General features: G+C 34.0%; 1 protein-coding gene across 1 annotated transcript; it reads right to left on the reverse strand.

Annotated features, from left to right (window-relative positions):
- Positions 1 to 16,572: 16,572 nt before the first annotated feature.
- On the reverse strand, positions 16,573 to 52,497 carry LOC129229217 (peptidyl-prolyl cis-trans isomerase NIMA-interacting 1-like). The gene is made up of 3 exons (XM_054863479.1): positions 52,353 to 52,497; positions 42,167 to 42,376; positions 16,573 to 18,300 (listed from the first exon to the last, which is right to left on the reverse strand). Exons 1-3 carry the CDS (start codon positions 52,405 to 52,407, stop codon positions 18,080 to 18,082), a joined length of 486 nt encoding a protein of 161 aa, XP_054719454.1. The 5' UTR covers positions 52,408 to 52,497; the 3' UTR covers positions 16,573 to 18,079.
- Positions 52,498 to 72,089: the final 19,592 nt, after the last annotated feature.

The following is a 72,089-nucleotide window of genomic DNA, read 5'->3' on the forward strand; positions in this document are numbered from 1 at the left end:
TTTGTTTTCTGTTGTAAGTAAAAGAATTTAAAACACATCTTTTTGACGTGATTAAAAATCGAGTTTCTTCCTTACCCATAAAACTAAAATAGCAATAAGTATAAAGAACAAAGTAGTATTGATTTAGAAACGAAAGCACTATATTTAAGCATATACAAATTTAAAAAACATGAAATTAATCTTCTCATGTTTAAAAAGATTAATCTGTTGATACTTTTTTTTTAAACATGGAGTCTAAAACCTTCTCTGTATGGCTAATGAAGTACGAAGTGATTAAAAAAAAGTAGCTGCGCTCGTAATCCCCTTATACTTGTTTTACTTATTTCGGGAAATTTCAATCATTGTGGGCTCTTGGTGCGATTTTACCGAATTTGCGAAAGTCGTTTCGGGATACCTTCGATGATGCTCCCCCATTCTTTCCTTACTTTGTAAAACCATATGATATTAATTTTCGTTACAGAGATATCGTCGCCAGATGCTGAGATATTTTTGGTCACCATAAAATGGCGCTAAACAGTTTCATCCGAAATGTTACCAAAATAAGTAATAAAATTTGGTGATTGTTTGAAATTGTGCAAAAAGGAAAATTAATGGAAGTTTTTGTGCTGTTTATGGATTTGCCTAATTTAGTTGCTGGATTATTTAACACAGTAAAAAAAGTCTTTTGAAAATTCTTTGTTTGGCGATATTTTGTTTACACGGTGAAAGCTGAGAAACATTACGACGTAGTCTTCGGCTTCAAAAACAGCAACGTTGAAAAAACTGCCAAATGCATCAGCTACGGAAATCTTTCTGCAAAAATTTTGGCGATCTGCTGGTTGTTTGGATAATGAGTAAGTGTTCAATCAGCATAAATAATAATAAAAACCATTAATTACATTAAAGTTCCGTTTAAATGGAAAATCATCAGCCAAATCATGTATTATTTGCCAATCTTGTGCAAAAATCTTACTTCAAGATTTGACTTGAGAAAAGCCTTGAACAATTACGAAAAGCAAAGAAAGTCAACAATACAACAATTGTCGCTATCGACAGGGAGTTGAGATGATACACTAAATACTGTATTGAGTTGAGGAAAGCCTTCGAACATGGATCTAAAAAGCTCATAACTCGTTTTTTATTCTACTTAGAAATTTCGAACAGGTGCCATCTTCAGCAGAAAAATCAGAGCTTTCGATGGACATATAATGTAAATATGTGCAAGTATTTTTTCATTCCAATATTAGAGAATTTATACAAAAATTGTGTTTTATTGCCCCCCTAAGGGGGTTTTGCCCCCCATAACGGGACGAAAACTACAGTATGTGTTATTCTGATGCATAAGCTATATTATTGTAAAGTTTCATCAAAATCCGTTCAGTAGTTTTTGCGTGAAAGAGTAACAAACATCCATACATCCATACAGACAAACTTTCGCATATATAATATTAGTAAGACATCTCAAATGACTTTCCTGTAGTTGAAAGAATAATTTTTGAAAAAAGTGTACTTTATAGACTAAATAACTGAACAAAATTTGAACAAAGCTGATTTTTATTTTTCTTCCTCACTCATGACCCAAGTACAAATTCCACTGTTCTTTGATTTTATATCCAAACTGAACCTTTTACCACTTCTATTAAGAACAAAGAGAGCTTGAGGAGGATCCTCCTGACGTTTTTCAGAGTTTTCTTCACGCTTGAATGTTTCAGCATGCTGCCTCAAATGGTTGCAAAATGACAAACAGTTGCAAAAATGGCAAAAAGCGGTAAAATCATCTTTTCCTTTAGTGCACATGCACCAAAAGTTGTACAATTAATGTCCTCCTGGTTCAACCACTCCACACGAAATTGTGTTAAGCAATGCGATTTCGCCATTATAATTCCACTTAATACAACAAACTACGTTTTAACGTCATAAGGAACTAACATTCGATGATCCCAAAATTTTACAAAAAGAAAAGATTGCAAAAAGAAGATTAGAAAATTCCAATTAGAAAATGCACTGAACACAAAAATATACCAACGATTTGATTTGATTTATGGTAGCACACATTGGGGTATATAGCTATTCTCAGCGGAGAAGCTTTTACCTATAATAATCTACAACCTTTTTCCATATTTTATTTCCAGGACAATACACATGAAAGATGTACATTACATAGGAATAAAAGAACACTCATGGCTACAGACGGGAATCGAACCTGCGCCTCGCTGCTTACAAAGCAAGTCGGAGAAACCACACGGTCACCAAGGCCCCTTTACCAACAAAAACGAAAACCCCCATGATGGAAAACAAAACAAACGGCTGTTGCCCCCCAAAAGCAAAATTCTAAAACCAACTTCAAACTTAGTTTTCGAAACTCCACCAACTATAGAGTGATGTCACATTGCTGTAGCCAATGAGAGAAGATGCCTGTTGCAGGATTTAGTCAGTTGCGTTTTTTAATTTGAAATTCGTTTGGGCACGTACTTTCAGCGAAAAATCCGATGTCAGAAAGTTTATTTACTGTTCTTTTTAAAAGATATATAGGATAAAAAAAAAGGGAATATAGAAAATATAAGACATTTTTGAAAAATATAGGAATCATAGGACACTTTTGATGCTTTTTTTTGAAAATATAGGAAATATAGGATACATAGGACTACTTCGACCCCTGCAACTAGACCCCACTAGGAGTCTACGTACTAAATTTCAACATTCTAGGACTTACCGTTCTTGAGTTATGCGACATACATACAGCCGTCACGAGAAAATTCGTTGTAATTAACTCGGGAATCATCATTATGGATATTTCGCGTGTCTATACGTCAGGCACTTATCCACGTGTGGTCGAGTGGAAAAAAAAAAACTCAATATTCATTCGGGGGTGAGTAAAATGGAAATTAAGGTCGATTTTTGAGTGAAAATTTTTTCGCGAGTACCATACATCCTTTTTTGTAAAGGAAGTAAAAATCAGTCATATGTCTTCCTTTCTAAATGTTATTTGACGTGGTTTGTGACACTTTGCGAAAGAGGGGATAATGTAAGTGGAGTTGTGACATTTTGCGTCTGAGCGTAGGGTACCGTAAGTATTGGAAAAAAAGTGTGACATTATTTGTGTGTAGTCCTTTAACAAAGTACAACATTTTTTTTTTTTTTTTTCATCTTTATACATAAAGGGCTAATCTCTGTCCGGGGTAAACTTCACAACTACTGGAGGGATTTTAACCATTTTTTCACCATAGATAGCTACATAATCGGGTTACAACTTAGGCTATAATTTATTGCTAAAGAACTTAGTTTAAGAACGTCGTGATCGAAAATTGTAAATGTCATGTAATTTCCACATCAAATGATTAAAGATTAAACCCATTGTTTCGAAAATTCGTTGCCTAACAACAGCAACATTAAAAGTAATCGTAATGTAAATTTTGAAGCAAGGCCTCTCTGGAGCAAGCATGGCATTTAATGCTCTCTTAAGAGTTGCATCCTTATCTTTATACATAAAGGGCTAATCTCTGTCCGGATGTTCGGGGTAAACTTCAAAACTACTGGACGGATTTTAACCATTTTTTCACCATAGATAGCTAAATCATCGGGGAACAACTTAGGCTATAATTTATTAATTAAAAACTTAGTTTTAAAAAGTTATGTTGGAAAACAGTAAATTTCATGTAATTTCCCTCATGTTATGATTAAACATAGAGTAAAGAAATATACATATAGAGGCCCCCTGTGGTAAAAAGGAGATGAAATTGAAGCCGGAATTATGGGATACAGCGGTGCAATGATGAGCGGGGTTATGATAACGTGATCGCTTCGCGAGTATAGTTTTCACCAATCTCGCAAAGAGACCGTATAAAGTAGCTGGCGGATTGGTTTGCATTTTAATTCATGTTTTAATGCAATTTCAAAAACGTGTCTCATAAATTTGCAACAATATCTGAGTTTAGACTAACAACCAATTGAGATTCAGTAATGGAATGTTTTGAATCAAGATGTATCTTAAAATACTTAGCAAGAAGCTAAGGATCTTGGGATACAGCGGTGCAACTTTCGGCTTCAATTTCTTAGCATAGAAGGGCCTTCCTATGTAATTTCTTTACTCTATGGGATTAAATATAAAATCCATTGTTACAAAAATTCGTTGCCTAACAGCAATATTAAAAGTAATCATAATGAAAATTTTGAATCAAGGGTTCTCCGGAGCAAACATGAGTTAAAAGTCATTTAAACATTTGGAAACTCTACTTTTCGCACCTTGATCGAAACATAGTAGAGAGCTTTTTTTTTTTCTTTGTGTGTGTTAACTATTTAATTAAATGAAGCAAGCGCACGGTTTTTTTAGTGATCTTTGTTTTTGTTAGTTCATATTTTGGAAATTCTTCAAATTTTTATATGCTTAAATTTGAGCTTTCGTTTCTAAATGAATATACATTGGTTCTTTATACTTGTTGCTATTTTACTTTTGTGGGTAAGGGAGAAGCTCGATTTTTAATCACGTCAAAGCGGTGTGTTTTGAGTTCTTTCAGTTAAAACAGAAAACGAAAGAAAGTAGCGATTGTTTCTTATAATTATTACTGACCCAGGCAACGTCGGGTATTTGTGCTAGTTTCGTAATAAAGTTCTAGTTTATTTACACTCTTTTCAGCTGACTAGACAGCAAACGATTCGAACATGAACTGAAAGTAATAATGGATAGGATGGGCGAATTGACAGTGAATTACAGGCTATAGCGAGAAGAAAAATAACGACCAAAAAAAAAAAAAAAAAAAACCGTCGAAGAATTTGGTCACCAAATTGAAAGTTTAAAGAAAGAAAATCATGACCGCAAAAAGACAGATCAAGACCATGCCGAACAAACTGATTCCTTGCAGCAAACGGTCCTGGAACTAAGGTCGAATATTTGTTGAGGTGCTAAGCGTTCCACACCTTAAGTAAGCTGAAGAAAAGAGAAATGAATAAATGAGAAAATCTTAATCTTTTTTCTGTTTCTTAAATAATAGATTCAAACCTAAACAGTTTCAGCATTTTGGAAACCCCTAAAAATGGGGTACACTAGGTCGCGATCTAGTTGGCCTATTCAATAATTTTACCCAGCTGAATGCGAGTGTTTGACTTCAGATTGCACCTAGAACTCGACCTGTCAGGTTGATACTTACCACAATTTTTGGCATTGTCAGGCAGGGGCGCAACCAGAAAATATTTTTAGGGGGGGGGGGGGCACAATTTTTTTTTTCACAACACTCTATCAGCGTTCTCTCTCTCTCTCTCTCTATCTTTACATCAATATATATTTATTATTATTTTTAAAGTAAAATTCCTTAAAATTGTATAAGTTTTGCAATTTATTCAAAAAACTGTTGCAAAAACATTAATTCTTCTTATGCCAGAATTGAAATCACGTTAAGAATAAACTTTAAAGTACTTGAAACAACAGTATAGCGGTAAGATGTTCAAATTAATAAATGGTATTCAATACTTGTTATTACTTCGTTTACTATATTAATGAAATAAATCAAAATGCACACGAATTTTTATCACCAAAAGCTCTAGTCATATTTTTAAGATCATTCAAGGAAAGAAAAAAAAAGGGAACATGCTAAAATAGCATGAAATCACTTAAAAATACAAGAAAATAATCAATAAAATCACTTACACTTGATGAGTCCTAAATATCCACATTGCATATGTACACTTATAAAATTGTCTTATTGTCTACAATACAAAGTTCAACACCGTCGTTGTTTCTTGGTTAGTTCTTCAATAACTTCATCTGGTTGTTGTACAACTATATCTTTGTTGATACAAAGCTGTGCTAATCCATTTAAGCGTTCTTGCATCGTTGTGCTTTTTAAATAGGACTTGAGACGGCGCAATGTTGAAAACAATCGCTCAGCGGTAGCAGAAGAAATAAGCAGTGTTATGAAAGATTAGTTCCTAACTACAGAAAAAATAACTGCCGAAAAGGAGAGAGGGGGAAGTTTAAAATGACTTACCGTCGTCCCTGCTTACTTTGGAACCAATTCGTTTTCTCAAAGCGCGTTCATCTTGGTTCCAATATAAAAAAAAAAGAGTATTTTTAAAAATTGTTCAAATTAGCGTTCTGGGGGGGGCACGGGCCCTGTGCCCCCCCTCTGGTTGCGCCCCTGTTGTCAGGGAAAATACTAAGAGTATTCTGTTTACCACAACTTACCTATTCAAGTCCGGATTTTCAATCTATGCAATCATCAAAACTAAATACCGAAGCAGCCGAGATGCTGAATCTGCAATTCGTCTCTAGCTATCAAAAACGTAAAAAATTTTGGTTTGTAAAATTTTAAATATCATACGGTCCCTACACCTAGTCCTTTTTTAAATTGCCATGTTTCATTTGAATTATGAATAATTAATTTAATTAAACTGAATGAACTGCAAACTACGTCTAATGACAGGGGTCCGCAGGCCCCGATCAAGTTTGGGAAGTCCTGTAGCAAGCCTATCCCAATTGAATAAACAATAACAAAAAAAAAAAAAAAAAAAAAATCCTGTTATTTAAGCCATTCTCCAAATATCCCTTAAATGTAATGAAGTGGATTAGTCGATAATAGGAGACGACGAAAAGTTTTCACGAATGAAAATATGGTGAAATGGAAATGAACAAACCATAATAATGATAAAAGGTTTCAAAATAAAGAACTGGAAAAGTAGAGGGGGGAGGACTTATGCTGCAGGTGTCGTGAAAAAAATCATTAGTATTCGAGAATCCGTTAAAATAATGAACTGAATGTGAGAGGATGTACAGAGGCCTCATCCTCAAGAAATAAGATTGAAGCTCGCAAAACTGTGTAATTCGGTGGATTGAATGACACGACTCAATTTTTATACATTTTTAATGATATTGTGCGCTTTGTACTACATGATCAGAAGCAAAAGAATCGTCCTCCAAATTGGCACTTTCAATCTCATCAGTTCTGAGATTTGATTTTATTATAGTAGTCCCCATATACGTTTCTCTATCTTGTTATTAACCGTCATTTTTTATCACGTAATTTGTAAAGTTCATCTTTAGATTTTAAGCAGTACTATATGGTAAAGAAAGTTGTCAATACTTAAAGCGATTATCGAACTTCATCCATCATGCACCTCAACTAAAACTGGGGTTTCCAAGAAAAGGGAGGTTTTTAAAAGGAAATGTGTGCGCGTGGAGGAGGGGGTGACGGGGTAACAACTGCACGTGACAGGTATTTCAATTCCATACCAAAAAAAAGAAATACGCAAACATCAGAAAGTTAACATCACAGATCTCCTTCTTATATGGGATTGTTCACAGAGCTCTAAAGAAATGGGAGTTTCATGCTTCGTGACACCAAAATTGAATAGTGATATTTTAGAGATCCTAATCAAATCAAACTATTAAGTTGTTACTGATTGAAATGGCATTGGAGATCTTGATTCTGTGCTCTTTATAGTTGAAGCCTGTTTCAAACCCACAGGCTATTTTCACATAATACAACAATATTGACGTTGATAGTGGCTTGGACTTGTAACAAGTATTCTTCCACACCAGAGCTATAGTTCCTGATCTACACCAATTTCCTCGACTTAAAATAAATTAGGCTAGGAAAGGTAATGCTAGGGATAAGGATTTCAGTCTCCAAATTCCGCTTCATCAGGATTAATTCTGCAGGCTTGAGGGAATAATCTTGCAAGACTTAAAAGAAAATCTTTTGTCAATTCTTGCTTTTTTGAAAGTTATAAGAAACCCATGCTCAAAAAACTTTAATCCACCTAAAGTGCTTCATATCAGTTTCCGAAGAATGTATTGGTAGGTCTAAAATGATTCACGTTCTTCAACCAGTAGAAACTGCCATTCATTGTCTTAGTTGCCATGTTGCAAATCTTATAACTGCGGCTGAAATTTATGCTAGATAGACCCCCCCCCCCTTCCCAACATTTAGTATGGCGTTATAAGAAACATTAGAATTTCGGATTAAGCTGACAAGTTGATTAAACTTTTTTAAGATGGCGAGTAAAAACAAAATCAAAGAGCTATTCAAAAGCTTTTATTGAGACTATGACCAGATGTAAATAGTCACTGTTCAACACTGTCAAAAAAAACAAACGTATATGAAACTGATATAATAATAGCCAATGCTGATGAAGAAGCAAATGAACTTCCAATCAGGGCTGCACCAAACTTAAACGGGAAATTCTCAATTTACCAAATGACACTGGAGTTTTATACTGGAGTATGATAAAATATGAGCAAAATGTACACATATTACAAACCTATATCTAATGATAAGAAACAATAGGTCTCACTGAAATTGAAAAATAAGGAGAAAAAAAATTTGAATATTATTGCAATATACTCCAAATTTGCCAAACCACCAGACAAAATTTGCCGAATAAGAAATTTCTTGGGAGGTCATATCAACCTCCCATTGGCTTTGAATGCAAGAGCAACTTCATACAGCAAAACAGAAATCGATGCATGCCGTATATCGTTCAAACTTGCAGTTCCTTAGCAAAGTCAATTCACGACTATCACAAGAAAAGTTCCATGATGATGTCCTACCAGGTGCTTATAATTATCTAATGTCAGTAAAGCCGACTGCAGTAGAGTCAGAGCACACGTTTTCATCAAGTGCATTTCCCTGCATAAAAATCCTTTCTTGTTTGGGTTACTATTTGTTAGATGAATTGAAAAAATTTAGGGTATCCTTTTTGTACTATAAATGCCAGTTGCTTACAGACATTGATAAAATATAAAATTCTCTTTGAACTCAAAACAATTATTTCAAAATTTTCTGTAAAAATTCTGTGTTCTTGCCGTCCTATATCGTCTGACAAAAATTTTAAGTTTTATGAAGTGCCTTTGCAAAATTAGCATGGTAGCTAAAACATCATGATTAATCAAAAATGTGTCAGTTTCAAATGCAACAGAAGCAATTGCAACAAAATTAGCAAAATAAAAAATGCAGCAGCAGGGGTAATAGGGAATTAAAAAAAAAAATTTGATGGAAAATTTTCTGCGAACGGGGGTTACTCTATATCAGGGATGTTCAACCCGCGGCATAAGTGCCATTGCGGAGTATTAACAGTGGCACACAAAGACTAATTGAAAACTGGGAAAAAAAAAAAAAAAATTCAAGAACTTTGTCAATGCACAAATGAAGCGCCTGTAATATTTTGTCATAAAATATTTTGTCAAACTGTGTACAAAAAAAGTTTTTAATTACATGGTTGTTTTATGCATCAAGAAGCTCTGTGCTTCAATGCCTTACTTTGTTTTCTGCTGTGCACTCTATATTGTGGTGGTACAACAAAATCCAAGTTGGAGCACTGATTCGACAGCTTTTCTGCAAGTAAGGAATGAAGCTAGAGCTATTTGAATAAGCCTCACACTCTGCCTGTAAATAACATTTGACATTTTTATATTTTTCAGCATTTTGGAAAATTTGATAGTGGCACTTTTCCCCAAAAAATTGGTCGTTCTTGGCTCATATTATCTAGGACTGATTGCTTAGTTGAAAATTAATACACAGTATTTAAATATTAGCATAGTTAATTTGCAATAGAAATTCATGTAAACTACAAGTTCTTTCCAGACATGTAGGAAAAAATAGTTTGACAAAAAAAATCTAAATTTCTCAAAGCATTGAAACCAAGCAGGATTGTAAATCTTCAACAGGAAACCTTCATTTGATGTGCAAAATATATTGATACGCTTCTTTTTGTCTCAGTGTGTGTGTGTGTGTGGGGGGGGGGGGGGCTGTAAGTATTTTTATCTCAAAATTGAAAAGAAAAATACAAATAAAAAGCATTGCTTCTTGGATCAAAGCTTTATTTAACATGATTTCAGACACAATATTATTGCAATAGCGGAAAATTTCTTTATACTGTATATTAAACTGTACTATCAACAGATATGTCTGGTACTCAATTTCATAGAAAACTATAAAAATTCAACCAAATTATCATGAAGAGTAGCTTTAAAATCCTTTATTAACTCCATTAGTTTTGATTTTAATACAAAGGAAAAATGAATCTTTATATAACAGTAAAAAATAAAACTAGACACATTTTGACTGCATTCAAGAAAAACTAAACATATAATAAAACTACAAGACAGAAAGTTAATACTTAGAAATAAGAAAGTACAAAACTACAAATTCTGAAAGTGACATCGAGTAAAATGTTTACTTTTATAAAGATAGAATAAAACAAATCAAACACAATAAACTTGATTTGTTCCACATGCTAAATAAAGACCTGCTGTATTGCTCAACACCATTTCAGAAGGTTTATGAGCAGTTTTTTTTGGAGGGGGGGGGGGGGTGTTCAAAATGCAAATATATGAGATGTGAAAGAGTGCAACTTGTTCTTTTATTACATAGATTTATTTTCATTTATTATTTTTGCACAATGATATTGCACCCCGGCATGAAAATTCATTGATCAGACCCCGAAGTGGTTTTTTGGAGCGAAAAAGTAGGAAATAAGGAATGAAAAATTTAAAAAGTAGGAAAAGTAGGAAAAAAATCACTTAAAAAAGTAGGAAAAAATAGGAAGAGATAGGACTACACACACGTCAAGAGGAAACAAATTTAGCATAAATTTTATTTCTAATGTAAAATAAACTAATAGTATTTTTGATTTAAAACTGTCACAAAAATAAACCAACAGTACTTTTCAAGTATCAAAGGAATTTAATGTAAGACCGAGCCGCAAAAACAAAACGAAAGAAACAAGCTGACAATCACTAGTATGAAAAATAAACTTGTGGAAACAAAGATATAAATTACAAAAATATGGAAAAAAAAATCCAAACAAAGAAACACCTTTCAACAATTTAGTAATAAAATTTTTAATGGTTAAAGAACAAAATGCAATATGGCAATCTCAAAAAAAAAAAACAATAATAATAGTAACAATAATAAAATTTATATTTTGGTACAATAAAACCATTTTTGTTAAAGATTTTGTTTTGTCAAAAACGAAAACATTCCTTCGAGAGCATCCATTTATCATTTGTAAATACTAACACTCTCAGCTAATGTTCTCATAAACTATGATACAAAAAGCAAAGCAAATATTAAATTAGTTTTAGTTAAAAATAATCAGCAGCTGACATGCATTTTTGCATAAGCAAGGGCAAATGTTTGAATTTGAAAAAAAAAAGGAAATAGACTGAAAGTGCAGAACTAAAATAAATTTGTTCTTAAATATGGGACATAAAATTTATAACAAAATAATAAAACTAAATAAATCACGAAATAAGTAAACTGAAGGGCTTGTATTATGTTATGTATTTTTAGCATTCAACGTAAATTTTTGTTTCAGGTATGTCATTTATGGGGGTCAGTGGGGTCAATTTCTCCCCTCCCTGGCTTTTGAAAATTAATGCTTAACTATACAAGAGTTTGTGCGGTTTTTGTTGTTTTCAGATAAAATTTGCATTCACAGTATACATTCTTCGATAGCCACCCCCGGGGGAAAAATCAAAATGATTGGCCAGTTTTAATTTTAATCAAGCAATAAAAACGAATATTGTTTTATTGTCTTGATGATTTTTACCCCCTTCTTGTTGCAACATTTTTGTCACGGAAAAAAACATGATGGCAAACATAACATTTTTATCAAAGACAAAGATCAGTTTCTAATGTTTCTCTGTGCATAAAAGGGAAGGCATGTAGTTTCTCTCAATCCTCACCATGCAACAAAAATATTCAATTGGAAATTGTTTACGAAATTGAGAGTGAGGGGGGAGCACCTGGCATGAAATGCCTGCATATATCTCTTTCTCGCCCCCTTCCATTGATAAGGCGCCCTGAGTACAATAACTTACAGTAGATACGCCACATCGGTATAATTGCCGCACCCAGAAAAGAGTATGAGTCTGTCAAAAAAATTTTAAAGAAAATGTGCGGAATGCCGCATTGCCATAAACGCATCAGCACATAAAAATGATAAGCAACACCTTGATCAGAGGATTTATGATATATCAGAGTAGAAAATACCCATGAAAAAGAAGAAAAAATTCCGTAATTATTTGCTTGTGGCACTATCCCCCAACTTTTAAAAAAGTCAAGAAATAAAAACGGAATCTAGCATTTAAATTGATTTCCGATTTTTGAAGAAAAATCGGAAACGTTTTGCTCATCTAGGTTTTGCAGTGGTTTTTTTTTTTTTTTTTTGCAAATACTCTTTGCAAAGGAAAAAAAATGAAATGTTATCGATTTTATAATCATGTTTACGATTTAGAATGAACATTGAACAATAATCATATTTATGTATGAAAAAAGTTAATTTCCTCGATTATTTTTGAAGTGGTCTGTTTTTGCGAATTTCTGTTATCTGTAGCTTTTATTTTGTACTAACATTAATAAAATATGTACAGTGTACAGGTTTTTCATTTTTTGCTTCCTTACGTTCCTTTTAAGGTTTTATATTGCCTTTCTGTTTAAATAGAGCTCCATTTCACTTGTAATCAACAAAACAAAAAATTGGCGAATAGGAAATTTACGGCTTTTCCAGCACTTTTTGAAGTTGGCCGTTTTTTGTTTTTTTTTAATTAAAGCTTCTAATTGACGGATAAATAATATATATTTGCATCAGAATGTGACAGTATCTATTTCTTTATTGTTTCGTTAAAGCAGTAGGAAGAGGAGATAAAAAGAAAAGTCGATCATAAACGCTGCAACGGCAAAAAAAGTCGCTAACCTAAATTTAACTTTAAACACGCAAACGCCGCGGCGTTCCTTCCAGAAATTACCACAGTCAGTCAATGAAAAGCTCAGGATCCGCTTGTTTCTTTTGCTTTTCAAAATTGAAACATGTAGAAAATTATAGATGCGGCATCGTAAGAATAAGAATCAATGCACAATTAGAAGTGCTATACTAAAGAAAGAAAAAGTAGGAAAAAAAAGGAAAAAGTAGGAAAATAAGGAGAGAGCTCTAAAAAGTAGGAAAAAGTAGGAAAAATAGGAACTCTTCGGGGTCTGATTGATGTATCATATTGATTACATTATTTTTACGCCACCATGACCAGTTATGTAAGCTTTATGCGAATATAGTGGAAAGAAAGAGCATTAAATTTAGATTTTAAATCAATAATTAGTAAGTTTTTTCAAAATTTTGAGTTGCGTTACTGAGTTGAGGGACTAACAGTTCAAGGACTGCGACTAGAACAAAACAATTAAAATAGAAGTTAGCCACCACCATTAATTCATTTCTCTGCAGTTACAACCCACAGTTTCCAATGTAACTCCAGATAACCCGCGGAACTCAGTGGCACAGGAACCAAGGACAATGAAGATTGAACATACTGCTGTGTTAAGCACAAAAGCCCTATCTGCAGTGCAATTTTTACCAAAATTGAGTTGTTGTAAAGAGGTAGTTCTTTATAATATAACATATTTTACCTAAGTGGAATGTTTTATGGTCGTTAGCAAATGGAAAATATATTTTTTAAAATTCTGAAAAAGTGGAATCTGAATCAAATATATAAAGGCAAAAAACTTCAAAAAGCAATTTCTCATTTTGAGCCTATCTGCGTATACGACTTTTGTGCTTACTACGGCAGCAATCTGGATAGCAATGAGGGTCAAATGAGAAAAAAATTCTTGTAATAAAACCTGATATAAAAAGTAAAGAAAATAAATACAGCAGGGGCATACAGGGCATGTTGAACCGGTTCAATTACTTTAATACTATTGATATTCTTAATTTAATTTATGGCCAACAAATAGCACCTATTGCCCTAAAAATCCTACAATGAAATCACATGGTACAGTTATATTGAACAAATTTCATTTCAGGAAATGTTATTTCAGTAATGCAGAGTAAATTTCAGAAATATGCAACTTTTTTTTTTTTTTTTTTGTCATGGTTTTCAACTAGACTGCAGTAATCAATTGAACTCTTCTCTTTAAGTAAGTTCTTTCAGTTTACAATAATTTAATTACGGCACTATTTTTTCAGAGTGGGGTACGCCCATTCACTTTTTACCGGGAATGTTGGACCGGACAAACCTACGCCAAGTAATTTAAAATCTTTTTTCTCTCTTAAATCTCAATAATTATGACATTAATCTAATTGTTTATATATTATACATTCATTTCATGTTACACATGTTTGAAAATTATAATGGAAAAAAAGTTAAGAAAAAAAAGTAAAGGCGGCATTTTCTATAATTATTGACCTATAATAAATGAATTTTACCATTAAGGAGTTATTTCGCATATGCACACTTTTTTCAAAGAATAAAATATCTAATACATGCTATAATAAAGTTCTTGGGTTAAACCTCTTTGTCTCGAACAAGTTATCTTTTGATCTTAATGCACTTCTTGTTGCTGTTTTTAATTAAAGATGGTTTTATCTATTAAAACCGTTTTAATTTATATACAATTCTTGATAAGATTTATCACTAAAATTATAACAGAAATTGTTTGCATAAAGTGGTCCAACATACCCTGTGAGGGGGACCGATGTACCCATAACACACACACACACACACACACACAAAAAAAGATAATAAATTCAACATTTTCAAAAAAGATTTGGGACAATGAGAAATGTTTTGTGATACTTATAATAGAAAACCAATTTGCTCAAAAATTTTTTTGACAAGATAAAAAATGAAAAGGAGTGAACCGTTGTTCTTCAAGTCCCCCAAAAGTAAAAATTGTTGTATTTTCTTTAGTACAGGAAAGAACAATGAAGATGTACTTCCTATAAAGCCACAGCTAATTTATACATTAAATTAAACAGTATGGCACTACAGTACAAAAAGTAAAATAAGAATCAATACAAATAAAATTTACAGCCTTTTGAAAAAAAAAAAATAGTTTCTGTTGCTGTGAAAATACAAACTTAGAAGTTCTGAAATAAAAGTAGTGTTCAGTTAGTTGCCTATTCCTAATGGAGTGTCTTTCCTCTCGAGGATAAACTACAATACAGATAATTTGTGGGTGGGTAATTGGGAGTTTACTGCATAAGCATAAATTCAAATTGTAAGACGTAGACAAGTTGGAAATATTTTCAACTTTCACCTTCTCCAATATACTGTACTTAGAAAAAAATATAGTATATTAAATAAAATCCATTAAAAACATACACGCAACAAAACTGTAATTAAAAAATATATACTAGAGAGCTTTAGCTGCAGCTTAAAACAAAGCTAGGTAATACTAATAAATATTTTCAGAATTTAAAGTGAAAAAAAAAAGAAACTACTAACTCCTTACATTCCTCATACCTATGATTTCATACGAATGTAGATTTTGCTGCAGGAATATGGAGAAAAAATAAAAAAGGAACAAATATGAGAACAAAATCTTCATGCAAAAATGATGCAACATAACTCTATCAGTTATTAATAGCTTAAACGAGAAAACGAGAAGTAACAGGATTTATTGTTTTTCTGAAAAAAGGATTATTTCCTGAGAGTGCTGCTGACTAATATGTTGCAGGTCCTTATAGACAAACATATCACAGGTTGGGAGCCCTACTGGTTATTAGTAAAAATTAAATTTCTTTTTAATCACAGTTATGCAGAATCTATTGCTTGAAAATAATATCACACGAACCTACTGACCTATAATCTGTTTTTCCTTCTTTAAAAAAAAAATATTTGTATCATTGGTATGTATGGAAGCTTGTTAAATGAAAAATATTTGGCACTTACAAAGACGCTAAAGGAACTAAACTTTACTTTAGAAGAATAGCGACTGACTGTATATAGACAAGGACAAAGAAAATGAAGAAAACAAATCACAAATAATACTTTCTGAAATAAACTCCAGCAGAAATTTTGTATTCCCAATAATCAAATCTTGCTAGTAGCATAATTAACAGTGTGTGAAGACATACATGTCTTAGCTGCTAAATACTTATTTTAAACACACATTACTTAGCATACATTTTTTTTTAATGATCATTAACAAATATGAGAAAAGTAACTTTGTTTTCCCTTAATTACGATCATGCAAAAATACCTGCGAATAATTTTCTGATGAAGTAAGCAAAATGTTTATTGATGGATGTCTTATTTTTAGTACAATCTTCATTTCATGTACATCTGTTATAAGTAATGGACACTAAAATAAATAGAAAAATAAGAAAAAGAAACCCTTGAAAATGATATGAGGCCCCTAGTTTCAAAACCGGATACTTGTAGGAGCGGACAAACGCTCAACTTGTAAAAAGTCCGGTTTTGAAACTGAGGCAGACCTTCCCGCTCCATTTCAAGGGGGAAAGAAGCGGTTTTTGAACCTAATATTGAGCAGGCAAATAGGCCTTATGATTCTCTACAAGATTAACAAAAAAAAAAGAAAATGGAATTTTTTGCAAGTATCCGGTTTTGAAACTAGGGGCCTCATATGTATCCACAAGCAGATTAGCTAGTGAGCAGTAAATCTGGGAGATAAAGGAACTGAAAAAATAGTTTAAACACATAGTGTCATCGAGCTACTGAAAACGTTGAATTTTTAAGCCCCCCCCCTTTTTTTGGATTGAGTGATTTTCAGATGTTAATGGTTATTTCATGCTTAGATCTTTCAACTCAACACAATGTGATTTTTTGGGGGGGGGGGGGGGTATATGGTAGTAGGTACAAAAAAATCCTGAACTGTAAACATTGAATGAAGTACTGCTAAAGTTAAGCCAACTATCTTTGAAAGGGTTCAACACCACATTGTACAGAATTCAATTCGACTGGCCTTCTAGTACAAGTCTAATATGGTTTTTTGTTTGAATTGAATTTTAAGTAAAAAAATAATACATTTAACCTTTGTTGAACAATTTTATTATCATTTTGTTATATTTTATACAAAATAATTTGCACACTGCTGTAAATGTAACAACAATTTTGAGAAGTTAAAAAAACAAAAATTTGTAGACCTTGAAAATTTTACAACTCAAATTATTTTTAAAAAAGGAAAAAACAAGACACTTATGCATATTAAAATATTGTATTTGAAGTATGTCACTGGAATGAAAAACATTTCAACTTAGGAAAATAAAATTAATCCATGCATGTTCGCATAGAGCAACCGGCCAGTTGATTTGATAACATAACTGAGAGGCTCACAGGATGTTTTCATCAAACGATAGCTTTATTAGAATTGCAGTTGGCTGATTGCTCTATGGAAATATAGTTCCAGAGAACGACAAAGTGTTTCATTTAAAAATTGCATTGTTGCCTAAACAGCTCAATAACTTGAAAACATTTACAATATAACATTATTAGTATCTTATTTACAGCTTTTATACAATTCTTATTAATATTATGTGCAATAAATGTAAATCTTAAAATTGACTACAAGTTTCTATTAAATATATATGCCTTGCGTGACTAGACATATTATTTCTGATTTAAAATTTAGTTTTCTACAACTAGACTGACCATAATTAAGGTGGATGGATCATTGCATAGGATAATTGATACTTAGAATCTTGGTCGTAGCAGATTAGTCATTTATGCAGAATACAAAAAATACTTTATAGGAATGAAAAGAAAGACTTTATGAAAGTAAAATGCTGAAAAAAAAAAAACAAAAAAACCTACAAAATTTCAATATAAAATTTTAAATTTAAAAATAAGTATATATATGACAAATTTTAAAGGAATTGAAAAGTAGAATTTAAAAGATTCAAAAATTAAGCAACTCTTTTTTTAAACCTAATTCAATATAAAATATAATAATCATACTTTCAACATTGAAAGTAATAACTTTTTTAAAATATGAATGTTTAAGCACAGAAAGTTGGGAAAATTATCATTACAACATGTATCCTTTTCCACAATTTATTCAATGTAGCAATTTTTCTCCTACATTTACGGACTTTTCTCGGGGCTCCGGAATTTTAAAGTTCTTTGGTTCAGAACTATTCTAAGAGTAATAACACACAACTTGATTCATACCATAAAACATTATGGTTACCATTATATCTTTGGGCACATAGCACCTTACAAATATGAAAGTTACACACTAACATAAACAAGCATTGCGAATATGTAATAATAGCAGGAACCTGCTGTTTAATGGGAAGTTTGCACTACATTTTCTGAAAATAGTTCATAAAAATGATTCCCATGAGAAACAAATGACAGTTCCAATGGGTGAAATTAGGCAGTTCGAATGATTAAATGGACTCCAGAATCTGTAAATACAGGCTTACTAAGTTCTCCAACTTTAAGGGCGAAGGAGGCATCTTCGAACGGCTTTTGCATGGCTCCGCGGCCAAACAAACCGAGGTCTCCACCTCTTTTAGCAGAACTACAATCACTGTACTTGGAGGCAAGATCTTCAAAAACTGCTTTTCCAGACATCAATTGTTCATAATACCCTGAGAAATAAACAGTAATTATTATCCAGTTCACTTCAGCTTCACAACAGACATTTTCAAAAATGGGACAGAAATCATTTATCGAACAGTAAATAAAGTCATTGATAATTCATCTCTTATTATTGTGTTACAGCATCACACTAGTCAAAATATTCAGTCATTTAATGTCAAGGTACTTTTACATGATTTAAAAAAAAAAAAAATTACAGGGAAAGATTTCAAAAAATGGTGTTTAATATGTTTCCACAACAATTGGCACAGAGGCATAATACAATTTCAAAAAGAACATAGAAACATAGCAACATGGAGAAGATTTTAATTGGGAATTAAAAAACAAGGTACATCAAAAAGAATTAAACAATGAATCAGAGATAAAGCATTTACAACCAACTCTCAGTAACTTGAAGTCCCAAGGGACTGGTTAAAACATTCGGGTTATTGGTAGTTCAAGCTGTGGGAAGTTTCCAAAACAGTCTTAAGAGTTTAGGCTTTGGGACCCAATGAAAACTTCGTGATAAAGGAATATTCGAGTTATTGAGGTTCAACTGTATCTCGAGAAAATCCTGTCTATTATGGAGTGTGACCAACATGCACTGCTATACTATCTTTTCAACGAGCTTTCATACTGTTTATGTGGGTGTCAATAAATGATTGGGCCAACAAAGCTCATTTTTCCAAACGCACAGCTTTTAAATCTTGGGTGGTATTAGGAGGGGGGTTACGCTATGAAACTGCTCTTCCTAGACCATCCCAAACATGTTCAATAGGATTGAGATCCAGAGACCTCGAGGGCCAGTCCATACATCAAATATTCTCTTCCTTGTGACCTTAATTTTAGACATGAGGGAAGAAAGCAGACTTGAAAATGTTTCGAAAAGTGCTTTTCTAACTTTGTTAACTGAGCTAACAGTCTTTCCAAATAGCCTTAGGCCCTCTAAATAATGCTGAAAATTTTTAGGGGCAGTAATTTTACTTAAATCAGAATTCTTTTGCTATTCCTGAGCATAAAATGTCAGTATTTTTAATTTTCTAAAACCACACTTTTTTATTAAATAATATTTATTTTCATACACATAATGAAAATGAAATATTTCAAAAGCATGATAATTATTTCAAGATACATTAAAAAAGAATGAGTGAAGATGCTATGGGGGGGGGGGAGCAGAAAGTGTCATTGCATTATGCAACAAGTCACAGCAAAATAGAAGCTTGACTAAAATCTTCAGTAAGTGTACACTAAAATTTATTCAAATGTGCTTTCTATTTTATGAGTGACAAGCAGAATGGTGATTATAAATTGAATACACAAAAAAAAAAAAAAAAACATGTTTTTAGTTTTGTAATTACAGATTACAACCAATGAGATTCTATGAACTTCTATAATCATATAGTGCTTCTGCAACGATGAATTTGATTTCTTGAATCCATTTTTTTAATTATGAGAAAAGTTAATGCGTATATTATTTTGCCTTCTGGTAATTTATTTAAGTATATTTCATTCAATAATGCTAATTATTAGTTCAAAACTTTATTTTTTACTGTATTTCGTTCTCAAGAATAAAAAAAAATCGATTCAATATGTTTGACGACGTATTGGGTTATGATATGAGAATGAGGCTTTCGATCTTGGACCCTCCCCTTGCAAAATTCCTGTTGCGCCACTGTATATATATATATATATATATCAACACCTTTTATTTCTAGGCCCTTACGTATTAATCAGCCAACCTTGAACTTCGGTAGGAAGAATTCAAATACTCATAGAAATGTTTCCAATTTTCGCCAAGTATTTTGACACTAATCATCAATGCACCAAAAAAATATTCATTGCGCTTAATTAGATAAGTTTCAAATGTCGAAATACATTCCCAAACTTTGAAAAAAAAAAGACTGATAAAGATTTTTTAAAAATCCGATGGATTTCAAAAGTCGCAAGAAGACAAGCTTAAAACTATCGATAAAATGTACAATAATCTCGTAACTAAATAAAAAAGCCATAAAATCGAGATTGCCCCCCCCCCCTCCAATTACCGTCAAAGGAAGATTCATTTCTCGCCAGGAACGACCAAATATGTGCAGAACATTTTCTTAAAATGTAATGAATTAGATTAAGCAAATTAAATGAATTAGATTTAGCAAACATTTTACGCGGTTTCAAAAACTTGGCCATTCTCTGGCGAATGTATGTTAATGTGGTCCTTTTGCGATAAATAATGGACTTCAATTTATTACTTTATATTATTACTAGTCATTATAAAGAATTTCAGAAAACAGCGCTATCAATTGCATCAATGTATTACAGATGCACAGAGCACGATATTTATACGATACCAGCAAAAATACCCGGCGTTGCTTGGGTCAGTAATAATTATGAGAGACAATCGTTACTTGCCCTTGTTTTCTGTTTTAAGCGAAAGAATTTAAAACAAACCTTTTTGACGTGATTAAAAATCGAGCTTCTTCCTTACTCATTAAACTAAAATAGCAATAAGTATAAAGAACAAAATAGTATTCAATTAGAAACGAAAGCACGACATTTAAGCATATACAAATTTGAAGAATTTCCGAAATATGAAATTAAACTTTACATGTTTTAAAAGATTTATCTGTTAGTACTTTTTTTTAAATATAAAACCTTCTCTGTATGGCTATTGATGTACCAACTGTTTTTAAAAATGTAGCCGCCCGTGTTCCCCTTACACTTGCTTTAGTTATTTTGGGAAATTTCAACTTTTGTGGGCACTTGGTGCGGTTTAAAATCTTACCAAATTTGCGAGAATGATTGCGGGGCAATTTCGATAATACTCCCCCTCCTTACTAATTTTTATTATCGAAATATTGTTACCAGATGCTGAGATACTTTTGGTCAAAAAAAAAAAAAAAATGGCGCTAAAAGGTTTCATCCAAAATGTTTCCAAAATAAGTACGTAGTAAAATTTGGCGATTGTTTGAAATCGTGCAAAAAGAAAAAATAATGGAAGTTTTTGTGCGGTTTATGGAGTTGCCTAATTTAGTTGTCGAATTATTTTACACAGTATTTTTTTTTTTTTTCAAGTATCTTTGATTGGCGATATTTTGTTTATATGGTAAAAGCTGAGAAACATTATTACGTAGTCTTTGGGCTCAAAAACAGCGACAGTGGGAAAAACTGCCAAATGCATCAGCTACTGAAATCTTTCTGAAAAAATTCTGGCGATATTTCTGCTGGTTGGTTGGATATAGTGAGCGAGTGTCCAATCAGCATAAATAATAATAATAAACCATTAATTACATAAGTTCCGTTTAAAAGTAAAATGATCAGCCAAATCCATTTATTTTTAGCCAATCTTGTGGAAAAACGTTACTTTAAGATTTGACTTGAGAAAAGCCTCAAAAAGTCAGACGAAAAGCAAAAATATTCAACAAAACAACATTTCTTGGGAGTTGAGATGACACACTAAATAATGACTTGAGTTGATGAAAGCCTTCGAACAGGGAACGAAAAAGCTCATAACTCGTTTTTTATACAACTTAGAAACTTCGAACAGATGCTATCTTCAGCAGAAAAATTGGCGCTTTCGATGGACATATAATGTTAATATATGCCCTTTTTTTCCACCCTCATATTGGGGCATTTATGCGAAAATTGGGACTAAAATTGGAATTAAAAGGGAACTATCAATCGGATTTTTTTTCGAACTGGTCTATAAACCTTCCCAGTACCAAATTGAACAAACGGTGAAAGTTTCAGCCAAATCTGCCGGGTAGTTTCTGAGATCTTAGGGAACAAATTTACCAAACTCCATTTTTATATATATAGATTGATGCAAATATGTTCTTTTCCATTATTATGTTTGAAATTTTATTTTTTGTCAAGATGAAGTCTTTAGAGGCTATTGAAAATGTGTAACAGAGGTAAAAAGACAAGTGGTTTCTGAATCCAAAAAACATACTAAATTGAAATCTGAAGAGCAAGAGAGTAAAAAAAAAGGCTAAGTGTAGTAGTTTTCAAAATTGGAAAGTTAAGAACCTCTGGTGTTATTAAGATTGAGTTGCATTTGAAATCTGTTAAAATATGTATTTTACTTACAGTCCTCTATGCAATTCAGCTTGCAGTTCTGAAAGGCTTTACTTTCTTTATTTTTGCAACATGCATCCCTAAAAAACATCCAATTCTGCTTTGGTTTTGGAAACTTAGGCATTTAAGCATATATAAGCTATACATTTTTGCTGGAAATGACTGAGCTGGCGGTGTATTTCACGTATTTAAGCATAGTGTCTACTTCCATCTTATGAATGACCAAAAATGACTACGTTTCATACGAAGCCAAAAAGACTTTTCGATGAAAAAAAAAAGATTTTCCTGATAGACCCTACCATCCGTAGGCTTGTGCTTCAGAAGCAGCAAATTGTCTTCTCCCCTGTTGAGTTTGTGCATTATTCCTGTTCACCCTAGGAATTTTTTTCTTGGGAACTATTGAGGGGCAAAAATGGCACCTGCGGAAGTTTTTTTGGGGGGTTGCCTTTTTTTTTATTGGCAGCTTCATTTTGCCTCAAAACTTTTACTTTTTTCAGGAAACATCGATAAAAACAAAGATTAGATCTCATGGTACAAAATACCTTGGGAAAAAATAGGGAAAAATTTTTTTGGGGGCAAAATTGGAAAATTCCTTGACTTTTCCCTGACATTTTTAACTATGTCATTTTCCCTGGATTTCAGATTTTCCTGGAGCGTAGGAACCTTGAATAATGTAAACTGTCCCCGAAATTATTTTCTGGTTACGGCCCTGACTTTGCAACATCGATTACATAATCATAATCCTCATAATCAATTACAGTTTTGTGTAATCATAATCTGGCAATGGATCGCTCGTAATCTTGTAACTGTAATCTTATTTAATTAATCTTAATTTAGCCTTGTAATCTTGTAATCCTGACTTGTTGCGAGTGAAAACTTTTAAGTTGCAATTCTACAATGGTATGGAGAAAATGTAAGAGTTCAATAGAAACATGAGTTCCAGCTTTTTAAACAGAGCCTAAGGCCTTGCTGTTTAGTTGTCGTTAACAACTGTTTGGTACATGACGGTCATAACCTAGCTTAGCTTTGTAGCCCGTATGTGCCTTTGACAGGAACGTCTTCGTCGCCATTGATTTTAGAATTGGCAATCAATTTTCCTTTTTATTTGTCAATGGCAGGCAAAAAAGCGAAGCTGCCACCTGGGAAAGAGAACAATATCAAATGAACACATGTTTTCAGGGCCTTTCGTACTCAGATTTTTTAAAGCACCACTGATTAGAACCGACACTACCAAGGTGTCAGTCAGGTGCCACAAAACCCTTATAAAGCGTACTAGTGCTTCTTTACCTTGTGAATACAAGTCAAATAGGAAACTATGGATGACAACAAGGCTTTTTTAACGAATGGTTACTTAATTTCGACAATGATATGAGAAAAAAACCAGAAAAGTACTCCTTCTTATCGATAATTGCACCGACCACATTAGATTTTGTTTGTGTAAAGTACTTTCTGCCAAACTGCACCTCTGTCCTTCAAACACTTGACCAAGGCATCCTTAGAGCTGTTAAGGCTTGCTACCAATCGCTTCTGTTTTTGTTAAGGTTTGTTTCCTTTTCGTATTGAAAATAAGTGGAAGAACCCGAATGTCAAAGAAGCCATAGAGATAATTTGCTGGATAGTGGAACGAAATGAATGTAAATACAATTATCAATTGTTGGTGTCATGCGCAGCTATGTGAGGAGAATAAAACTTCCGTAGAAACCGGCCAATCCAATTTAAATGATCCATGGAGTACTGTCAAAGCTGGGTCTCAGTGCTCGCACTCGTTTCACGCGCCCCCCCTCTTTTCACTTCATACTGTCAAGGCTTGTACCTCAGTTCCCGATGACGTCCGACTGGATGATTTTTTTAACAGCAAATGATGGTTTGATGACCTGTGACAAAATTACCGAACAGGAAATCATTGATTCCATTAGAAAAACTCTGAAGTTTAAATGGTCAACTAAATGACAAATGACAATGAACCAAACGTCACCGTGACTGAGGCATTTGAATTTCTTTCAAAAGTAAAACAATTTATTTTTTCTCAGATCGATGTACTTGACTCAATTTTCTCCCATATTCATAAAATAGAATCTTTTGTAATGTTCTCTGAGACGAAACCACTTGTGCAAAGAAAAAAAAGGACTTTTTGTGAAGACAACCGATAAATAAAAGGTCAATGTAAATATTTTTCTCCCAGTTTTTTTCAGAATAAATAATGTTTTTAATTTTATTTTAGATCTTTAATAACGATAAATGTTGCAGATTTAATTATATTAGAGTGTAAAGTTGCAAAATTAATGCTTGAAAAATAAAGAAAATTTTGAGACAATTCCGTTTCGATGAAATATCTTGTTGGTCCTTGGAGTTTGTTGTAAACAGATGTCACTGTATATCAAATTTCTAACAAATACATCATCACTAAATTATCCATTAAGACGTTTACTGAAGAAACATCTAAAATTGCACAGGCATAGCTGCAAACATTAAAAGCTGAAAAATTGGTGGATTTAAGTGTACAGATCGGGAGAATAAATTTAAAGACAAAAATTTAGTGTAAACGGGATTTGTTTCCGCCAAGCGCAGAATGGCAAGAAAGTTTTTAGAGGATGGCTGATTTACTCACAATCAGCTGATGCTTGCTTTTGTTTTCCTTGTGGTTTGTTTGATGCGAAATCCAAATCAAGCTTTGGACAAAAACAAGGTTGCAGTAATTGGAAAAAATTCAATGAACGAGCTACATCTCACGAAACTTCTCAAGATCACTTCAAAAGCTCATTAAAGTTTATTGAAGCAGAGCAAAGAATTAAAAAAAGAGTAGCGATAGATCAAGAACTGGTTGGCCAAATTCAATCAGAGACAGAGAGATGGAGAAGCATTCTCCAGCGTATTGTTGCTATAATTATGTATTTAGCAGAAAACAATATTGCTTTTCGAGGATGTTCATCCAAGTTATTCACAAAAAATAATGGAAACTTTCTGGGTCTTGTACAATTGCTCGGCCAATTTGATCCCGTTATGATGGAACACTTACGTCGGATTCAAGAAAAAAAGGCTGGATGCCAGATGTTAAGAGTTAATATTCAGAATGAGCTAGTTAAAATATTGAGATGAAAATTAAGGTCAATATTACTGAAAAAATAAAACATTCCAAGTATTTTGCAGTTATGCTGGATTGCACTCCGGATGTCAGCCATAAACAACAAGCATCTCTGACAATCCACTATGCATTTGAAGAGGTACAACTTGATGGGAATGTGACGGTGGAAGAGAGCTTTATGGGTTACAATGTAGCTGAAAAGTCTACTGGAGAAGCTCTTTCAAGCCTGCTGTACCAAGAAATAGAATCCTGTGGATTGGACTTTAAAAATTGCCGAGGACAAGGGTATGACAATGGGTCAAATATGACTGGTCCTCAGAAGGGTGTGCAGGCTCGAGTACTAGTAGATTATCCTCTCGCAGCGTTCACTCCTTGTGGTTGTCACAATCTAAACCTAGTTGTGGCTGACGGTGCTAAAACATCAGTGAAATTAACTTCCCTTTTTGGAATATTACAGAGAATCTATACAATTTTTTCAGTGTCCCCAAAACGTTGGTGTATAGTGAGTGAACATGTGAAAGCTCTTACACTCAAACAAGTTTGTGAAACAAGATGGGAGGCTAGGATTAGTTCTGTCTCTGCTGTCTGCTACCAATATAAGAATGTTTTAGATGCACTTGCTGCATTAAGTGATAGCGTTGATGATCCCACTCCAGTTCTGAAGTGAAATCTCTTCAATTACATAAGGAAGATTTTCCATTTTTGGTCTGCTTAATCGTATGGTATGAGGTGCTCTTTCAAGTTAATCTTGTAAGCAAAACAATCTAAGGGAAAACAACTGACATCTCATTGGCCTCAAATCAATTAAAACCATGCACGAAGATTATTGAACAGTTTCGGAACTGTGGATTAAGCGATTCAATTACGCAAGCCAAAAAAAAGACCCCGGAAGAAAAAAGCAATCGCAGATGCAGACTTGCCAACCTAGACAAATGAAAAATCCTGCAATTTGCATGATAAAGCCTGCAATTTTATTTATCAACGTACCGACATATCAAAATCGCAATAATATCTTACTTTCAGAACAGAAAAGTTTTAATCATAATATGCTAAGATTAAAATGATGGCATTGTGTTATAAACGAATTTTTTTACACAGAAAATATGGATTTTATACACAGAAATAAAACAATTTGAAGTTTAATTATTCTTTTATTAATAGAACTAGTAATTAACTGTTGAGGTATAATAGCAAAATGAATACTATTAATCTAAAGCATTTCTAAACAATTAATAAGCATATACTTGTCAAGATATTACATTTGATAAGAAAATTTTGCTTAAAAAAAATATTTTATGATTTTAAAGAATTAAAAGTGCAAGATTTTGCCTTTTTTAAAAATAAATCATCAAACTTTTTTTCGAAGCAAGGAGCTTTCATTTTGGACTTGACTGTCAGCAAGCTTTCTAAATTTTCATTTGATAACTGAGAACGAAACTGAGTGTGGGTTTTGGTTACCATGCTAAAAATTCTCTCGCATTCTGCATTACTGTGTGGTAAAGTAAGCAGAGAGAGCATAAATTTACATAGCAGATCATATTTTTTTTCAGTATAATTACTCAGTTTCGCCCACTTCACATCCATTCTTTTTTCAGTTACAATATCCTCAGGCAAAGCTTCTACTTGGAGAGAGCAAAACTGAACTTGCAGTTCATCTAGTAATGCATCAGAACTTTGATATTTTAGAAGCTTTGTCAACACTGGAAATTTTTGGCAGAAGAACTGTACACTAGAAAATGAAGATGTCTCTAACTTATTCAAGTTCAATACTTGAGCATTAATTAATACTTCATCATTAAATGGGAACTTACGATACATATAATCACAGACAGTAGTGAAATAAATCCTAACTGACTTAAAAAACTCTTTTTTTTTTACTTGGTTTTAAGGATTCCACCACTTTTGAACATGTTTGTCCAATCACAAGATCTGAATCTAACCTCTGATTTTCCACACTATGATATTTTACATCTAACAATGAAGTACTGGTTTTAATTGCTGAAGGAACAATAAATCTGGATAAAACATTCCCAAAAGTTGTAATTAAAATTTCATGAAGAATATGTATTTGTGGAGATCCTGACTGCAACTTGACATTGGGTTCTTCAAAAAGTGGTATAGTATGAGTTAAAAATAAGCAATAGGCTTTACTTAAATCAGAAGTTAGAAACATAAAGATTCTTTCTTCTCTCGAAAGAATATTTTTGGACAGTTTATGATCACCAACATCAGGATCTAATTTCTGTCTTTTAACAGCGCTAGATTGAAAATTAGCTCTAGATGATGTTGACTCTACTACTTGCATGTTAAAACGGCTGCTTGTTTCAGAGGCCTTTACTTTTGGAATTTTGTAATCTTTTAAAGTATTATTTGAATTAGGCTTGCTTTTCAGTTCTTCTTTGAAAAAAGATACCAACGGATCCCACTGCTCCAACAGGCGTTTTAGAGAACGCCCTAATGAAAGCCATCTAGTTGATACATGTTTTATTATTTTTCTTGTCTCTGTATCATGCAATGCCTGAAATTGCTTTAATTTTTGTTTTCTTTTGGAACTTTTATCTAAATAGTAATATATGTCAATAACATATTCCTCGACATTTACAGGGAGCATAGCTGCACCTTTTTCAGCTGCGAGATTTAAAAGATGGCAAGGACAGCCAATAACACATAAATTGGAAATGCTTTTACTCATAATGCCAGCAGCACCAATTTTTTTTCCTATCATCACAGGGGCATTATCAGCCCCGAAAGCTAGGCAATTGTCCAGATCAATTTGGTTTTCATTCAATGCGCTTAATAAAAGATGAGATATGTTTACCCCAGTTCCATCTGATTCTAAAACAGGTGAACACAGCAAAGAAGACTCAATTTGCAATGAAGATTCATTATAATATGTGACACAAATTGGATATAATTTACAATCAGTTTTGTTACTACCATCAGTAGCAATTGAAAAAGGACTTTTCTTCAGTATTTCCACAATACTTTCTTTTTCAAACTTTGCCATCTCTTTAATGACTGCAGTAGTTTTGGTCCTTGCGCACCCATATTTTTTTGCGATATCGCTATCGGGGAACATCTTTCGGAACAACGCTCCAACGTGATCACTAGCATGAATTGCGACATTATGCTCCACAATAAACGTAGTAAAAAGAGCTTCCGCACGGATAACATTCAAGTCTTGATTAGACTTAAGGGCATCAAGTTTTTTATTATTTTTTAAGCTAGCCGAGTTCCGTGTATGTTTCTCTGTGCTTATATGTTTTTCTATGTCAGCTTTACCTCGATGCAAAATGGAGAAGTCACAGGCACAGGTGGAGCAAAACGCAAAGTGTTCGCCTTTTCTTGACGATTTGATTGACGGAAATTGTTCAGTGTAGCTTTTGCTGAATGCCGTCCGATATTTTTTTGACATCGTTTCGCACTTTACAATTTATATTACTCAACACGCAACACAACATACATGTACATTTACAATTTACATTACACAATTCGCACTCGCACCGGCCGACACAAACAACAAACAAGTTCTGACCACGTGAGCTAGCAGGAAAACCGTCAAAGTTAAAGTTATTTTAGTTCACCTGTTTCTTCCAATGAGACACGCTACGTGATCAACGACGTACTCCGTAGAAACAAGCGAGTCCCATGTCGTAGCCTACGAAAATTCTGTCCGTTAACCTCTGTGCTGCATTGCATTTTCGTAGGCTACACCTGCGTTTCGGCAGTTTGGCAAAACGCCAAAAAACTGTTTGAGAGCTTTGCGGGCGGTTTTTTTTTTTCTCTTTTCAATCAAAATGAATATTTTTTTGAAGAAATGTATTAATTTTTGGTGCTGTTAAGTTTTTGAACAAAAATCCGGAGATATCAGCGCTAAATCCGGATGTGTCGAAAATAACGTAAAGTACGGAGACTCAGGCCTAAATCCGGAGGGTTGGCAAGTCTGCAGATGATGAAAAAGATACTGAATATAGCCCCACTCCAGAGGAGGAACTTAAAAGGGACGTATTCTTCCCTTTCATTGACATGTTACTCATGTCATTGAAAGAAAGAATGACACAGTTCTACAATCACAATGAACTGTGGGGCTTTCTATACAATGTAAAGCAACTTCCCGGCAAAAATAAACTTATTTTTTACTGTCAAGATTTACAAGCACATTTAACCCAAGATGAAATTTCTGATATAAATGGCTTGGAATTATATAATGAGCTGCTCCATGTAGATGCGTTGCTCAGTGAAAATTCAACGGTTAACTCCATTTCTCCATTAGAAGTTCTAAATATAATTAAGAAAACAAATAGAAAGGATTTGTTTCTTAATCTATGGCTTGCCCTCAGAATTTTGCTAACCATACCAGTCACGGTAGCAACTTGGGAAAGAAGTTTCAGTAAGCTGAAGCTTATTAAAACATATTTGCGTTCATCTATGACGCAAAAAAGAATTAACGTCCCTTGCAATTTTAGCTATTGAAAATAACAAGGCTAAAAAACTGAATTACGAAGACATAATCAAAGAATTTGCAAGTGCCAAAGCAAGGAAGATACCTCTGTAACGTAGAACATATGAGTATGTATGGAAGGGGGCGGAGAATCTTCTAAATTTAATATTTTATGAAATTAAGAACATAATTTTATCCTTGGGTTTTCACTATTTTTTTCATTTTTTGCAAATTTCTATTAAAAACTTTTTTTCAGCAGTTCATTATTTATCATTGCATTACATTTCTGCAAAAATTTTGTGTATTTGTTAGGATATTTATTTCTGTTCTTTTTCTATTTTTGTTAAACTTTTATTATATAACATATATATACAGACACATACTTATGTGTGTAAATGTAAATATTGTGTGTACATATTTAGTCATGTTCTTAGTTTGATCAATGAGAGTAATTATTTTAGTTTGAATTGTTTGTTTTTTTATCTTGTGGGGTAATATTTTATTAGATAAATATTTAGATTTTTAACATTATTCCATGTGTCGAAAAATGTTTGATGTATTAATGTATTATAAATATTAAGATCAAATATAAGGTCATTGCTTGTGTTTTAATATGTATTATCCATAGCCCTATGATAGCTTTGTACATTAATATCTGAAAAAAATGCAAGTATGACCCGTTCACATGTAATACATTAAATTTTAACTAACTTTAATTTTTCTATGTGCATGGTGGGCGGGGGGGGGGGGGGCAGGAAATATTCGTCCCGGGTGCCGTCAGCTCTTTGGACGACCCTGCAACTGCCCCGGGGCCTCCACAACAAAGGGTCCCACAGTAAAATTTTTACAAAATATCCTAACTTTCACGCGTTGAAAATATCGGATGCAGCGTTCGAAATTACTGCTGGTCCACTGGTCCCAGACCAGTGAAACCTGCCTTGGACCACCATAAAAAAAAAAATCAGTGGTCCATGGGACCACCAGCCGCCGATGGACTATCGCACACCCGAAATCTCCCAAGTCTCCTTTCGCCAATGCCTGTGGAAGGACGCCGCAGCATGTTGATTCAGTTCCGTCCGGCGCATTTGGCGATTTGCCAGCGTGCCTCCACAAGCGTTTCCTCCCCCTGGTCGCACGTGCTTAGCAGCGTTCAGCTAGCAGAAGAGAAGAATAGGGCTGCCAGGTCTGGCCAATACTCGACATTTTGGCTATTTTCGATCACACAGAAAATATTTGCTATCAGCCTAGCCGATCTTTGGTTACTCATTATAGTCAATTGAGCCCTTGATTGAAATGTTTCAGTTACAATTCTTTTAATAATAAGGGGGATCTTTTAATAATTTTATAAATGGGAGAGGAGTTTTCGTGTGGGTTGGTTCTTTTCGCCAATTTTGCTCAACGGTTTCGCTACATTCCTAAATTTTCGCTTGGCAACCCTGGAGGAATGCATTTCGCCAGCATGTCCAAAAGCGCTTTGTTGTTATAACTGGATTCGCTTGTTTCCTTTGCAGTTAAGTTTTATCTTTGAGTTATTTCGTTTTGACGTTTTGTTTTCACAAATTAAGAAAATGTGGCAATTTGGCATCGGTGCACCTCCATCGAAGAAAAAGAAAACCGATGATTCGATAAATACAGAAAAAAATACCGAATACAACAGGAAAAAGAGAACACGTGTATTTCAGGAACAATGGCTAAAAAGTTGAGTGGCTTCAGTTCGACGAGGACAGTAATAAAATGTTTGCACAGTCTGTAAAAATTCAAAATTTCCGGACACTTCAATCTTCGCCACTGGATCATCCAATTTTAAAATCGATTCGATCAAATCACACCAAGCCAGTGCTCCACATCTAAAGGCAGTGGAGGCTGCTAAGAATTCTAAAAAAGCACCAGGAACTTCTGAAGCCAGCAAAGCCCTTTTAATGTAGCATGAGCAACAAAAAGATCGCTTGATCATGTTATTCGGGACTGCACATGCTCTAGCAAAAAATGCAAGACCATTTACAGATTTTGAATGGCATTGCAAATTGGATAGGAAGAAAAATGTGGACATAGGGGGACATGTACATAAATGACAAAGACTGCAAGGACTTTACTTCCTTGATCGCTAAAGTTATTTTGCAAGAATTGATAAATGATTTAGAAGCTGCTAAGTGTTATTCCATCATATGTGATGAATCTACAGACAGTTCTATAAAAAAACAACTGATTATCTATATCAAATACTGCCTTAAAGGGAAGCAATCAGTTAAGTTTTTAAGTTTATGCTCTTTGAATCAAGGTACTGCTGAAGCCATTTTTTTATCTTTAAAAGATGTGTGTACAAATGTACTTTGTGAGGAAAAGTCATTTGAAAAGCTTTTGTGTTTTGCCTCTGATTGGAGCAAAACCAATGCAAGGAAGTTGGGCAGGCGTGGGCCAAAAGCTTTCTGAAATAAAGCCAAATCTTTTTAAAATAAATTGCATGGCCCACAGACTGGAACTTGCGTTCAAGGACACAGTTAAAAAATTAACTAACTATTACAAGGTTGAAGAATTTCTTCTAAATCTTTTTAAGTTTTATCACAACAGCCCTGGCAATCGTGCTTAGATGAGTGAAGCTTCAAATTCTTTAGGAGTTAAAGAATTAGTACCCACATGAGTTGGTGGAACTCGGTGGCTACCATATTTGAGTAGAGCTTTTAAGAATTTTTTTACTTTATATGAATCTCTTTTGTTGCAACTGGAAAATTGCAGTATATCTTCCAAAACAGATTCTGCTTCTGTAGCTAGAGGATTGCTGAAGTCTCTAAAATCAAGTACAGTTATGACAGCTGCAGTAGAATTGTCCCAAGTAGTTTCTCATTTGGATAGAGTTTTTCTTACCCTTCAGGAAAGAGATAACTCTTTTCCATGCGTACAATTCTGTCTCAGCAGTCATTGACTGCTTGAATGACTTAAAATAAGATGGAGATATAATTAGTAAAAAGGTGATGAAATTCAACCTTCCAACTCTTTCAGAATCTACTCTCACCTAGTGATGTAAAATACCCGGGTATTTATTTTTAGGGGTAAATACCCAGGGTATATACCTGGGTAAATACCCAAAATGGGTATTTACCTGGGTATTTATTTCAAAAATTTATATTCAACTAAAATACTTTTCTGTATGTATTCCACTATGTATATATAACCAACCATATACAAAATAATAAATTTTTGCCAAAAAAATGTATTTTGATCACGTATTTAAAGTATTATTGTGTGAAAAAAACTTAGCAATCTAATATGATATTTAACATTAAATGTGTTGGATATGCCTACTCAATGTTGATAGTCAAATTTCAGGTATAAAAAGTCATTCTACAAAAAGTAAAAAGCTTAACTTGTTACAAAAAAAGGCAAACATCCCATTTAAGTTTTAGAATAGTTCATTCTAAATTCTGACAGTTTTTTTTTTTTTTTTTTTTAGTGATAAGATTTTATCAAGCCTTTGATTAAAAAAATTATAATACATAAATTTTTATATTTTAATCTCTCATTTTACGATTTATGTTTTAAAAAGAAAATCCTCACCTTTTGATACCACCCAAAAATTTTCTGCAAAATGCGCAATTACTAGGGGTTTACCCTGCCTTCGGATGAATACTCAAAAAAATATTTACCTTCCCACCCTACATCACTAATTGTGTGTATTAAAAATAGTTTGAATAAATCTTCATCATGAAGTACCGGGGAGCAAAATGCAAATGAGCAAGGCAACAGAAAACAATATCTTGATTTTTTTTTTTGCTTACTAATGCGAAAACTGTTTCTATATTTGCCATGTTATCACATAAACAGCAATAAAATTATTAAATAACATCACAGTCTTAATAATTTCTTTGTTTATTTTTCCAAACATCCCTCATGCTTTTTTTTTTTTTTTTTTCATTTTGTATATGACTAACCTAGATTGATTTTGAAATTCTGAAGTTCATCATAAAATTGCTTAAATACTTCTCTAATTATGACATTGAAAAGAAAGATTCTTTGTTTCACAACATGTTTCTTTCATAATTTCATCAAGTCTTTAAATAAAAAATATTATAAACTGTTTAATACATATGTATGTGTCAGTTTTACCAATTATTTTATATTTAGATTTAAAAAAAAATCCCTTTCACTTTTTGCATTGTTTTGTAAAATACCCAGTTTTTGGGTATTTACCCAGGCCTTGGGTAAATACCCGGGTAAATACCCAAAAAATATTTACCTACCCGCTGGGTATTTACCCGATCCACATCACTACTCTCACGTCAAAGAGAAACTCTGGATTAACGAAAACAAACGGGTTTTCCAATCTAGTAGACGCGGTTGTCACACAACTGCAATTCACATTTCCCGATGCAGATGAGCAGTTGCTAAAGGTAACTAAGATTTTATCTTTAGCAGAGTGGTCCAAAGACCTTAACCCTGGTTTTGGGAAAGAGGAAATTCAATCTGTTGTTGAACAATATTCTTTAATAATAGAAAGCTTTGATTTGATGAATTTCCTTAGTGAAATCCATTTATTGGAGTCAAGGGCCTCAGAAGTTTTCATGGGAGGATATCAATTCCCAATATCACATTGGGCACAAAAACATCTTATCACTAATTGACATTCTCCACACAATACCATGCACCTCAGCAGAAGCTGAGAGAGGCTTCAGAAATTTAGGAGAGATAAAAAATGATTGGGGAAATCAACTGTGCAACTCAATGTTAAATGACTTGAAGAGAATCTATTTGGATACTGCAGAGATAGAGACCTTTGACCCCTTGCCTGCAGTATTCCTTTGGCTCGAATCTGGGGAAAGATCTAGAAAGGCTTCTATACATCCATGTAGTAGCAGAAAAATGAAAACTTAAAAACACAAAAAAAAAATTTAAGTTCTGAAAAGTAATTTTATCTGTATAACAAAGCACATAATGTAAAATTTGAAAAATTAAGTTAATTAAAAATTCTTATCTAAAAATTTATATTAATTAGGGAAAGTGGGGGCTCCAGCCTCCTCCCCCTTTAGAAATTAGAACTTCCTTGCTTTCGGTACTTTTTTCTTTGCAAAAATATAAAAATATTTCTTTTCCAGCCATTAATGAATAATTTATTAAAAATGTCAAACTTTAATAACTTTAATATGTACTGAAATCGGTTTCTATGGGGAAAAATATCCTGCTAAACCATGAGAAAAATATCTGAGCCCTCCCCCCCCCTTCCTTAAAATTTTGCATATGGGCGTTCATGATAGTAACAGCAAAATGACACAAATATCACATTTAATAGTAAAGATTTTATAAATATCAAAAACTGGAATTAGGTTGTAGTTTACCCATTTTGCGTGCGCAAAAATCATGAATGAAATTTAAATATAATTAAATTTTTTCGGTTATTGGCCCAGATATCATATTGGTCATCAGGGTTTCCGCTATGGTCGCATTTCTCGCAAAATGCGAAAATACTATCTAAATTGCGAAAAAGGAACAAAGCATTTTTGCTTTTTTACTCCAATATAACAAGAAAAAGAAGGGGGGGGGGGAGTGTACAATCAGAGAGAGGAAGCGATATTGAACTTAATCGTATTTATAAATCATATCTAACACTGTTATTAAACTGAACAATATTTTGTTTTAAAGGACATTTTATCCCCCCAATAAATGCATTATTGGGGTTTTTCAAAAAAAAAAAAAGTTTACTTCCTCAATACCAAGAACAATTCTGAATTTTTCATTTCAAATTTTTAAAAGATATTACCTATTGCGCATTTATTTCTTCAAAGATGTCAAGCCTGAATTTTAGCATTTTGCTAAAGACTTTTCCCCAATTTTAGCTTTTTTGCTAAAGAATTTTTAAACTCGGCTTAAACGCTGTTGGTCATATGGGGTATTTTGTTTGCATCACTGACAAAAAATGCAATGTTAAGAAAGACAACTAAATGAATATACAAAAAGGTTACTTAGGTGACATTAAATTTGAATTTATTTATTATTATTATTTTATTTTTTTCAAAATGTCATATTTCCTGGGAATCAACCATAAATCTAAAATTTTTGAAAATATTTTTTGGATTCCAAGAAATCATACAAACTTTTACTGTAGGAAAAATCTACACATGTGAACAAATTTATTATTTCTTCTCCAAAAAATCTGATGTTGTTGGTTGGTTGAGTTGGTTTTTATGGCGCAAGAGCCCTTGAGGGCTATACTGCGCCAAACGATATTTTATTATATGCTATTTATTTTTTTATTAAAGAATATAGTAAATAGAAGCATATTTTGAAGGAGAAAGCATAGAACTTCAAGTGTCAATATTAAAAAAGTGCAGCCGATAAAAACATTTAAACAATTTAAAGATAAAGACCAAATGGACGAAAAAATATCTTGAGAAACAAAGGAAGGACGAAATCACATAATGACCAGACAAACACTAAATTAAAAAGGAGAATCCAATCTCCTGGAGGAAGGAGTACAAATTTCGATGGGGTGGATCTCCCAGCAACTCCTTCAAAGATGGGTTAAAATTATTAAAATATTTATAACGAATTAGATTAAAATTTGGGCAGTTGCATAAAATGTGCAACACTGTCTGATTTACATCACATGTAATGCATGTTGGAGCTGGTTCATGACATAAGAGATATTTGTGGGTGAATCTGGTATGTCCAATGCGAAGTCGAGCTAATAAGACTTGCTCTCTCCTGGTGATATTTAATGATCCGAAACCTCTAGTGGAGGGCTGGATCGAATGCAGTTTATTTTGGATTTCTGAATTCCAAGTCCCCTGCCAATACGTGTTGAGGCTTACAACGATGGCGTTTTTAATATCATTGAAAGGGACACTATTATCAATCAGGATACTTGCAGCTCTGGCAGCTGAATCGGCTGCTTCATTGCCTGCAATGCCCACATGACCAGGGATCCAACAAAAAAGAACACGAAAATTATTTTGCATAAGGTTTTTGTATAAAAGATATGACTGGATGACTATAGGATGGCTATTATTATCGCAATGAGTGATGGCTTCCACTGAACTCTTTGAGTCAGTGAATATCACCCACTTTCTATGAACAGATTGGGCTATTGATTCTAGAGATGAAAATATTGCTTTTATTTCTGCAGTAAATACCGAGCAAGATGTGTTTAATTTTTCTGCCGTAACTTGATCATTAATTATTGTGGAAAAGCCGACGTGTTCGTTTGCTTTTGATCCGTCAGTGAAAATGTGTTTATATCCAGAATATTTGCTTTTGATCTCATGAAAGACTTGTTGATAAACTGTATTAGCGGTAGTTTGTTTTGGGAATTTTGAGAAATCATTGATTATAGAAGGTATGACTTCGCACCATGGTTCAATTAGTTTTATTGTGTTAACGGTTTTGAAATCTGATAGCTGCAGGTCTGAGAGTACCAGACGCATTCGGATCCCAAATGTTGGGGTCATCGAAGGCCGGTGTAGAAATAAAGCAACATTAGATGGATTAAAAATGTGGAGATGTAGTGGGTGATTGGTGCAGGGTTTTGTTTTGAAGTAAAAATTTAAAGAAAGTTTGAGGCGTCTATTGTTTAGAGATTGTTCGTGTGCAAGGATATAAAGACTGTTGATAGGCGAAGTTCGAAATGCTCCTGTGCAGATGCGCAGTGCCTGATTATGTATTGGATCCAGACTTTTCAGATAGGTTTTTGCAGCAGAGCCATAAATTTGACATCCATAATCAAGTTTTGAGCGTATCAGAGCCCTGTATATTCTTAACAGAGACTCTGTATCAGCACCCCAAGAAGTGTTCGCTAAGACTTTAAGGATATTTAATTTTAATGAACATTTCTTTTTTAAATCTTGTATATGCGGTATAAATTTTAGTTTATTATCAAATGTGAGACCAAGGAATTTTCCTTGATCTTTTACAGCTATTGGTTGATTATTGAGGAGAAGATTTGGATCAGGGTGAAGTCCTCTTTTACGGCAGAAGTGGATACAGAATGTTTTTTGAGCAGAGAAAGTGAAGCCATTTTCTTCCGCCCATTGGGTTACTTTATTGATTGCAATTTGAAGTTGTCTTTCAATGATACTCATGTTTGTTGATGAGAAAGAAATTTGAAAATCATCCACAAATATGGTACCTTTTACAGCGGGAGGCAATTGGTCAATTAAGCTATTGATTGCTATAATGAATAGAGTTACGCTTAGTACACTTCCCTGGGGTACTCCTTCTTCTTGAATGAAGGTATCCGATAGAACAGACTTGACGCGTACACGAAAAGAACGATGTTTCAGAAAATTGGAGAGAAAGATGGGTAAATTACCTCGCAACCCATACTCATGAAGGGTTTTGAGGATCCCATACCTCCAGGTACGGTCGTATGCTTTTTCAATATCGAAAAATACGCTGACAAGATGTTTTCGTTTGAGAAATGCTTCTCTTACTGATGTTTCGAGAAGCATTAGATTGTCTATTGTGCATCTGCCACGCCTAAACCCACTTTGATATGAGGATATGAGATGGTGTGACTCCAGAATGTGCATCAGTCTGGCGTTTACCATCCGTTCCATGACTTTACATAGGCAACTAGTGAGAGCTATAGGTCTATAGCTCTCAGGTTTATCAGATTGTTTATTTGGTTTAAGGATAGGGATAACTATTGCTTCACTCCAGGATTTTGGGAATCTATGTTCAGAATAAATTCTGTTAAAAAGCTGCAGAATATTTTCTAATGAAGACCTGCTTAGATTTTTTAACATGCTATTTTGAATTTGATCTGGACCTGGTGATGTGTTTTTTGATTTTTTTAAGGCAGTATTTAGTTCATGAAGGGTGAATTTTGTGTTGTATTGGTTAAAAATGTTTGAATTAAAATCTAGAACTTTTTGTTCTTTGCGTGATTTGATGGTTAAAAATTTTGAGCAATAGTTATTTGCACTGGAGACTTCTGTCAAATAAGTCCCCATGCAGTCAGCCACCTCTTTGTAATCGGATAAAATACGACCATTATTCTCCAGAATGGGTGCACAAGATGTATTGTAGTTGCCAACGATTTTTTTTATTTTACCCCATACAGTCTTGGATGGGGTGGACGTCGTGATTGTGCTGACGTAGGCCTGCCACGAGTCCCGCTGGCTCTTCCGTCGAATCCTTCGAGCTTCAGCACGAGCTCGTTTAAGTGCCACGAGATTTTGTGTGGTTGGATAACGACGAAACGTGTTCCATGCCTTTTTTTGTTTCTTATGAGCCTCCTGACAATCAGGGTTCCACCAAGGCTTAGGATACTTGATCCTGCCTTTAGTGGTTTTTGGTATAGCAGCGTTAGCTGCGTTTAAGATGATGTCGGTTACTCGCTTTACCGCTACATCGATATCAATATCAGTCACGTCTTCTGATTTAATTTCTGCCAACTGGGTAAATGCTGCCCAATCAGCTCGATCAATGCGAAGTCGAGCTTGCTGATGCTGCTGATGGCCGCAGCGTCCAGTAGAGGTTATCCTGATTGGAAAGTGGCCACTGGAGTAGAGTCCACCCTCCACCTGAAAATCCCAACGTGGCAGAAAAGAAGGTGAGCATATTACGAGATCGATGGCATGGTAAGATTGGGTAGAAAGATGAAAATAAGTATTTTCACCGTTATTAAGGATGCAGAGATCATTGTCTTCAATAAAATTTTCTATTGTTAAACCTCTACTGTTGAAGTCTGGACTCCCCCAGAGAGGATTATGGCCATTGAAATCCCCCAAGATGACAAATGGAGGAGGAAGTTGATCAACCAGTGTCTGCAACTCCACGCTTCTTAAGTCATAGGAAGGTGGGATATATACAGAACAAACTGTGAACAGCGAGTGAAGGTGAACGCGCGCAGCTACTGCTTGCAGGGATGTGTTGGTATTGAGCTGGCTAGATGCATAATCATTGTTGATTAGCAATGCCACTCCTCCACAACGACGGTCGCCTGACAAGCAGTCCTTGCGGTACATGTCAAAACCTTTCAACCTCGGTCTATCAGCAGGGGACAGAAATGTTTCTTGCAGACAAAATATGGCCGGTTGGTAATATTCGACAAGATCCTTGATGTCCATGACATTATGCGAGTAACTCTGACAATTCCAAGAAAGAATGCTCAGGGCCATAGAGAAAAGAGGAAGGAGAAACGGCCGAAAGAAGAGGGGGCAGCTCATGAAGGAGGATGGTCCGTCCATCCTTCATCGTCGGATGGCGGAAGGTCTTCGAATTCGACATCCTCGTCCTCCTCTTGGGGAGAAGGTTGTTGAAGTTTTTCAATTTGGGACTTTGTTAATTTTACTTTCTTGCTAGAAAGTAAAAAGTCCTCTTTTTTAAAATTATAAAATTTTGGGGGCCTCTGTTTAGAGACTACCCCAATTTTTGCGCGCGTTTGAATAATTTTCTTTTTTTCCACAGTTTTGTTTTGTTTTTGATCAGTTGGTTTTTTTAAAATTATTGTAGATGGGTAGCTTGAACTCGGGATTTGTGTACTTAATATTTTAGTTTCGTTACTATTTTTTTGTGGAGGCTTAGGGGTATTGAGTTGTTTATTTTTTGATTTAGGAGAGTTAGTTGATTTAGTGCTGGTTATTGTATTAATAATTTGAGGATCTGTTTGTGTGCTGGTAGAATTGAATACTTTTCTAACTGCTGCAGCATATGAAAGTCCGGCTGAAGGCGTACGAGACAGAACAATTTTTCTGGCATCTGGATATGATATATTCTGAGTGGTTTTGATTACTTGTATTTCCTTTTCGGAGAGCCAGTTTGGACATTTTCTAGAGTAGGACGGGTGATCTCCTTTGCAGTTGACACATTTATATTCCTTTTTGCATTCATTGCTGTCGTGGCCGGGATCAGCGCACCTGGCACAAGTTTCTGCACTACGGCATGACAGTCTGGAATGCCCAAAGCGCTGGCACTTAAAGCACCGTAGCGGGTTAGGAATATATGGTCTAACAGGGCAGGAGAGATAACCAGCTTTGACACGTGAAGGGAGGATAGGTGTACTAAAAGTCAGAATAATATGTTTAGTATTCTGCATTTCGCCATTGCGTTTAATAGTGATCCTCTTCACTCCACTTACGTGTTGGTCTTTCATTTCTTCTAGAATTTCCTTCTCTGATGTAAATAGAAGGTCTGGCTCTGAAATAACTCCCCGAGAAAAGTTAAGAGTTGAGTGAGCTGTAACTGTACATAGATATGAGCCTAGTTGTTTGATAGCTAGAATAGGTTGAACTTGTTTAGGATGTTTGATTTCAACTAATAGTTCGCCAGTGCGTAGCTTTTTTACTGATTGGAACTCGCCGATAAGATTTATTAATGCCTTGTTAATTAAGAATGGGGATACAGCGGTGAATGTTAGATTTTCGTTCCTTTTGATAATAAAGAATTTTGCAGATGTAAGCGATTCAGTCTGACGCTCCCCACAAGGGGGAGAAGTGTTCTTTGTGTTTATATCCATAAAAAAACCAGAGAACTAGGGGGAAAAGTGGGGTCTAGCCCCTGTGTAGCCCCCCTACACAGAGGTAAGGCTGCGTACGACAGGGTTCGCCTGCTATCCCTGAAGCCTCCCGTTTGAGGCACCGACTACCCCCGGTACCACGCAGCCATAGGCACGGTTGACACACCTTGGCTTAGGGGTTTTCGTCCGCATTTGGTAAGTGTGATGAGGGAAGGAAGGGAAAAAAATCCCCTCCCGCCGATATTCTGTTTGAGCAACTGGGGGTTCACTACTCCTCCCAAAAGCTCGCCCCGAACAAAAAATCTGATGTGATGAGTCTTTCGAATCAACTCGAATGCAAATGACTTAAATTTTTGAGTTGAATGAAAGCGGCAGAATAAGTCTACAAGTTCTCAACAACACAATTAGAAATATTAGGGGGGTTAAAAATAATGCTAAACATAAAATTCTAAATGGTAACATAAGTAAAGAAAAGCGAACAAGTACTACAGAAAAAAGATGTAGTCTGATTTTAAAATATGTAAAAAATTGGGACTGACACGTAAATTTAAAAAATGGCTAAGATGCATAAATTTGGCACCTCCTAATTCGTAGATATCCATGTTCTTGCATTCAAAATCCATGACAGTTGTCAGTTTCTATAATTTCTGAGCATTATTTGCAGAAAATCATGAATTCTCCAGACTATTTTGGACCATAGTCGAAATCCATGACTTTCCAGGCGCGTGGACACCTTGCACATATTTATAAGATGTCGGTACATAGAAGTGCAGCAAACTATGACAGCATTAAAAGGGCGCTAAAACTGTTTCTAGGCTTGTGTTAACAACAATAACATACCTTCAATGATCTCCAAAGCCTCTTCTTTGGTTCTTGTAATGTTTTCTTCCCGCCACGATGACGGACGCCTGGAATCCTTATGCTTAACTAGCAGATGGCTACAACGGACTTGATCCACTGAATTCCCTCCTGCAGGGCCAGGCTCAGCTGGTTTGGTTGGTCGCTCCCATTGACTTTCTTTGGTATATATGTTTAAATAATAAGCCTGACCTGAAAAAAAAATATACATATATATATCTATATATATAAAAATGAATGTTTGTCTGTATGTCATCCATGAACTCAAAAACTACAAGGCAGATTTGGCTGAAACTTTCACCATTTGTTATTTTTGGTACTGGGAATGTTTATAGAGCAGTTGGAAGAAAAAAAAAAAAAAAAAAAAAAAAAAAAAAAAAAAAAATCCGATGGATAGTTCCTTTTTTATTCCAATTTAAGTCACAATCCATTGGATAAATACGAATAAAATTATCCGCTGCAGAAATTAATTCGCGTGAAAGATCTCATTGATAAGAAGCTAGCTGTTGCCATTTTTCTTGAGTTTGAACAAATAAATTCTTTCTTTATTGTTTTATGGCTTTTCCTGCAATGGGGGGATTTAAAACTTTTTCTATTTGATATTTTTAGCGATGGATTGATCTTGCAAACTGCGTGAGTACAAAATTTGAGTATAGTCACGGCTTCACTTGATACCTGGACCAATTATTATGAAAATTGCTATATATATGTATTTTTCCACGGAGAAGGTGCATAATATGCTCATTGAATACACTCGCCACCAGGTGGCACTGCAAAGTAGCAACTTCTGCCCCGTTCAACCGATTGTCATGAAAATCAGTATAATGATGTATTTTTTTTGTTGGCGTAGCAACGCGCGTCGGGTACAGCTAGTGTATATATATAAAAATATTTTATTGTCAACATAAACCAAAATGCTCAAAAATATTAGACAAATTAATAGTTCATTTAACAGAGTAAATAACGCTTCTAAAACTTAACAGTAACAATCAGTTGCAATTGAACAGAAACATGGACAGAAATGATAACTGAGAAGTTAAAAAAAAAGTTACACAACACAATAAAGAACAAGAAGTTCTGTCTAGAACTAAACGAGCCTACTTTCCCGTATACCCATACTACTTTCTAGTACCTGATCAATATTCTCAAAAATAGCTAAAATCGCAAATTGTTTCAAACATATTTTTTAAATATTTTAAGCTAATTTCTAGCAATAAAATATATATTCCTCACTCATCTAAAAAAATTAGATGCATAAAAAAAAATAGCAACACCTTTTAAACAAAGCAGCTAATACTTTTTCCATTAAAAAAATTCTTTAACAGCTTTCAAAACAAAAAATTATTAAAATTAATAAGCTCATTAAAATAAATACCTCATATCAAAAAAAAAAAAAAAAAAATTCTTTTTACCCTGTTGCCAAAAATAATTTTTTTAATGAATTAATGCACTTACCAAAATAAATAAAAACAATAAAATGTAAATTTAAAAAAAACTTTTCATTGTCAAAAAAAAAAAATCGTCTGCGCATATCTTTATGTAGAGACATAAATGACTTCGAGTTTATTCCCCGAAAACTGAATACCTAAAACTTTAGCATGAAAAAAAAAACAAATCATATCAACAATAATTATTTCAGTTAAAACCATAGCTGCGGAGTCGGAGTCATTCTCACTTTGGGATAAAAGAGTTGGAGACGAATATCCAAGAATCGGAGTCGGTCATTTGTCCTCCACAGGGCCTGATTACTGAATAGGCCAACTAGGCCTTGGCCTGGGGCCCCCCAAATGGCTAAAATTGCTTTACCAAACAAAAAAACGGCAATGTTTGGTTACGGGGGCCCTGAAAAAGGGTTTGGCCTAGGGCCCCTAGACATCTTAATCAGGCCTGGTCCTCCGTGTATAAATTTTTGGCAAAGCGTCGGAGTCGGAGAGTCGGAGTCCGATTAATTGTCAGGCACAGGAGTCGGATTCGGAGTCAGGTGCTCCTAAATTCTCGGAGTCGGAGTCTGGAGTTTGGCGTCAAGAGCTATTTCCAACAAAATTTGTTTTAAATAAATCCGCCTTCAAGTACGAATCTACATTGACTTTCAGTTTCCCTGTAGGTACTAATGTTAAGGGATTTGAACTGTTCAAAATTGAACGGAAAATTGTTCAAATCAAAAAGATATTTTATATACAAGTTTTTTATCAAAAGCTTTTTCCTACAAAGTTTGTTTGAAGCAAATTCGCCTCAGAGTTCGTAATTGCCTTGAATTTCCCCGTAGGCGCTAATGTTTTTTTTTTAATTGTTCAAAATTGAACAAAAATAGTTCAAACCAAAAAGTGAAATATGGGAATGAGGTGTCCTCGCGGAGATCTTTCGAACAGCAAAAAGTTAGTTTGAATCGGACTATTCATTCAAAAGTTATTAGGGGGGGGGGGGGGACAGACAGACATTTTTTCACATCTCAATACCCTTCTTTCCAATTTTTAGATATTTATTCAATTATTTTATTTATTTTTGCCTTTTTTTTTGTTTTTCGCGATATTTTTAAGATGCATTAAGCCTTCTTTCATGATTTTTTCATCTTTTTCTGACTTTTACTGGGAAAGTAGGCTAAAAAGAGAAAGAGAACCATTGACAAGTAATCTCATTTTTCTCAAGAATGAAAATTTTCCTGCAGAAGTAAACTGAAAAGCAGTGAGTGAAACTAGATTGTCAAAAGCTTATAACTACAAACATAAGCAAGTTAAAATTATAGAACGAACTGACTAAAGCAAAAACAAAGAAAAAAAAATCTTGAAATTCATCTGTAAGTCAAGTCATATTAATATTTAAAGCAAACAAATATTGAAGTCCAGTCAATATCTATAGACCTATAATTCTGAAAACATTTAATTGTTAAGCATATAGGATTAAATAATATTAACTAAGAACATGTTAAGAATAATATTATGAATTATGAACAAGTAAAGAGAAGTTAATATTGATGATTATCAAGGGAGGCAAATATCTGGTGAATGCAACAAATTTACTAGAACACAGGTTGCAGTTTATTTAAATAGCGTGAAACTTGTATATAACAATACTGTTTATATCAGTAAATATACTTTGAACCTGGCTATAACAGTGATTTATACAAATACAAAAGTGACGACCAGCAACAGTCTCTGGGCCCAGCTAGACTGGTCCTAGTCAATGCAGTATGCAGTAGAAGTTGCAGAACTTCTACTGCCGATTGTTGTAATGAAACGTTGAACTTTACTTGATCATTTTATATTAGACTTCTACAAATTCCGTGACCCAGATAAAGGTTACTAAAAAAAACATGATACAAATTTGGATTTCTTACTAAAGAGGCACATATCTCTCATTTGGAAGAAGAGTGCCACACTATGAAATAATTAAATTTTACAGAAGCGTTTAAAGTTTAACTCTTCAGGCAATTTGTATTAAGAAATATACCTTATCCGTACTCTCCAGTGGTTTATATTAGAACAAAACATATGTCTTCTTCGGAAACGAAGAAGATAACATCCTTTGAAGGCCTTTAAGGGAAAAGAAAAAAAAAAGAAAATTGGAAATTTTTGTTTTGTGGCACTCTTTTTCCAAATGAGCAATATGTGGTAAAGATTCTTTTTTTTTTTCTTCAATTTTCAGTGGTTAATAAAGCTGATGCAGGATTTCAAGTTTTCAGGTGTTGTTAATCTTGGCTGCTGTTTGTCATGTTTCGCTTTATGATGTTCTTCAGGCACAAAAATTTATCCCAGTCACATTTAGTTAAAATGGGCTGGCAAAGTTTGGCTACACAAATTAGTTAATATGAGTGTTTCAGAAAACAATAGTAACCAAGGGTGCCTTATAGGGGGAAAGTGGGGGCTCGAGCCCCCCCCCCCCCTCTTAGAAATTAGAACTTCCTTGCTTTCGGTACTTTTTTCTTTGCAAAAATGTAAAAACATTTCTTCTCTAGCCATTAATGTAATTTATTAAAAGGTCAAACTTTAATAGCTCTAATCTGTACTGAAATCTATTTCTATGGGGGAAATATCCTGCTAAACCATGAGAAAAATATCCGAGCCCCCCCCCCCCCTTAAAATTTTGCATATGGGAGCCCATGATAGCAACAGCAAAATGATGCAAATATCACATTTAACAGTAAAGATTTTATCAATATAGAAAATTGGAACTAGGTTGTGGTTTAGCCAGGTTGAAAGTAATTTTGCATGCGCAAAAATCATGAACAAAATCTAAATATAATTGGATATTTGTGGCTATTGGCCTAGATATCTTATTGGTCATATGGGGTATTTTATTTGCATGGCCGAAAAAAATAAATATTAGAGACGTACCGAGTACTCGGTAATTACTCGGTACTCGGCCAATTTGCCGAGTACTCGGTACTCGGCCAAATTCTGATCAGATACTCGGCCAATACCGAATAGTTACAAAAAATTGAATATTGTCCAAGACAGATACCAAAATTTATATTAAAAAAAAGAGCAAGCATTATATTCTGCAATAATTTACAATTAAAGTTTATAAGTCAAATTTAAATTTTGAGAATAATGAAGTTTGTAATGCTTCAATGGTATAAATCTTTCTTTTAATGTCCCCAAAGTTTATTAAACTTGTTTATTAAAAATTATGCAAAAAAAGGCAAGTATAGAAAATATGGAATTTTTATATTAAAAATGGATATTTGCTACAAACAAAAATTAGTTATAAAATATATAAAAATACCTTTGCTTAAAAAATTAAAGGAAATAAAACAATGTTAAAAGCACAGTGTAGGAACACTGCAGATACGTGTTTTGGAAGTTACAAGGAATTCCTTTTTCTATGCACAAAATGGGAGCTCGTGGATTTAAAGGCATCCGACAAAAGTTGGATTTTTTTGTTGAATGTCTTTACCTTCTCTAGCTCACATGTTATGCACTGAAAAAGACATTCCTTGTAAGGGGGGGGGAGAACAGGTGTCTGCAGTGTTCTTGCATATTTGTTTTATCTGCTTTAAGGGGACGGTGGACCTTGAATTCGGCGAAAATTGACTAAAAAATCAAAATTTTGATTTTTGAGTTTTGTTGTACTTCAAACATTTCTCTACCTAACTCAAAAAACCGCTTAGCGATTGGGCATTTTTTACCAAAGTTACGGCTGCTTAAAGTTAGAACACAAAACGATTTGTCATGACATACTCCTGTCCAACTCAGCTGTTCAGATGTAAACAAAGCAGGAAAAGTCAAATTTTAATAATATTTCCTATTATTTTCAATTAAAATATTATTTTATGTTGTCATTTGGCAACGGTTTTACTTAACTGTGACCGTGATTATACTGATTCGATTTGTTTACAAGTGATTAAGTAGTTTTATTTATCTTGATAGTATTTTAGAGTTTTGATCAGTTTCTGCTGTTAAATTCTTTTTAGTTTGACACTTTATTTTTTTTAAAAACAGTCCTTTTCAGGACTAAACTACACAATTAATGTGTTATTAGCCGCTGCTAGTTATTTATTAGGGTTGTTTTTATTTTGAAATCATGCATTGCGTTAACCGACGTTACCGGAAACCTAAAGCAAGACCATCAAAAAAATCTCGTTCTTGTGCTGCAAATATTAGCAAGAGATGGTCAGCTGTCAACAATGATAATTCTGATAATTGTGATATCGTTACCAATGAAAATGTGCCTCGAAGTTCTGCAACAAAGGAAATTTTAAAAGAGGTAAACAAAAATTCTACTAGCGTAAAAAAGCTAAGTCACGAATTTTCCTCTTCTAATGATGTTGATGTCACTGCAAAAGATGATTCTTCCTACATATTTATGAGTGCTGATATGTGGTCACCTTTATTGTGCAATGTAAAATGCGATGAGTGCTTTACCAATTCTTTAGATGTGTCATCAAAAAGCGCATTTGGATATTCGACCAAGATTGAACTTATTTGTAAGACATGTCGTAAAGTGTTTAGTTCGGTGTTTTCCAGTCCTCGTGTAAATGAAACAAAATGCTTTGATGCAAATAAGAAACTTGTAGAAGCATTCCTAAATATTGGAAGGGGGCACGCAGCCTTGGAAGTGTTTTCAATGGCAATTGGGATCAACGCAATAGACAAAAAGACATTTTCAAACTGTTTACGCATGCTATATGACGAAAAGAAGGTTTTCAAAGAAAATATTCTTGAAACTGCGCGTAGTATTGTACGCAAAAAACATGAACTGCTGGACCCTAGTCTCACAAATCAAGAAGTTATCGATATAACTGTTTCTTTTGATGGGACGTGGCAAAAACGTGGACATACATCACTCTATGGTATCGGGATCGTGATCGATATATTGACAGGTCTAGTAATCGACTACGAGATACTATCGAAATATTGTGCAGAATGTGTGACTGCCAAAAGAGATCTTGGTGAAGAAAGTGCTGAATTTTATGCATGGTTTGAGGGACACAAGCCAGAATGTTGTATTAATTATACAGGATCTTCTGGTTCAATGGAGATGGCAGCTGCAGAGCTCATATGGAAACGATCTGTCTCTACTTGCGGCATGAGATACACAGGTATTCTCTCTGATGGGGATTCAAAAACTTATATGCATCTGTCAGAGCTAAACTTGTATGGATCTGAAATCAAACTTACAAAAGAAGAATGCATCAACCATGTTGCCAAGCGATTAGGGACTGGGCTTCGAAGAAAAGTTAAAGAGTGGTCTACTAAAGGCATAACTATTGGTGGTCGTAAAGAAGGCAGTCTGAAGGAGGACACAATCAAGAAATTAACAAGTTTTTATCGAAAGGCGATAAAAGATAATGCACCAAATGTCGAAGCGATGAAGACAGCAATTTATGCAACGCTGTACCATTGCTCTTCAACTGACAAAGCTCCGAAGCACAATAAATGTCCAAAAGGTCCATCTTCATGGTGCTTTTTCCAACGTAGTCTATCAAGAAATGAGAAACCCCAACCACATAGCAAAATGAAGACTAAATTAGCTGAAGATGTTGTCTCAAAAATTTTGCCGGTGTACCAAAGACTGGCAAGTAATGAACTGCTATCTCGGTGTGTAGCGGGCAAAACCCAGAACAGTAATGAAAGTTTCCACAGCGTAGTTTGGAATAAGTGTCCAAAGGAAACTTTTGTTTGTAAAAAAAGACTTGAAATTGCAGTCATTTCTGCGGTGAGCGAATTTAACTTTGGGTGCCTAAATAGTTTAGGTACCGAAGACGAAGTGAACTCATGTTCTGCGTCCATTGCACAGCGACGTGATAAACGACGCATTGCTCAGAGTGAAACCAGAGCTTCTACTGACTGGAAAAGAAAAAGAATCAGCAAAAAATTTGGCAAAGCAGTAAAAAATAATAAAATACTTCTTAAGGAAGGTGAAACTTACTCAGCTGGAGGATTTTAATGTTTGTAAATTTAAGTTTAACGCGTATTTAGGCTGCTATTTGAGAAAAATCGAGAAATACATAGAACTATTTCTCTACAATTTCTGTATAATAAAAAAAAATATAAATCTTGTTCTTGTAAGAAAACATGCTTAAATATGTATTGACAATGAAAACCACTGAAAATGGGGTTTTGGAAGGTAAATTTTAAAGTTAAGTGCAAAATTATACTTTAATTGTGTTTTACACGAAACGAAATTTTCTCGATTTTCATACCTACAAAATGCTCCATGCGACACAATTTTCGCTCAAAGTACACGAAATTCATAATTTAGCTACACGGTTTACCAAATATTAAAACATGGTATGCATTATAGAATCCATCTTCAGGAAGGTTTAAAAAACACAACCAAAACATACTAGCAGCAGAAATTTCGGGAAAATTTTATCGAAGTGTTTTAAAAAAAAATCTGAAAAATTTAATTTTTAAGGAATTTACTAATTAATACCAATTTTTCTTCGGGATGATTTATTAGTAATAAAATGACAAAAAATTTCCAAAAATGTAAAAATTTAAGTCGCATGGAGCATTTTAAATTTTTCAAAAAATATTTAAATTTTTTAAATTTTAAAGTAAGTTGGAATCGATTTTTTTGTTTTTTTTTGTGGTACTGTATATATTTATGCTTAAATACATATGCACACAAAGTTTTAAGTTTCTACTGTGAAAACTAAAAAAAAAGTAACTTAATGTCCACCGTCCCCTTAAAAAAATATTTATGTTTGGCAGACTAGAACTATAATTGATTGGTATACAGTGAAACCCCTCCTAACGGACACCCCTCTTATGCGGACAATTTTTAATTCCCTAGTTCCAATGCAAATAACATTATTAAACCCCTGTCCTGCGGACACCTCTCTATTGCGGACAAAAAAAATTGTCCTGTTAGTGTCCGCATTAGAGGGATTTTACTGTAATTTGTTTTAATTCCAACTTGATTAATCATACCTTTTATTTATTTATTTTTAATTTTAAAAATCATTTTTTGGTAAAATTTTTGACAAACAAAATTGTTTATATAATGCGTAATTAAATTTCACCAGGAATTTAGTTTTAAAAACTATTATATGGACAAGGAGGTCTATACTACTATTCCAATAAGTTCAAAATTCATCACATGTGTGTCTGTGGTTCTTGTTAAAACATAATTGGTACTTGGTAACTCGGCCGAGTCGTGAAAGGACGAGTACTCGGTAACTCAGTACTCGGCCGAGTAGTGAAAGGCCGAGTACTCGGTACTCGGCTACTCAGCCAAAGTGCTACTCGGTACGTCTCTAATAAATATGGTGCACTAAAGTGTCTGTTAATAGCGGAATACTCTTGAGTTCGACATGAAACAAATCCGCCAATTAGTTTTCAGGCCTGCATTTAGGAGAATAAGATCTTATTTGTTGCAATGTTGCTAAAGATGCAAGAAATGAAGGGTACAAATGTCAGTGATAATTATTAAAAAAACCATGTAGCTTCAAAGACACTTACAAATGCATGATATTGTAGCAATTAGTTCAGAGACTTTGAACAAGTTGGCTAAAAAGGGAGATAGGATTTCCGAGGTACATGCTTCAGCAGAACAGTGGTAGTTTTGGTGTTGGGCAATCTACTGTGCAATCGCTGGGGCACCTCATCGGAGGATTTTTCTGCGATACAAAATAGGGTTGCGGCTTTAAGAAATAGGTGGAACAAGTTCGGGGGTCATAGTGAACTTGAGTAAAAATTTTCTGAAGACTGTGAAGTTATTGGAAACTCTGTAGATGTCCCCCTCCCCCCATAAAATAGGCATAAAAATCGTTGAAAAAAGAATTTTAAGTAATGTGTTTCAGTTTAAAAAATTTCGAACTACAACCCCCCCCCCCCCCCCACACACACACACAAAAAAAAAGTTCCTTTGGCCAGTAAATTAATCTCAATGTAAACATCTTCACAAGCAAATCAAATTAAATGACAGTAATTATCTTAAATAAGCCTTTAGTTCCTTATTTATAGGCCTTTTTTGGTATCTATAATTAAATTTTTCTTTCACTAAGGGAAGTAAGCCAACATCTGAATTTCGTCTGATAAATGGGACATCTGGCAAGCAGATATTCTACTTTGGAACATTTCAATCTAAAAAGTTGATTTTTGTACCTATTTCACCACAGATGACTCTGCGCTAAATACGTCCAGAAAAAGGTTGAAACTTTATCCATTAGTGGAACAATTCAAAGTACTTCCATTTTCAATTCATATAAGAGCTAATTGTAAAAACTATGAATATTTTAATAATTATGTTGTAAGTCCTGTAACATTTGACTTAGTATCTTACCAAGTGCTAAGTTTCGTACAAAATTTCACCCAGTTTCATTCATTTATATCCCATAACATCAATGAAAATGAAACAGTTGACTATTCCATTTCACAAACAAATATCTAGAGCAACGAACTTCAAAGGATGATAACTGAAAGACTTTTCGCATCAAATATATTTTTATTTTTAGATTAAAACTCTTGAAATTTCTGTTAATGTTTCATAAAATGTGTTCGGAAAATTATACCTTAGCAATTTACGAAATTTTCAGTTTTTTCAATTGAATGCATAGCTGCAAATCGTAATTGATCAGTGATCAACAATAAAGCTCTCAAAAAGCTAACTACTGGTGCCTTTACCCTATGAACCTGAAAAGTAATTTCAATAGAATTAACGTTGCTCATTATTTACAGTAATGAGCAAGAAAGTTTTTATTTTTATTTTTTGAATAACCAACCAGTTGAACGACTCATTCTTTTCTCCCATCCCTTCGGCAACTCTTCATCAGACATTTTTCACTTGTAATTAATTATTATACGTTCAAAATATGACAGTTTTTACGATTAATAATTACAACTTGTACACCGATTCTACGAGTCTGTTCGCTCCGTCAGTCACGGTTGCCAGATTTTGATGACAACAGGCAGATAAAAACACAAGAGATAAAGATTATGGAGAGTCAATACTTGTAGTAAAATCCTGAATCCTTACGGGTAGTTGTCGGCCATGCTGGGGCCGAAATGGGAAGATTGGGCGCCGAGCATTTTGGGCGCCGGGAACTTTGGGCGCCGAGCATTTTGGGCACCGGGTACTTTGGGCGCCGTGCATTTTGGGCGCCGGGAACTTTGGGCGCCGAGCATATTGTGCCCAGTATTCCCGGGGCCTAAAATGCTCGGCGCCCAATGTTCCCGGCGGCGAATTTTGAAACGCTCTCAATGCTTACGTTACGGTAGCTACCGGTTAGTTAACCACGTGACAGCTAATGATCACGTGCTCCAACCAACTGCTTAAAACGGTAACCGGTTTATCATAGAACGCTGCGGTTAGTAACCGGTCGACCGGTGAGGTTCGTCGAACGCAAGGAATGCTTGCGTTCGCCGAGCTCAACTGGTAGCTACTGGTTAATCGATCACGTGACATCTAATGATCACGCAGCGGTTAGCAACCGGTTCCTCAGTGGTCGACCGGTTAGGATCGCCGAACAAAACCAATTACAGTACAATGGCGAAATGAGAAATAAAAACGAGCGCGTTCTACTAAACAGCATGGTGACCTGGATACATTTAAAGCAACCCCGAGTAAAATGTAAACAGAGCCGCCCCTTTAAATTGTGAGGTAGAAATCGCAATGCGAAATATTGCTGTTTAAAGTTTTAGTTCGTTTTAATTTCACGATTTACTGTTTTGTGTGTTGTGAAATATTTCCGTTTTCGTAGGGTTTCTTCTGAATCTCAATTTACGTCTGTATTGTTGTTATGTTTGGAACCCTTTCCCCCAACTACCAATCACTTCTGAAGTGCTCCAAATTCAGAGTTAATTACAATACAATATGAATAGCAACCCCTTCTGCAAGTTTTCCGGATTATTTGCATGCCATGAATGTAAGGGAAAAAAACGGAAACGAACAAGTTCAAAGGGTGCAAGAATAAGAATGCACTAGCCAAGGGCACTCACTTTGGCTCCCCTCCCCCCTCTAACTTAACTATCACAGGTGCTATAAATTCAAAGTCAATTATACAATATTTGCTGTAAACTTCTTTGATAAGGAACATTTTAATATAATTAAGATTTTGGTGCAATCTGCAAATTGTTATCAATTATCAGTACATTCAGGCAAAATTAACTAGTTCAAAAAAAAAAAAATTTTTTTTAGAGCTCTGAATATATCATTATCATTAGCATACAAATGAACTCATACCTATTAGACTATAATGATTTAGTACAGTTAAGGAGTGACACAAGCTCGGAGCATAAAACAATCGAAATGGAAAAGCTTACAGCTCCTGGGGCCAATGACTACTTATTGCGAGTAGTTGGTGGTAGCCAAACGTGTCATTTTAATTTTTTCTAGGAAATGGGAGGGGGGGGAGTGTGCAAAGGCTGACACTGGTCGCTCAAATTCTTACGAGCCCCACAGAGCATAGGAGCAGTGACTCAACATCTTCCCACCCATCCTTTCCTCTTTTAATTTTTTTTTTTTTTTTTTATAAAACTAAAAACTGAGACAGATGAAGGTGAAATTAAATTAAATGAAAAGGATTATATTCTTTCCTGAGATAAAATGTATTTCTTAGATCATTAAATGGTAGTATTTTTTACAAATTTTCTCACTACATTTTTATTGTTAAAAAACTTTATGAAATAACCAAAATCTTCAACATATTGTTCAGAGAAAACCAATAAATTAAAACATCAACAACATAAGAGAAGCGCACTCAGATTGTATTTCAGTTACTATTCTCAAGTATATAAAAAAAAATCAACAGTCAAAGAAACTCATTTTGAAAAAGCATATATGTATTATCTACCATGTTAAAATCTGTTCTGCGTCTCTTTCAATGTGAGTTTATTGCGAATGTTTACAGCAAGTAGAATTTTCCAAACTTAACAACAATACAGACGTAAATTAAGATTCAGAAGAAAACCTACGAAAACGGAAATATTTCACAACACAAAAAGCAGTAAATCGTGAAATTAAAACGAACTAAAACTTTAAACAGCAATATTTCGCATTGCAATTTCTACCTCACAATTTAAAGGGGCGACTCTGTTTACATTTTACTCGGGGTTGCTTTAATGTATCCAGGTTACCATGCTGTTTAATAGAACGCGCTCGTTTTTATTTCTCATTTCGCCATTGTACTGTAATTGGTTTTGTTCGGCGATCCTAACCGGTCGACCACTGAGTAACCGGTTGCTAACCGCTGCGTTCTATCATCAACCGGTTACCGTATTAATATGAAGCACGTGATCATTAGATGTCACGTGATCGATTAACCGGTAGCTACCAGTTGAGCTCGGCGAACGCAAGCATTCCTTGCGTTCGACGAACCTCACCGGTCGACCGGTTACTAACCCCAGCGTTCTATGATCAACCGATTACCATTCTAAGCAGTTGATTGGAGCACGTGATCATTAGCTGTCACGTGGTTAACTAACCGGTAACTACCGTAACGTAAGCATTGAGAGAGTTTCAAAATTCGCCGCCGGGAACATTGGGCGCCGAGCATTTTAGGCCCCGGGAATACTGGGCACAATATGCTCGGCGCCCAAAGTTCCCGGCGCCCAATCTTCCTAGACCGTGCTGGGGCCAAACACCGGCTGTCTTCCTATGGTTGCGTTCGACGAGCTCGACCTGTTAGTTAATCATGTGACAGCTAATGATCACTTGCTCCAATCAACCAATCAACTGCTTAGAATGGTAACCGGTTGATCATGGAACGCTTCAGTTAGTACCAGTTACTTACCGGTCGACCGGTGAGTTTCGTCGAACGCAACCTATGTCTGCTATGATAAAATAGTGGTTTCTTATTAACTCCTTGTTAATAAATATTCCTAGATTCTTTTAGATCACTAGAATCTACATTACATTTTTGTTTAATTTTTACTTGATAAGGAAATTAATTTCGATTTTAATGCATTTTAATGTGCAAAGATATTTTATAATTCTTGCGGTGATTTACAAAACTGCCGAAAAAACTAAAACATTGCCAAATTGCGTTCCACGTATGTCTGTTGACGTAAACACAGGCAGTTTGTTCCGAGTATTTATTAACGCAATCGATGTGTCTTAGATTGCTTTCAGCTACAGAAACTTTTCCGTCCTTTAGTAATATTCTCGAGCTTCTCAAAATAATGTTAGTTTTCCTTATTTCCTTCTAAAACGTGAGTTGATTGAGAAATGGTAAAAACGCAAACACAAAACTCTGGATTAACAAACTTGGATAACGTTATACCAGGTAAAAAAAAATTATTGTTGAGTAATATTCTCGATTAATTTAACTAACCATGTTTTACAGCAGCATTTAGTTGGAATGGACAGCATGCAAAATATTTTCTTGAATATATTATAGTTCGTTGGAGTTGCGAATAAGAGTAGACCGAACTTTCTCATTCTTGCTGATGAAGGAAATTGGTTCATGCATGTATCATGTGACTGGTGTGAGGCTTTGGCGAAAACTTTGTCAATATGGTTGCTAGATGGTGACATTATCTATAGTTTGGCACTCGACATTTATTTTAAGACGGAATCGACTGTCATAAGTTTCTTTTTTCTTTCCAAGGTGCAGAGATTGAACTGTTTTTCTTTTAGTTATGAATTTTGACATTAATAATTCAGGGTGGCGACAGGAACTGTAAAAAAAAGTTCCCTAACTTTTCCCTGATTAAGTTCACCAAATTTCCCTGATTTACGTTACCAATGATAATGGTTTTCTTTCTTTGCTCTACTTGAAATCCATTGTATGTTTGTATAAAATGCAGTATTTTAAACGTTTTAAGCTGTGTAAAGTTGTTGAACTAAAGATATATTTTAAAAAAAATGCTATTTTTTAAATAAAATGGTTAAAAAAGCATATCAAGTCAATTTTTTTTGGGGGGGGGGGAAACGCTACAAAACAGTAGTATATTTAATTTTTCTACATAGAAAGATTATAGAAAATTTAAAAAAAAATACTTTACTTCCAAAAACCACTTAGCATAAGAATTTTAAGAAGCTATTAAAATTACTCTTAAAAACATATGTGTATTGATGACAGAAATAAAAAATAATTGAAATTATTTTGAACTAAGTTTTCAAACAGTATAATAATTGTTGCAAGAATAACAAGTAATAGTGAAAGAATAAAAGTAATGTAGTAATTCTTATATAACTAATTGACATATTTATGCAAAACAGATGAAACCATGACATCCATTCATAGGGAGCTTTTCTTTAATCAAGAACATAGGTTTTAATGAATGAATACAGCATTTTAACAATAAAAAATAAAAATATTTACTTAAGTACAAAAGTTAACTCTATTTCAAATGATTTAAGTATGTAACAAAAAAAAATCTTAGATTGCTTTTGTATCAAACTTTGAAATGCAAGAAAAAAAAACAGAAAAGAAATTAGTTAATTTCAAAATATATAAAAGAAGAATACAACTTGGTTATAAAATAAAAGAATCATTTAAGTTTGAGGAAAAAGAAAACCCTTATAATCTGCGGCGACAGCAAATAGTATAACGGTAAAAAACAAAGTTTTTTTGATTGAAAGTTCAATTTTAGCAATTAAATTTAAAAAACGAAGAAGAAAAAACTTCTAAGCTTTTATTAGCATTAATTCAAAAACCAAAGATTTCTTCTTGAAATCGTGATTACAGTACGTTAATCACTTCGAGACAATGGAATAAAGGCAAAGGAGCTAAGGCATTAATGAAGGCTTCCTCTTTGCCTGTATGGTTGTTTATTTTACCTTGCAGTGAAAGAATGAAAGAAAATTTCAAGCTAGGTAAAATAAACAACCTAACAGACACAAAAGCAATCTTAGGAAGTTCCACGTCACACCCGAGGGTTCCCTGTTCCTATCACAGTAGTAACTTGCCCAGATTAGGGCAAGATTAAATTTGCCACAGCTTTTCTCGTGACTTCAGTTTATGCTAAATAGCTTTTAAATGAAAAACCCAGTGGCTCAGTGGTAGTGCCTCACTCTTCAAAAGTATAATTTTTGTTAATTTTTTAATTATCAACTTTCATTTAATTCGATGCTCGAATAAATTAGAAAATTGGGTTTCATAACATGAAAATTAGCTTTAATTTTAGTGTTTTAGGAGATTTGTACGATAAAATAAGATTGTTTCTATATATTAAAATTTCTATACATCAAATTTTCTTCCGTCAATTTGCCACTTCGATATATGGAGGTCCGACTGTATATATTTGTCTTACTTTTTATGCCTTTCTTTTTCAACGGGTAAAAATTAAGAAATGCCAGAGAAGTAACGAATATTCATTTCCTGGAAATGCATTTATCCTCAAAGTGAGTTAGTTATTTAAGCATAAATTTTTCCGAAACTCTCTCTTGAAGAACAAAAGTAAATGGGATGTGCTTTTTAAAAAAAACTCTTCACTACTGTTTTTTAATTTTATTGTGTTGATTCAATATTTTTTTCCCCATCATGAATGTTTACACAATTATGAGTAATCTAATGATACAAAGTTGTTTTCGTTTATACTGTCCCTGCAATGTAGCAGATGTAGATACATTGTTTATCCAATGTTGTTTTGGTAGGAAGATTAAAGAGTATTTTCCCGACTAGTTTTCGCTAGCTATCAATATTGTTAAGATTTCAATATAGGCTTCTCGTACAGGAGGGGAAACTGCTCCCTCATTTCAAAATGTAAAGATGCCATGCACACTCACTTCTTAGAGCTAAATATTGATGGATTGAAAAGTGATTTTTACAGGGTGGATTAATATATATTTCATAAAAACAAAATTTACAAATAAATCTATAGACCATATAGAATAGAACCATTAATTGCAAATGGGTAGTTTACAATGGTCATTCAATGAAATTTTTCATGATATATTTCATACTTATAGAGGCTCTTTTAACCAGTAATGTTAAAAACTAATAATATAGCCCAATTTTACAGTACAAGTTCAGCTTTGGAGACACCGAAGCCTCCTCACTTCTTTTAACCCGCACTTTTGTGATGTACCAGCTGCCTATGATTTTCAGGAATCCCTTAAAAGATATCAAAGGTTCATATAAATTTGCATTGCGGTAAGCCGCTACATTTATTTACATTTATTACAGTTTTTTGTCTACATTCTGTTTTCTGCCAGATGTCATCAATAAGCTCATTTCTTTTGCATTGAAGAAAAGGGCTCCTCATAACCATGAAATGCTGTATCTGTGATGTATCAAATGTAGCTGAGCCTTGTTTCTGTAGTCAGGTGTGACAAATCCAACCATTTAACAATGCCATCTGAAAAAGGAACTAATATATATATATATATATATATATATATATATATATATATATATTCATATTTTACACTAACTACCAAAGATTTATACACAAAAGATATTATGATAATAAGAATTGTAGAAATATGGGAAACAAAGAAGACATAAGGATTTATTTTTAGTTAATAAATCTACTACAACCATATCAAGTAATTTAAAGAAAAAATCGTGATATGGAACTGAGATTTTGGAAATTTAAACCATGGTGATGCAGTTGTTGTGATTGATACAGATAAAAATTTGCTGTTTTTCTAAATGTAACAGATAATGAATACTACTGATTCCAATGATCACTCATTCCAAGGATATTTTGAGGATTTGGAATCTATACTTAACATTTTTTTCTTAATTTGAAAAGTTGTACCAATCTTCCAAAAAAGAGAAAAAGGTAACAGTAGGGGTATTTAAACTATTTCGCCATTTTCATTCAAGAAAATCTACAAAAAAAAAAAGAAAAAAATTATCTAATGTATAAATATATCATACAGTGTATTTTAAAATGTAAATAAAAAACATGTCTTGTAAAGTACATACAGACGACTCTCAAACCCACTGACCTGAAATCCGCAAATGAAGCAGTGAGAAGCAAAGGGATGTAAGTGCCAAAATTAAAAATTTGGAGCCAACTAGAGGATAAAAGGTAGGTAAACCTCTCCTGTGTTTTGGGGCAAGAGATATTACTAGTAGCAGGGGGGTGGAGAAAGGACACCTGTTGGCTCGAGCCTGAAGGGGGGCCTAAGATTTTTAAAAGAAGGGGTAAAATATGTAAAGAGACGTAGTTGTAAACAATTTGGAGGGGGCTTGTAAAAGTCATTTGTGAGGGGCCCCAAACCGGTTAATAAAGGCCTACCTAAGACTGCAACTTCTAACGTTTTTTACTCAAAACTTGATAATGTCCATTTACATCCTTTTGCTCCTCACTGTTTTAATTGTCTAAAATTTGCACAATATTTCAGATCAAAACAATGAAATTTACACAATAAAATATAGAGTTGGAATCTGAAATATAAATAATATTTAAAATTAATGATAAAAAAAAGTTAAATGTTTAAAAAGTTGAATAAATTTGTGTTTTAATATTAAATTCCAACACATTGTTTGAATAATAAGTCTATCATAAATATTTTATGCTAGGATTTGTACTGACTGAGACTTCACTACTTCAAGTTTTCTTTCTGGTGGTTTTTAAAATGCAAGGTATTAAACTCTTACAATTTCATTTATTACATAAAGCAGTTACTTTCAATTAAGTGTCATTGATTGAAAAGGGAAAAAATCAATATATGAGGAAATAAAATAAGTATACAAGTTCTAGAGCACTGAATAATAAAAAATAAATACACATAGCATTATCGGTTTAATTTTGTTTGACTTAGGCTAACTTTTTTCCTTAAAAATAGCTCAGAAAATGACAGAAGTAAAATTAATGATCAGTATGAGCTGTAAATAATTGAAAATAAATTAAGAATGCTGCAAGAAAGAAAAATTTAAAATTATTGTTCCAAAAGCTTTTCTAAAGTTTCATTACCTGTACACTGTACAACTTTTCTTTCATGCTTGCATGAACATTCCCCATAATATCTAAACCATCAGTATCATATAGGAAGGACATATGATTTCGAAATTCTGGAGAGTGCTTCTTTCTCTCACCAGCACTTTTCTCGAGATTTGAAAAAAGCCAAGTCCTGAAATTAAAATTGAAAAAAATTCATAACTTTTCCACAAATTCAACATTACAACACAACATTTAACAAACATTAAATAACAATTTGTAAATCTGTATTATGATATTTTGTGACATATTAAAAACTTATAAACGGTACAAAAACAAGGTACATTTTAAAATGTCTGGCTAGTGCCACCACTCACAAAATTAATTGCACACAATTTTTTAAGTTTTAATAACTCTAATTAATTTTTAACAGTTGCTTTGTTAAATGTTGAATACAGAATACAAAATCATAAATATTTTACATATAATCAGATATGAAATAAAAATCCAAAAGTATTCAATATATGCTAATGGCAGTGTTAGAAATCCTTAGAAAAAGTAACTAGTCCGTTAACAGAATGACTGGTCGACTAAACACCAAATGTAGTTCAACCAGAAATGTGTTCCTACATCACATTGTAACCTTTTCCTTAAATTTTAATTTTTGTAAAATCTTCAAAATTTAGTTATAATTGGCTTTAATTAAAAATTCATCTGAGAATAATTTACCTCAATTTAATCAAACAAAATTACTGCAAATTTAAAAATAAAATTTTAAAGCTGTAAATAATATGATATTTTTGAATTAGGGATGATCATCAACTACTTTTGTTTGAGCAAGCCTAACCCGACAGCATCACAGTGCTGTGGTTAGGATCTGCGTTGATTTCACAATGCTGCCTTGTTAGTTTTGCTCCGAAGTTAGTCTCAGGGACTTGAACTGTATTTCATGGTGGTCGGACCAGGGACCAGGACCCCGAATTAAGACATCAGCGGGCCCTAGGCTGTCGGGGCTCCTCTGTAGTCGATCCTTACAATTTTAACCATTAGCCAAAATAGTTACGGGCATTTTGGGATCCTAGGCCACAGTCTAGTTTGTCAATTCGGTAAACAGGGCTTGGGTTCAACAGTTTTCACTGGTCTTGGACTAGCGGACTTCCAGTGATTTCTATCACTGCTCATGGGGGAAAAAAATTATTAGCATACTTGCCAACTTTTGGAAACTGGTATCAGTAAAACTTTTATGTGAACCTCTTCCATCCAATTTAAAGTTTTCTTAAATTAAATTAAAAGGAGTTAATCTAGAACAGTGGTTTTCAACCTCTCTGAATCCATGTACTGCTCTTGCGTATCATTAACTATGCATAGCTCCAACAACAACTTTTTCTTCATTGAAATTTATTAAACATCTCAATTTAAAATTTTACATGCTATGAGCTTGAACAAGTCACACATATGATTTTTGAGCCCTGGCTTTAACTTTTTTCGAGATTAGAATTAATATCTAAAAATACTATAAATCACAGCAGAAAATTAGATGGTGAATGAAATAACACAGGGCAAGCAGATATCGGCTGTACAATGTACAAATGCAAACACTTGTCTTCCTCTCAAAACAAAAGCAGTACATAAAATGAATGAAATGCAGTTCATTTTGTTGACTCTGAATGATCTATTACCAATGCAAATGGTTTTAAATGTAAGGAAAATCTGCAGTGGTTAGCGAACAGTGAAAATTGATGCGTAACAACACGGAACATAGGTGTTTCAGTGAACATAGACAATAGCTTGCATTTGTTTTTTCAACTTATTGTGAACCATAAGAATAAAATTAAAGAATAATAAATTCTAGGAAGAATTTTATATCAGTAGAATAAACGGTACCAGCATAGAATATAAGGTAGAAGAATTTAGGTACCATGAATGTAAACAAACATTAAAAAAAAAAAAAAAAAAATTAGGGAAACACGGTTTACTTAATCTCATGTGTTAGGGAAACACTGTTTACTTAATCTCATGTGAATAGCTTTTAATTCATGAAAATTGTGTAACGAATGTGTTTAGCGAGAAAAATAATAGTAGCAACAGAACGGGAAACATGGTGGTTCATCAGGGATTATAAACAAAATTTTATGATGTACGCATTGCATATTATGCTTCAACACACAATGAAATGCCATAAAAAGCTTCATAACTGAGTTGAAATATGCATAATTTTTAAAAAACGAGGCAGAATTAACACCAACATTACACCTTAACGAATGTAAACAAACATTTATGTCATTCTAAAAAAACCGAAAAAAAAAAGAAAACCCATAAATTTCGTGATATACGGATTTTTTGGTGACTTTTATTCATCTAATATGGAAATAGTTTCATCAATTCAAGTAGTTTTTGATAGAAGGAAAATGTGCGACAATAACAGAACAACACATGCGGAATGGTGGCTCAATGGTTTACTATGCGAACGTAAACAAAACTGTATCTAAAATGAACATAAGACTGATTGCATTTGATACTTCAACTTACCTGGTATTGAAATAAGTGCTTTTTGAACCGAAGAAATCGATAAAACCTTTCCTAATTCCACATATATTAGACTCACTTAGCTACTCGTAGAATGGTGGTTCAGCTCAGTAGATCAGTCAGCAAACGCAAACAAAACTTTATTTAATTCTCAAAAAAAAAAAAAAAAAACAGAACCGAAAATGACATAAAACTTGTTGCATTTAATACTTCAACTTACTTTGAATCCAAATAAGTGCTTTTCAATGCCAAGAAATTTGAATGATATATTCTAATTTGGCAAAAAATAGACCTCACTCAGCTTCTCCGTAGGAATAACATAGTAATGAAATCAAAGAGGATGACGTCACTGAGCCAGCGCTAACGGAAGTGACGTTTTTACTAATGCACTCCATTTCAAATGACTTCAGTATGTAACGAAAACAAATCTTAGATTGCTTTTGTAACAAACTTTGAAATGCAAGAAAAAAATAATAATAATTTGAATTTTGTCATTTTGAATTCAAATTATGTTTTTCGCAATCACGAGTGTGTGTTTGTATGTGTGTGTGGGGGGGGTATGTGTGTGTGCGTGTAAGCATATGTGTTTGTGTCTGTGTGCAGGCATGAATGTGTGGGCAGTTGTGTGTATGTGTAGGTGTCTGTATGCACGCGTGTGTGTATGTGTTTGTGTATGTGTGTGTATGTGTTTGTGTGTGCGTGTGTGTATGTATGCGCGTGTGTGTAGGATATGGACGCAACCTAGAGACGGTTTTCGCTAGAGGAGCAGCATCGTGAGGCCGGCCGCCGCGACGGGTGGTGCTGGAAGAGGGTGGCGCCGCGCCGGTGGGAAAAATGATAGCACGCCAAAAACAGTCAAATAAAAGCAATAAGCAATCGTGATTGCTCAAAAAAAAAAAAAAAAAAAAGGAATCAGTTCATTTCAAAATATATAAAAGAAGAATACAACTTGGTTATAAAATTAAAGAATCACTTAAGTCTGAAGAAAAGAAAACCTTTATAATCTGCGACGACAACAAATAGTATAACGGCAAAAAAATTTTTTTTTTATTGAAAGTTCAATTTTAGCAATTAAATTTAAAACACGAAGTAATAACTTTTAAGCTTTTATAGTATTAATTCAAAAACCAAAGATTTCTTCTTGAAATCGTGTTTTCAGTACGCTAATTACTTCGAGACAATGGAATAAAGGCAAAGGAGCTAAGACATTAATGAAGGCTTCCTCTTTGACTGTATGGTTGTTTATTTTACGTAGCATTGAAAGCGTAAAAGGAAATTTCAAGCTACGTAACAACCTAACAGACACAGAAGCAATCTTAGGAAGTTCATCCTGTGGTTAATAAGTAAGATTCAATACTTTGACGTTAAGGAAAAAAGATGCACAAATATGCGGCAGTCTATAATCGCACCTCATTAATTTTACTTTTTTTTTGAACAGATAATTGGCGGAAAATGCGTAGGGAATTAGAGTACTTAATTTTGTAAAGCAAAAAAAAAATTTTTTTCTTCATAAAATCAATTTTCCCTGATTTTTTGTTATTTTTTCAAAATTCCCTGATATTTTCCTGACTTTTACCTGATTAATAAAGTTCCCTGACTTTTCCCTGATCTGTCGCCACCCTGTAATTAGTTTTAGATTACAGTTTTCAGTAACTTTTATTTCATTTGGAACTGATTTTTAAGTGTAATGTTATATGTTGACTAAAAGTATTCGCCGCAAACAAGTTCAAACACTTTGCCCTGTATATTACGCAGAAACATATTACCTATACTACATTTCTTGCAATAGTGAAAAAATTAGGGGATACTACATTTCTAATGAGTGTTGAAGGAATTTAGAATTTCAAAGAGATGCTGTGTCAACGGAAGATGTCCGCCGTAAGCTATACTAGATAATAGCCAATTTAGAAAACCGCCAGTGTAGTAAGCTAAACACTGAATTATTTTCCTACTTTACATTCTTAACCAATATGATAGAAATAAGTTGTCTTCGCAAAACGAGTTTGGTATTTCCAACTGTCTAACGTAGTTTGCATTAATTTCTGAAGTTTAGTAATGCTTCTTGAATTCTCATTTCTTTCTACGTGGGCCAGAATATCAACAAGACTTTAAAAATTAATTTAAAAAGAATAAAGCGAAAAAATCATGCATACGAACGAAATTTACTAGGCTTATTAGCATTTTCTTCGATACCACGTGCATTTGTTTTACCTTTTTCGTCCGCCATTAGAAAGTGGCTACAGACTTTTTACTCTCGTCCCCGAAAACATGGTAATGGGATATTTATGTTGAAGGAATAGATATGCTCGATTACGCTCCCTTGCGGTGATTTACAAAACTGCCGAAAAAGCTAAAAGATTGCCACATTGCGTTCCATGTGTGTCTATTGACGTAAACACAGGTAGTTTGTTAGGAGTATTTATTAACGCATTCGAAGTGTCTTAGATTGCTTTCAGCAACAGAAATTGTTTCGTCCCTTAATGGTATTCTCGATCTTCTCAAAATAATGTTAGTTTTCATTATTTCCCTCTAAAACGTGTGATGATTGTCGTAAATGGCGACAGCTTGAACACAAGAAAACTCTGGGTTAACAAACTTCGCATTTACACTGGTATTCTCCACTTCGGTTAAAACTCGGACCAAGGCTTAAACCTCGAAGCTGAATAAAAAAAATTTGAAAAAAAAAATAGAACCGACTTCAAAATTGCTCTAAAAAGTGAAAAATAATTTTATTCTTTAAACACCATCGATAATGCTTTTAAACATAATTTTTGAAGTTGGCGCAAAAACAAAACGTAAAATCCAGTGTAACTATGCTTCGTTCATATTTTTTTTCAGAAAAGCATCCAAAGTAACGAACGAAACATTTATATCGCTATTCAAATATGCCGTCATCAATGCATAATGTATGTGATAGTGAAGAAACTGGTCCTGGTTAAATTTATAGTTGTATTTGAGTTATGGCTGTGAATGATTTTATCTATCGTTTTTGCGCCAACTTCAAAAATTATGTTTAAAAGCATTATCGATGGTGTTTAAAGAATAAAATTATTTTTCACTTTTTAGAGCAATTTTGAAGTCGGTTCTATTTTTTTTTTTTTCAAAATTTTTTTATTTCATTCTTTTTAGTGTAAATGTAGGTATTTCAGAAATAATAAGAAGTTACCATCACGAAACTTCACATTTTTTTCTTAAAAATGCTCCATACTAAAAAAAAACTATTGACACGCGTTAAACTTTAAGCGATTGGCACTAAAAACGTATCTTTGTTCCTCTCTGGAAATCATGCGTAGTTAATTTAATTATAACCATTTTAAGTATTACGTTTTTCCTAACTAATTTACATTCCACAGCATCTAAGTTGCTCATGATGCAGTCCTGTGTTTTCTTACTTAGTCCCGATCATCTGTTATCGGCATAGATGATAATGATAAAAATACTACAGAGTAGTTGAGTCAAACCTAATGGTAGTATTGTGAAGGCTAAGCAGATCCTAATTACTGCATCACCTCGCTTCCAGGTTAGGTTTACCCCTACTATGGAGCAATAGCACTGAAGAAAGGAAGATTTTGATAATTCACATAGGGTTACTATAAATCAGCAGGGTTACTAAAATAAAATTATTTACGCCAAAAATGAGACGACAGCACCAGATTCCCCATTATCGAAATATCCCTTGAAGAAATTTGATGCTTGCTTCAGAGAAGCCTTCATTCAAAATTATCATTACAATTACTATTAATGTTACTGTTATATGGCACCAAACTTTTATAACAATGAGTATCCTATTGTTGCGTAGACGAAGATAGCGAAGACAATGTGAAAGCCAAATGAAGCGAATACTCGTTAGTCTCAACTCGAGATCTTTATTCAGAACCACGAATGAACGTTACATCTCCTTATATACAACTTGAGAAAGTGCTGGAACTTTCCAGACTTGAAAAGATACAGAAATTAATAGAAAATTCGAGAAAATACGGGAAACAGTAGAAACGAAATTTTAGTAAAATTCACTTTGTCCTAGTCGGGATTTGAACCCGGGTCGCTCGTGTGGGAGGCGAGAATTCTACCACTGAGCCACCGTTATCCACGGATGAAAAGTGCGAACTTCGCTACAATATCATTTAATAGGGAAATTGCATAAAATTTACTGTTTTTTGCCCATATTTTTTTTTTCTAAAGAACAAATATGGTCAAACAAAGTAATGGGACCTAAGTTGAGTCATCCCCTATCCATTAAAAAAAGAATCATCAAAATCGGTTCACAAGGTGAGACGCTATGAGTGGACAAACAAAAAAAAAAACATACATACGGTATGAATTGATAACCGCCTCCTTTTTGAAGTCGGTTAAAAAATGAGAGAAGAGAAAAAAAGCTCTGATTTATTGCACATGGCACATTAAATTGCAAAAATACAAGATCGTTTTGACTTTTTAACTAACTGAGATAATGGCCACAATTAAATCCGTGTTCTCCCTTATACTCAATTTATTTACAAAAGATGCCAAAGGTGTGAGGAGATCGAACATAGTGTGGAATTCTGAAATTCCAATGGAAATGCCATTGCATTTCTGGGGCCAAACTAGCAAATTTGGACTTTCGTTGCGGAGAAACTGGAGCCTATGCAGTCAAACCGCTTTACCTGCGCTCATATCTAGTGGTAATGCACCTATAGCTAGAATTTTGTCCTAATCCGTGACCCTCAAGGTCGTGCCGTTTGGTCGTAAGATTGTCTGAAATAAATAGTAATACAGGCATACATTAATACTAACATTATTCATTCATACATTTTCAAGTAAGGATCAATTTTTTCTACAGATCGAGTGGGCAAAGTGACCTCAAATTTCTCGTAAAAGTCGGAGTGAAACTGCCCACAAGTGTTATACCTAGTGCGTATGCTTTTGAAAAAAAAAAATTAAGAATTGTTTTCTTCCTTATTATAAGAGCAACAGGAAAATATAACATGCGGTAGTTATTGACTCAACACGTGGACAGCACAGATGTAATTCGGAGCACACTAAATTATCCTTGTATAGCCTTACAGACAACGAAACAACATGTTAGACTAATAACTTATCAAGAATCATTCTGTCCCTTTCTCGTGCATTCTGCACAAAGCAGAGATGATATTTCACCAACATGTTAGACTAATAACTTATCAAGAATCATTCTGTCCCTTCCTCGTGCATTCTGCACAAAGCAGAGATGATATTTCACTATCTTAGAATTGGCGGAATCTTGATGTACTACTTTTAAGAGGAGAAATTTTGAATAAAAATCAGGCAAAAAGAGTTTTTTTTCTGCGTCTGATAGAATGTGTTTGAAACTTCCATATTATATAGAATTTGAATTATAACGTTTTTTAAAGCAGATTTTAAACACGGGTAGACTTTTATTCACGCGATTGGTAACCGAATTCATTGTTGACCGACAAGGAAAGGAAACGCAGTGATTTAACATGTTTCTCTTCCCAATTTCTATTTGTTAACAAATAAAATACTCGTAGTTGAGTTATAATGGCAGAAGGCTTTTCAAAGGATTTTCAATTTTCCCTCTTGATCCTACATTTACGACTCAGTCAAGGTTTTTTTTTTAATTTTTAATTTTAGTTACTTGTATTGTTATAGGGATACTTGATTCCTAGGATTATGTGTCTCTGAAACCAAAGGGATCAAGTGTCCTAATATGAGGCTTTTACAAACATGTTTGTTTAATATTGTTCGAGTTGTTAACGCAGTAAAATTATCAGTATTCTTATCAACTGCAAAATATATGTTGCAGTATAAAAGCTTTAGTATAAAATTTAGCATTTGGGGGGGGGGGGGTAAAAAATTTGGCATTTGTTCTCTAACCACCCATTATGTAAATTCAAACCTCATGTTAATACATTAGAATCTTGTATTTGATTTTTTGAGAGCACTGCAAATTGTAATATCTACTTTAGAGCTTATAGTCCTCAAAGGGTTAAGTAAGAGTCCGTTTACATTGAAAGAAAAGCCAGTTTTTAAAGGATATTTCAAACAGCGAACATTGATTTAAAAAAAAATTGCTCATGGTTCCTCCAGTTGCTAAACCATTTGCAATATTTAAACCACATTTGTTGAGAAATTGTTAGTGTTTTAAGTTTTACAGCATAAGAGCATAACATTCTTTACAATATCTGCATATTTTTATGCTTGTGGTTTTCGTATTTCCAGTTTTCTCCCGAGATCCAAACAGAGCCTAAAAGCATGTCATATCATCCATACTGTGCTAGATGCGAGACGAAGCTGTCACCGCGATCTGCAACAGGTGCTCACCGCCTGCTTCGATGTAGCGCCCTACCCTTTTGTGACCCACGAAGACCTGATGCGTGCTGAGATCCCAAAAAACATGATCAAGACTTACATCCAGTTGTTGCCTCACTGGGCTCTCGGCCCACGGAGTCCGAGGTCGCTGCAGCACCTTTCCCGTTGTGCAATTAGAGATCAGTTGCACAGATGTCTGCAACTGCCGCGCGGCATCAACTCGCTGGCAATTCCATCAGCTATGAAACGGTACATTGATTTGTCTGAACACCTCTTCTTCCGGTGCATATGCTTCAGGTGGTGTTTGAACCAGACAAATACATTCGTGTGACTGGAGAACTAGAATGTGCGAGATTTTAAAGATTGTTTTAAAATTCTGTGCGTCCATTTTTTAGAGGAGTGTTGCTGTTTTATGGATAATCCTTTTTTAAGCCGCAGAACTGTAAGAGCACCTTGTCTGATGAGTCTTTAGGCACCAACTGTGAAGCTTACTAAAGCACCTTGCCTGATGAGTCTTCAGACATCAACTGCAAAGCTTACTGAAGCATCTAGCCGAATGAGTCTTTAGAAATCAACTTGAAAGGTGTTCTGCTGTCATTATCAAAGCTTCATAATTCCTAAAAGAGCTCCTGCCATTTGTGTTCTTTCTTAATGCTTCAAATCCTTCAACTAATCGGAAGGTAATGGTGACTGAAAAATTCCGATACGGATGATTTTAGAATGATTTTAAATTTTTATTTTAGACATCTTGTTTTTAAAATTATTTATTTACTGTTAATGATTCAACATACTTTCCTTCGAGAAAATAATATATTATATCAACAAAATGAATTAATTTACGAAACAATCTTCAATTTCATACCAACATGCTCTGTGTATAATAAATACAATGTGGAAGTCCACTAATCTGTGCTCAAGTAATCTGATCAAAAATTCTTTCAAGAAGGCGAATGAAATGGTAATGGAGTGATTCTGATTTTTGAAAAATTGGGCAGAAAACGGTTCACTTTCAACATTAAGTATTAAAACTTTTGCAGTGTTATTCTTGGTGCAAGTCCTAAGTTTTTAAACCCAATGATCCAAGCACAAAAATTACTTTACTATATGTTGTCGGGTGAAACGTTTACCAAAGCGTAACGGGGTAATTAAAACTGCTCAGGACCTGAAAATTGCATTGATCCGTTCAACCTCATTTTTGTATATGATAGAAGTACATATTATTTACCATGAAAGAGGAAGCGCAAAATTATTATTATTGTTTTTTTCATGATATTAATGTGTCTTGTTTTTGATGCTTTAAAAAAAAACCTGATGATTACTAGAAAAATATAGTCCGGAGAGAAAGTGCTTTTTGTGTGTGGGTTTTGATTGCAAATGCCCAAGATGCTGGCGTCTTGGAGATTGCTCAACGTAAGAAGTACCGAGTGTTGTTTCCGCATGTCACTTTTCAAAAGAAAGCGCAGAGGTTCAATCACTGTATCCTGTACACAAGACAATGATATGAAATAGAGAAGATTTTTCATCAAATTTTTATCTTATCCGCACAATTCATTCAGTAATACTTCATGTTGATTAAGATTATTTTCTTCAAATAATTTTCGCTGTGTTACCGAAGCAAGCAGTTAGTGATAATAGCACAAAGAAGAAGACACAGTAGGTTTTTGGTAGTATGTGAATCTATTTATATTTGGTGCTTGTACCAGTCATTTTATAAGCATAATTAAAGTGGAACTTTTATTGCATTTTTTCTTTTATTTGGTCCGACGAAATCACATCACACCTTGTTCCAATACAAGAAAAGCTCTTCAATCTGAAACTAATTGGAACAGGTGTGTGTGTGGGGGGGGGGGGGTATCGGACTATCAAATGATTCGAATTACAGAACATTTTATGCTTTTTACATATCTCTTACATAATAACAGCTGGAACGTGGCTAACGCAGATCATAAGTGTTGCTGAAGATAGAGAAATGCTTTGCAGCGTACATTATTGTTTATTTAATTAATAATAAACGTAGAACATAAGCAGTGTATTACAGTATAAACATTCACAGTAAGAAACCTACAGTACAGTACTACTGCGCACAGTGTACTAATTGGTCAGTTTTAAGATTTAAAAATAAGTCATCTCTTTCAAGCTAATTTAGTTTCATTTAAATACAGTATTTCTACTGAATTTTAGCGGCGTTGAAGTCAGGGAGGCTTGGATTAAAGACGTTCTACCTTTTAAGATTTTACTTGCAACAATGTCTCATAAAAAAGTAGGAAGGGGGGTTGTTTTTTATTGTTTTTTTTTATCGTAAGAAGAAAAAGGTAAAAAAATTTTTTTTTCTTTTGATCGAAACCAGGGTTAATTATAATAGTGATGTTTAAAATAACCTTGTTAAAGACAAGTTTTTTTTTTTTTTTTTGGAGCAATCACGATTGCTTATTGTTCTCACTTGACATTTGAATGATGTTCCTATGATTTTATCCCCCCCCCCCCCGCCTTCTTCTGCTGCACCACCGTCGAATGGCCCCTCCCGATGCTGCTCCTCTAGCGAAAACCGTTTCCAGGTTGCGTCCGTATCCTACACACACGTACAAGCATAGTTACACACACGCATGCCTATACAGATGAATGTCTACAAACTGTCGCATGCATATACACATACACACGCCTACATACATATATGCACACACACACGAACGACTACACACACACGCGCGCGTACATACACACAAACGCGCGCGTTGATACACGCCTACACAAAGACACACACGCCTACATTCACAATACACACACACACGCACGCCTACACAAAGACACTCACGCCTACAAAAAATACACACGCTCGTGATTGCGAAAAACATAATTTGAATTTAAAATCC

The sequence above is a fragment of the Uloborus diversus genome, chromosome 9, assembly GCF_026930045.1.
Source record: "Uloborus diversus isolate 005 chromosome 9, Udiv.v.3.1, whole genome shotgun sequence".
Classification (NCBI taxonomy): Eukaryota; Metazoa; Arthropoda; class Arachnida; order Araneae; family Uloboridae; genus Uloborus; species Uloborus diversus.

Coding starts and splice junctions, on each gene's coding strand:
- LOC129229217 (XM_054863479.1), bottom strand. CDS start 52,407: ATGTCTGATGAAGAGTTGCCGAAGGGATGGGAGAAAAGAATGAGTCGT. Junction 42,377..52,352: donor AAGAATGAGTCGTTCAACTG/GTTGGTTATTCA, acceptor TTTTTTTTTCAG/GTCAGGCTTATTATTTAAAC. Junction 18,301..42,166: donor GGCTTTGGAGATCATTGAAG/GTATGTTATTGT, acceptor TTTATTTCTCAG/GGTATTATGAACAATTGATG.